The 71,563-nt window shown below is 41.5% G+C and overlaps 3 protein-coding genes across 5 annotated transcripts in view; 1 reads left to right on the forward strand and 2 right to left on the reverse strand.

The window, feature by feature from the left end:
- Positions 1-8,453: 8,453 nt before the first annotated feature.
- Positions 8,454-28,178, reverse strand: LOC127971660 (DNA replication licensing factor mcm7-B-like). The gene is made up of 15 exons (XM_052574838.1): positions 27,793-28,178; positions 26,750-26,829; positions 26,503-26,667; positions 26,087-26,211; positions 20,492-20,672; positions 20,259-20,396; positions 20,012-20,161; positions 11,865-11,979; positions 11,656-11,787; positions 11,050-11,133; positions 10,766-10,977; positions 10,423-10,688; positions 9,895-10,063; positions 9,290-9,399; positions 8,454-8,797 (listed from the first exon to the last, which is right to left on the reverse strand). Exons 1-15 carry the CDS (start codon positions 27,821-27,823, stop codon positions 8,590-8,592), a joined length of 2,166 nt encoding a protein of 721 aa, XP_052430798.1. The 5' UTR covers positions 27,824-28,178; the 3' UTR covers positions 8,454-8,589.
- A 3,378-nt stretch (positions 28,179-31,556) lies between these two features.
- Positions 31,557-42,367, reverse strand: LOC127971437 (COP9 signalosome complex subunit 6-like). Its single transcript, XM_052574447.1, has 10 exons — positions 42,204-42,367; positions 41,219-41,344; positions 41,025-41,156; positions 40,856-40,944; positions 40,720-40,782; positions 37,138-37,185; positions 33,442-33,556; positions 33,119-33,211; positions 31,916-32,016; positions 31,557-31,741 (listed from the first exon to the last, which is right to left on the reverse strand). The coding sequence occupies exons 1-10, from the start codon at positions 42,268-42,270 to the stop codon at positions 31,601-31,603; spliced, it is 975 nt and encodes a 324-aa protein (XP_052430407.1). The 5' UTR covers positions 42,271-42,367; the 3' UTR covers positions 31,557-31,600.
- A 9,157-nt stretch (positions 42,368-51,524) lies between these two features.
- The window catches only part of LOC127971429 (limbin), a 22,210-nt gene continuing 2,171 nt past the window's right edge, over positions 51,525-71,563 (forward strand). The window contains exons 1-21 of one of the 3 annotated variants that reach the window (XR_008156849.1): positions 51,525-52,193; positions 52,302-52,423; positions 52,517-52,567; positions 53,908-54,091; positions 54,566-54,681; positions 54,863-54,928; positions 55,035-55,151; positions 55,254-55,393; positions 56,326-56,650; positions 56,798-57,037; positions 57,351-57,520; positions 60,136-60,280; positions 61,551-61,712; positions 61,799-62,034; positions 62,328-62,511; positions 62,579-62,668; positions 62,766-62,975; positions 64,313-64,474; positions 69,817-69,895; positions 71,032-71,171; positions 71,341-71,430. Coding sequence is in view for 2 of the 3 variants with exons in the window: in XM_052574430.1 (XP_052430390.1) it covers positions 52,055-52,193; positions 52,302-52,423; positions 52,517-52,567; positions 53,908-54,091; positions 54,566-54,681; positions 54,863-54,928; positions 55,035-55,151; positions 55,254-55,393; positions 56,326-56,650; positions 56,798-57,037; positions 57,351-57,520; positions 60,136-60,280; positions 61,551-61,712; positions 61,799-62,034; positions 62,328-62,511; positions 62,579-62,668; positions 62,766-62,975; positions 64,313-64,485; positions 69,817-69,895; positions 71,032-71,171; positions 71,341-71,430 (3,179 nt within the window). In the remaining variant the exon portion in view is untranslated. Of the gene's footprint in view, positions 52,194-52,301; positions 52,424-52,516; positions 52,568-53,907; positions 54,092-54,565; positions 54,682-54,862; positions 54,929-55,034; positions 55,152-55,253; positions 55,394-56,325; positions 56,651-56,797; positions 57,038-57,350; positions 57,521-60,135; positions 60,281-61,550; positions 61,713-61,798; positions 62,035-62,327; positions 62,512-62,578; positions 62,669-62,765; positions 62,976-64,312; positions 64,486-64,901; positions 64,962-69,376; positions 69,454-69,816; positions 69,896-71,031; positions 71,172-71,340; positions 71,431-71,563 lie in introns of those variants that run through there. The other 2 variants (XM_052574430.1, XM_052574431.1) reach the window with 2 other exon arrangements.

Below are 71,563 nucleotides of genomic sequence, written 5' to 3' on the forward strand. Positions count from 1 at the left end.
CTCTGGTGTTTCGGTTCTTTAAACGCTAGACACCCTCCACCGGGGCGACCCGCCCAGGGTGATCAGACCTCGGCGTGTGTCTCATAGTCAATTGGCTAATGCGACCTTCACCGGATCCGCAATGCCACTGTTGGGATCCCGATAACTCTCGAACAACCACCCCCGGCTGCCTGAACCCACTTTACAAACCAAGGCAAGAAAATCCTGAACTGGACTCTTCCACTAGCCCTATCCCCCTCTACATCCTCCCTCCCCACACCTGGTGCAATCCGTGTACAGAGCAAAATGTATTCCTCCCCATAGAAGACTGGGCTCCAATTAAGGCCTGTTAGCCCCAGGCCACCTGCCCTGCGTGCTGTCCAAGTGGACCCAGGGAGGCTGGATACTCACCGTACAAGTGACCCTTCGTTAACACCGCAAGGTATCTGGGTCACCTGAAAAAAAGACTTGTCCAAAGCCAAATATCAAACTTAAAACCTCCTACTCATCTCTTTTGGGCCGAAAGCGTGAGACTGGCGGATGCACATTTCTGAACACCAAGCTTCTACCAGTCCATCTCTCTTCAAAGTTCATGCATTTTAAAACTGAACAGACATCATCCTTTCCGGGATAACCGTCAGATGTCACAAACCTTTGCCCAACAGTCCATTGTCTTTTTCATGCAGCCCATTCCTTGTCCTAGTCACCTCGTCTATGGTGACCACAGAAATAGCTTTATTAAACAATAGAAAACACAACCCTGCAATGATCAGGACATGAACCTGGGTCCCCTCGTCCTAAGTCCATCACTCTACCACTGATCCAACCAGCCACACACGAAATTCTCTCCTTAAGTAAGGGTTATTTCATGCCCTTCATCCTATGAGGGTTAGGATTAGAGTTTATAAAACAATAGACAACCTTACCCTGCAATGATTGGGAAACGAACCTGGACCCCCCCCCATCCAAAGCCCATCACTCTACCACTGAGCCAACTAGAAGTTATCCAAGAATATTTCCTCGACATCATTCAATGATGGTTAGGATAAAGGTATTGATTGGTGCTAGGTTAGGGTAAGGTTAGGTTAGGATGGGTAGGGGTAGGGGGTAGGGTTAGGGTTAGGGTTAGGGTTAGGGCAGGGTTAGGGGTAGGGGTAGGGGTAGGGGTAGGGGTAGGGGTAGGGGTTAGGGGTAGGGGTAGGTTTACCATATCGTCTTAAATGTTAATGTATTAAAGATATGTTGAGTAATATTAACATTAGTACACTAACATAAGCAAACCAGTATTACCAACAGAACACTTAGGCAACAGGGATCAGAAAAAAGGGTTTATACTATGGAAAATACTCTTAAATCCCCAGAAATGTCATTGGACCAGAAATTCGCATTTTGAATTAGCTGTGAATAAAGCTGACTTTAAATGTTAAATACAGTTGTTTATTTGTGAATAAAAATTGCACGGTTGCGCTCTGCGTTGAATTTAAATATTAATATGAGTTTTCAACTTGGTTGATTTGATTTTATTCACAGGAATTTACCTGCTTGTATCATCTGATCGTGGTTGTATCTCTCTATTAGTGCTATCGTATTGCTTGGTGGGAAAGTAACCTATCCTACAGAAAAGCATTAAAAACTGCTAGATCTGATTACATTTCTTCTCTTTTAGAAGCAAAAACAAACATAATCCTAGGTATTCATTAAATACAGTAGCTAAATTAACGAAAAATAAAGCCTCAACAAGAGTTGACATTTCCCAACACCACAGCAGAAATGACTTTATGAACTACTTTACTTCTAAAATCGATACTATTAGAGATAAAATTGCAACCATTCAGCCGTCAGCTACAGTATCACATCAGACAGTGCACTATAGACCCCCTGTGGAACAGTTCCACTCATTCTCTACTATAGGAGAAGAAGAATTGTATAAACTTGTTACAGTTTTTTTCAACTGCTTACACACAAAATTATTACTTGTCACACAATTTCTAAAACCTGACACTCAAACACCAGAACCACACATTAAATCTGCAAAACCATACACACATTTTTGACCTTTTACTCAAGTTTTCAATTTCGTTAAACACTTTTTGCAAAACACAACACACAATTTTCTATGCAACACACAAAAATCTGACAGGAAGTTTCTTGATTTCCTTTTATAAACAAAACCAATCAAAATGCCACACTAATTCATCAGTGCCTCACACCAACTCCTCACATGTGCAAACACTTGTTGCTTTACTTAACAACAACCAATCACTGAGAGTCCAGCCTAATTTGAGTAGATTATGAGTAGACACATAATGGCTTTTTTACCATAACAAACAATAGGCCTATACTATAATAAATGTATTTTACTGTAGTTCACTTGCATTCATTTACTACAGTGCAGTGCATTGGTCACAGTTTGGTAAGGTATCAAGAGAGAATATAGCATGTGATGTGGATGACGTACAGTATTGTTCAAAATAATAGCAGTACAATGTGACTAACCAGAATAATCAAGGTTTTTAGTATATTTTTTATTGCTACGTGGCAAACAAGTTACCAGTAGGTTCAGTAGATTGTCAGAAAACAAACAAGACCCAGCATTCATGATATGCACGCTCTTAAGGCTGTGCAATTGGGCAATTAGTTGAAAGGGGTGTGTTCAAAAAAATAGCAGTGTCTACCTTTGACTGTACAAACTCAAAACTATTTTGTACAAACATTTTTTTTTTTCTGGGATTAAGCAATCCTGTGAATCACTAAACTAATATTTAGTTGTATGACCACAGTTTTTTAAAACTGCTTGACATCTGTGTGGCATGGAGTCAACCAACTTGTGGCATCTCTCAGCTGTTATTCCACTCCATGCTTCTTTAACAACATTCCACAATTCATTCACATTTCTTGGTTTTGCTTCAGAAACAGCATTTTTGATATCACCCCACAAGTTCTCAATTGGATTAAGGTCTGGAGATTGGGCTGGCCACTCCATAACATTAATTTTGTTGGTTTGGAACCAAGACTTTGCCCGTTTACTAGTGTGTTTTGGGTCAATGTATTGTTGAAACAACCATTTCAAGGGCATGTCCTCTTCAGCATAGGGCAACATGACCTCTTCAAGTATTTTAACATATGCAAACTGATCCATGATCCCTGGTATGCGATAAATAGGCCCAACACCATAGTAGGAGAAACATGCCCATATCATGATGCTTGCACCTCCATGCTTCACTGTCTTCACTGTGTACTGTGGCTTGAATTCAGAGTTTGGGGGTCGTCTCACAAACTGCCTGTGGCCCTTGGACCCAAAAAGAACAATTTTACTCTCATCAGTCCACAAAATGTTCCTCCATTTCTCTTTAGGCCAGTTGATGTGTTCTTTGGCAAATTGTAACCTCTTCTGCACATGCCTTTTTTTTAACAGAGGGACTTTGCGGGGGATTCTTGAAAATAGATTAGCTTCACACAGACGTCTTCTAACTGTCACAGTACTTACAGGTAACTCCAGACTGTCTTTGATCATCCTGGAGGTGATCATTGGCTGAGCCTTTGCCATTCTGGTTATTCTTCTATCCATTTTGATGGTTGTCTTCCGTTTTCTTCCACGTCTCTCTGGTTTTGCTCTCCATTTTAAGGCATTGGAGATCATTTTAGCTGAACAGCCTATCATTTTTTGCACCTCTTTATAGGTTTTCCCCTCTCTAATCAACTTTTTAATCAAAGTACGCTGTTCTTCTGAACAATGTCTTGAACGACCCATTTTCCTCAGCTTTCAAATGCATGTTCAACAAGTGTTGGCTTCATCCTTAAATAGGGGCCACCTGATTCACACCTGTTTCTTCACAAAATTGATGACCTCAGTGACTGAATGCCACACTGCTATTTTTTTGAACACACCCCTTTCAACTAATTCAACTAATTGCCCAATTGCACAGCCTTAAGAGCGTGCATATCATGAATGCTGGGTCTCATTTGTTTTCTGAGAATCTACTGAACCTACTGGTAACTTGTTTGCCACGTAGCAATAAAAAAATATACGAAAAACCTTGATTATTCTGGTTAGTCACATTGTACTGCTATTATTTTAAACAATACTGTATGTTGGCCGGACCCAGCCCGGAGGAGAGATGGAGCCTAGATACACCCAACCATCTCCACATGCAAGCACACACATTATCTTTGGTTTTACACTACATGCTACAACACTACATATTTTTGATGTATTTTTTTTTTCTTTTCAAACTGTGTACACTAATACTACATTTACAACCACAAAGAGCTAAAAAAGAAAGTTTGGTTTCAATGTTACTTTTGTTTTTACTTTATATATTCAACAGCTCTCTCCCAATTACATTCAATCATGTACATGTGAGCTTTTAAAAGAAGAGCTTTAGGTTTTTAATAACAGTGTGTATATGACATAATCAAAAATATAACATTATGGTAAAGGTGTTTACAACGTAAGACAAATGTTTGCTTTTGAAATATGTTTGTGATATTTTGACTGTGGTGTTTCATTTTGAAAGAGATGTGAGGCATTTTGCATCGTGTGTGCAGTTCTTGAATTTGTGTGTTAAGTTTTGAAAAAAAGAGGAAAGCTTTGGAAAATGTGTGTAAGCAGTTGAAAAAAAACTGTAAATCATCTAAACCAACAACATGTATGTTGGACCCTATACCATCTAAGCTCCTAAAAGAGGTGCTTCCAGAAGTCATAGATCCTCTTCTGACTATTATTAATTCCTCATTGTCATTAGGATATGTCCCCAAAACCTTCAATCTGGCTGTTATTAAGCCTTTCATCAAAAAACCACAACTTGACCCCAAAGAACTAGTTAATTATAGACCAATCTCGAATCTCCTTTTTATGTCCAAGATACTAGAAAAGGTGGTATCCTCACAATTATATTCCTTCTTAGAGTAAAATATGTTTGTGTTCAATAATTCAATTAATTAAAAAAGTCATTTATATTTTAATATTATATTATTCATATTATTTTACAAACAAAACTTTTTTTTAATTTAGCAATTTTCTTCTAAAATTAGTTGGCAAGACTGGTTCTGGAGATGCTGTTCATGTATTTAAGCTTCTGGCTCATTCAATAAAAGTGTAAAGGCGGGCGTACACGGTGCGATTTTTGCTGTCGTACGAGTTCGCATGCGATTTTTTTAAATCGTGTGGAAATCGCGTATGCTCGTATGGTCGCGGCTCGTATCATTTGCGATGAATTACGAGCCGAGCAGAGTGGCTTACGAGCACTTCCCGACCTCCCGATCATTTTTAAACATGTCTAAAAAGTTCGTGAGCTATCGGTTTGAATTCGTGCCATTTGTGCGGTTGAACGAGCCGATTTGTTGATTTATCTGAAGTTGACCAATCACGAACTAGGAAAACCACAGAAGACGAAGACGGCAGCGCCACGGCGAATGTGGGAGGATAAACTCGGTGAAGTCTGACAGGAATAGTGTTCGCTGTATGTTTCTAGCAACGTATTCCAATGCCTTTTTAGTTATCTCTCGCTCTCTCTCACACACGCATATGTAGTTTACAGGGACTCTCCATAAATGTAACGGTATTCTATAATGTTTATCCCCATACACTACCTCTATCCATCACGGAAAATGCATGTTTAAATTTTAAAGCCATTTGGTTTACGAGGGCACAGGAATTGTCCTCACAAACCATGTTTACATTGTAACACACACACACAGGGTAAACAAACGTCCCAGTTTCCTATTGCTGAAAAATAACCTGTACGTGTAAGAAACAGTCACGGCTCGTATCAGTATTTTATATCCAGTTATGAGAGAGGGAGAGCAGTTATATTAGGCGCGTTCCACTTGAAGCAGCGCTTCACAGAATGATCACCTGTATGACATTAAAGTACCGCGAGAGCGATTCGAATGCATTGGATATGTGTGCTCTCTTATCGCTCTCGCGGTACTTTAATGTCATACAGTGATCCTTCTGTGCGTGCAGCGCTGCTTCAAGTCGAACGCGTCTATCGACTTCGTGCGATTGTTTCTGGAATTCGCAGGTTGTAAAATCGTGCCGTATATCATCTCGTCCAATACGATTTTCAGATAAACTCACTCGTGCCGTGTGCGTGGACATACGATCTTCCGACCATCCGAATTCGCACCGTGTACGCCCGCCTTAAGAGCCATTTATATATTCACCTTCTCTGGATCGGTTAATATTGCTATTATTATTCTAGCCACTGGGTGGGAGTGTTGCACTATATGTGACACGTCACTGGGAGCTAGATATATTTACAGGTGTTGCAATTAGTTAGGAAAGGGTGTGGATAGTGAGGAACACATGGTTCTTACCGTAGCCGTGAGCAGTCAGTTTACCAACAGCACGACAGCACTTTAATATTCAGCACTGGGTGAAATATCATTTTATGTAAATTATCCCTTTTTTACCTTCATAATAAACGGGAACACCACCCAAAGAGAGCTAATGTTCCTGATACGCGTTGACAACACCGTGCCATATATGCCGAGGCTTATAGAATAGCCTCAACAAACAGAGACACGCAGGATCCATATTTGAATAGACTTTTCCGGATTATTATTTACAGATACTACTCCATATCATGATTTGATTTAAGAGTCATGACCTACTTTAAATGAATTCATTCAAAATATGGACAATTCCATGACATTCCACGTTAAACTGTAAATTCTGTTTTTATGACTGGATTCCGTGGTCTCTACTTCACAGAAATCATAGGGTCGTACATAAGAGGCTTCTATAAAAACAAATAAACAATCTTATTACAAATTTCTAACCATAAGCATATATAATACAGGTCAGTATAAAGCTAGAATATTAGGTCATAATGTACCTGTAGGAGGTGAAGAGATGATCCATCAGTGGCTGGTCAAACATGAAGATGCTGCTTTGCTGCAGGTGTTCCCCACAGAGAGACGGGCAACCGTTTATAACAGGGTTCAGACTGGTCAAACATTCGAATATCATATTCTGGATCAGTAGGGCATGCTTCTAATAAAGCAGCAGTGGCAGGGACAGATTTTAAATATCTAAGTTCTGTAAAAGTTAGCAATGAGTTAACAATGACTTAGATTTTAGACATAATATTGCTTGTTTTTGCCAATGAAAATAGTTCCAAAGGAAGATCACAGCACTGTTTTGCATCTCTTAGCAATGGTGTTTACCTATTGAATGAATCAGCTTTTTAAACAAATTCTTTGAATGAATGATTCAGTGACTCACTTATTAAGACAGTGGCTTGCCGCCACTTTCGGGAAATTTGTTTAAGATTTAAGTGTTTCTTCACATTTCATATTTCTGTATTCCAAATTTTATAGTTAACATTAAACTCATTACATTATATATCAGTACAGTATAAATGCATGTACAAGTGCTTATTAAAGTGTATAAAGCCCTGTATGTTTAAAAATAAAAAATGAATTTATCTTTTAAAGATTATCCATAAAGGGTTGGTTCACCCAAAAACTAAAATTAGCCCATGATTTACTCACCCTGGAGCCATCAAAGCTGTGACTCTTACACCGAATCATCCGCTGAACGCCGCTCGCTCGTAATGCGCGTCTGACAGTTAGCAGAAGCTAGAGATTACGTTCATTAAGTTTTAGATATCGATTTTTTTTTTTTACTTGCACAAATAAATCTATTCACTTCACAAGGCCTTTATTAACCCTCGGAGCCATGTGGGCCACTCTTTTTTGATTTATGGATGTGCTATTTTGGGTTAAAACTATCCCTTTAAAGAGTATGCCAAGGATGTCTATAAAGTTCAGGCTTGGATATGTATTGCTCATTGATAAGGTCATTAACTGGACCTGATTGTAAAGTGTTACCAATGTGTCATTTCATTCTAATCCTGCATTCTATCCTGATTGTACATAAATCAAACAGCCGAGTCTTTACTCATTTTCAAAAAACATCTAAAGACTCATGTTTTTCACCAGAACTTACTCAACTTATTTATACTAGCATTTACTTTTTTGTTGTCTATCATATTCTTGAAAGAAAAAAAAAAAAAGTGGCTATGTGTTCTTTACTAGACTAAAGCCCCTTTCACACTGCACGTCGGACCCGGTATATTGCCGGAACATTGCCAGGTCGCCTTCTGTGTGAAAGCAACCACGTCCCGGGATTGATTCCAGCATTTAACCCGGGTCGGGGGCCTAGTAACATTGTGGGGTTCGACCCGGGACGAGCACTGTGTGAACGAAAGTCAGATCTAATGCCGTGTCGAAGTGATGATGCACGTTATCGCGCGACTCTTTTACCGGCTGTTTTGAAGGAAGATCAATGTTCGCAACGAAAACATATGTGCAAACTGTAATGAAGCAGAGATCAGTTAGTTCCTCACTTTCCGCGCTGACGCAGAGATCGTTTGCTTGCTTCAGTGAAAGTATAGTAGCGTTTTCGACTCGTACATTACACGTTAAAAGCATCAGCTAAATGATTAAAGGTAAATCAACACAAATTTGATCTATTTACAGCATTTATTTCAGGGATTTAACAGATTTAAAAGCAAAACAAAAAGGAAGCTTGCTCCCTCATCACAACACCATCAGCTGGAAAGGTTCAAACACATGGGATCACGTCCAGTCACTCGGTGTTCACACAAACGTGATGCGTGAACGCGCCTGGTTTATCTGCCACACGTTCAGCTCCTCGTACTCGTCCAGAGCGGCCTGGAACTGTGCAGGAGTGAATCCACGAGACACACAGCGCTGCTCGGCCTCGGCCACACGAACAGACCTCACGACTCCTTCACCGGCCAGCTCTCGCAGCAGAGAGAAGATCACGTCAGCGGGACGCTGTGCCCTGCACACACACACACACGAGAGAGAGCCACGGTCACGCTGCAGTCAGTGTGTGTGTGTGAGAGTGAGTGAGTGAGAGTGTGTGTGAGAGAGAGAGAGTGAGAGTGTGTGTGAGAGAGAGAGGGACAGTGTGTGTGTGTGAGAGAGAGAGCGAGAGAGAGAGAGAGTGTGTGTGTGTGTGTGTGTGTGTGTGTGTGTGTGTGCGCGAGAGAGAGAGAGAGAGAGTGTGTGTGTGTGTGTGTGTGTGTGAGAGTGAGAGAGAGTGTGTGTGTGTGTGTGTGTGTGAGTGAGAGAGAGGGAGAGTGTGAGAGAGAGAGAGAGAGAGAGAGAGAGACAGAGAGATAGTGTGTTTAGAGAGAGAGAGAGACTGTGTGAGTGAGTGTGTGTGTGAGTGAGAGAGAGAGTGTGTGTGTGTGAGTGTGTGTGTGCGCGAGAGAGAGAGAGAGAGTGTGAGAGTGTGTGTGTGTGTGTGTGTGTGTGTGTGAGTGTGTACCTGGTGTTGTTGGTCTTGTCGGCCTGCAGAGAGTCTTTGCTCATCTCCATCAGTCGCATGGCCTCATTAACGTCCTCCTTCTCCACAACATCCACCATCCGCAAACGAGCCTGAACACACACACACACACACACCTGAAGTCACATCATGTGTGTAAGTCACCACGTTCCGCAAATACAAAAGATTTTTCCAAAGTCAGGTGAGTTTCAGTCAAACAGATGATTTGTGCCGGCACTGTCAGACCGAGACAAGTGCAATGCCTTGTGGGAAAGCCAGCAACTGCCCAAGTCTCTGCCTCTCAACACCAGCTAGTCTCTGAGACGTGCGTCTGAGCGCTGCAGCGTCGTGTGCGGTCAGTTTTGCATGGGTTTGCACAGCGGCGTGACCCCAGGCTGAATGCCCACCCCGCAAAGCTGACCGTCACACGACAAACACGGATCTCTGCGTGTCACCGGACGACTGAACCTGCGCCAGCGTGTGTCGTGAAGTGCTGCTTCTACAGTAGAGATGAACACAGCTACCTGCACAAACAGCACTTTTAACACCCGACGGCCACATCAGACCAGCTCCAGAGATCCAGTCCTGCTGATGTGTGTGTGTCTCACCAGGGCAGTGGAGAGGCGCAGGATGGACAGCAGGGTTCGGGCCGAGATGAACGTCGTGTCTTTACTGACTCGTGCCTCTTTCCTCATCTCTACATACGCAGCGGTGATGTAATCCGACAGAGCCTCAGGAACCACCGGCTGCTTCTGCTTACACTTACTGATGTAACGCCTGACAGAGAGAAGAACGAACATCAGGTGATCCAATCAGCTTCAGACATCAGTCACACATCTGCATTTCTCTGATTTCTTTGTCAGCTGATGATTTCTTGTAATTACAGGTCAATTCAGGATTGGGACGATGACAGACATCACAATGTTGAATCAGCATCGAAACTTAATTATATTCAAAGCGGCTCAATTAATAACTTAAACAGTAAAGATCTTAAGTGTACATAAAAGAAACGCCAAAAAATTATTTGGCTAGATGTTTTACATGAGCTAATTAAGCATACAAAAACATTCAAAATGTGAAATTACAATAAAATAAAAGCGTGAGCGTGTCTGTCGCACAGAAGCGTCCTGGTTCACCTCATGAGCTTCATGTGGATGGGGCTGAAGTGTGTGGGCGGCTGCTTGCAGTGCTGGTGCACGTATGTGATGTGCTGCGCCAGACGCAGGTCGTTGTCTGTATCAGGTTTGTCCTGGATGAGCCACAGCAGGTCGAAGCGGGACAGCAGCGCCGCCGGCAGCTGGATGTTCTGCTCCAGGGTTTTGCGAGGGTTGTAGCGGCCGTACGCTGGGTTCGCCGCAGCCAGGATCGAGCAGCGTGCGTTCAGAGACGTCATGATGCCGGCCTGAGACAAACACCACACACACGTGATCACACTCATTCAGGAGTCAGAAAACACCCAGCTCCAGCGGAGAAGCTCACCTTAGCGATGGAGATGGTCTGCTGCTCCATGACCTCGTGGATGGCCGTGCGGTCGGCGTCAGCCATCTTATCAAACTCATCGATGCAGCACACGCCCAGATCGGCTAACACCAGAGCCCCACCCTCCAGGGTCATCTCACCGGTGACCGGGTCACGCATGACCGCCGCCGTCAGCCCCACGCCGGACGAGCCCCGGCCCGTCGTGTACTGACCTGAAACACAGCGCTGAGAGTTAGCGGCGGGACGCTAGCGGACGGAGGAGCGATGCTGCGGGTCACACTCACTGCGAGGAGCGAGACGGTCGATGTAGGACAGCAGCTGAGACTTGGCCACACCCGGATCTCCCATCAGACAGATGTTAATGTTCCCTACAGACACAGACGCAGTCAGTCACACAGCGCTTCATACACACACTGGGTCAGGAAACATCAGACGATCCTAACCTCGTAGTGCTTTAATACAGAGTAAGTTATGGACTGGGTGATATGATGATATATATATAGAGATCTTTCAGATTCAGATCTAACTCTATTGTATTTATGGTGTTTTCTGACACATTTATCAGTGTTACAGTGACTCAAACACACAACAGAGGGATGTAAATACTGCTCGGTTTTGTTCTAAGCGGTTGTTAGCTATTCTCAAACCGTCTGAATGAAAACAGTTCATGTTGTTGTTTTTGCAGAAGAAATCTGATGTTTGGTCTTAATGGCAAGATAATGCCCAGTTTAGCTCCCAGACAGAAACAACTCTCAAAAAGCATCAATGAATATAGACTCGATTATCTTCAGTGAATAACATTGTCTATCAAAGAGTCTGATGTGAGTTTAATAAAGTAGGCGTTTCACTGAAGGTGTAGAGTGATGGAGCATCAGACGGCCGTGTCTCACCCCGGATCTTCATCCCACGAGGAGCCTGCTCCACTCCTCCCACCAGCAGCAGCAGAAGAGCCTTCTTCACATCCTCATGACCGTAGATCTCTGGAGCGATCGATCCCGCCAGCTTCTCGTAGAAGTCCTCCTCTACACACACACACACACACGTGAGTCCAGACACTTCACAACCCTTATAGACCACACACAGACACGAAGCGTGTTACCTGTGATCTGCCGCAGCTCTTCATCACTCAGCTCTTCAGTTCCCAGCTCATCATCCTCAGTCTTATTCATCAGAGTGATGCAGTGACACTCCAGATACGTCTCTGACAGCAGACCCTGACACACACACACACACACACACACACCAGACATATGTGAATACCGTAAAGAGCTTGTTTAGATATGTTTAGATAGTCTTACGCTGCATCCCAATTCACTAACTCAAACTTCAGCCTTACAGGACGTACTCGTGTAGAAACCGTACACACTTCAGAGAAAGCAGTAGAAGAGTGGGCAACTTTTGGGATAAACCATCATATGACAATGGTGTCTCTAACAGACCCTCTGTCACATCCTGTCACTGTAAACTGGTCTGTTAATCATCTGGTCACAGTTAACGTCCATGCTTCATTTATTTTCTACAGGATCAGAGAGAGAAGTCCCGCACTGATCTTTCATGCGGAGAACTCGGCTCACATTGTTTGTATAACAATACATTTAAAAGTTCCCGGCCAAACTGATCTTTATAGAAGTTCACACTGTTGTTGTAGATGAAATAAAACTTTTTTTCACCATCTTAAAATGTTGATAATCACAATGGATTGTGGGTAATATTAGCCATTATGCTATGTTCACACCAGACACGACTTGCGCGGATAAATCGCACTATTCGAGCGTAGTTGGACGTTTGAACATTGAGTTCATACGCTTCATTCACGTGTGAAATTAACTTCACGGGGGGGCTTCTGCCAGCCAGCAGCATATAGAGCATCACAGTCCCACGCGCAAACTTATTCCTCCAGTTAATTTTATTTTATATAGTGAATGTAGTGAATTTACAATCATGTAAATAAATAGTGTTTTATATATGTATTGATTTTTATATTTATCATCGTGTATTTTATATTGTGTGCGTGTGAAAGTGGTTAACGATAACGTCAGCAATGGTGCAGTGCTTCGTACCTGACTGCAATCACCGCTCAGTCGTCAACACATGTCTTTGCCATTACACAAATGTTCAGTAAATGCACAAAAAGGTATGCCTAGGCTAAATATTGTTTTGACAGTGGCATTATAAAATGCTTGATATGACTCATGCCATATGAAGGCTACAGTAGTCTAGCTAAGCTACCAACCTCCCTGCAAAACTCTCATGGCAGCCAAGGAGATCATGACTGCACTGATAAATCTAACGTGCAAAAACGCAACGGGTTTTTATTTCATTTTATTTTTTTATTAATGATCTTCAGTCTTCACGGACCTTCGCGGGGTTTTAACCAGATGGTTACACGAGCTCCACCAATCAGATGCATCACTGTGGGATTGTGGGATTGTTCAGGATTGTGGGTAATGAAGTACTTAGCCAAAGCATCGCGAATAAAAGGCATTTATATCAAAACAAGGTTAGTGCCCCATGATCCTTTTGGTTTATATGAGCATATACTATCGCTTAGTACAGCCGTAGCTGGTTTTAAGTCTACCATGTATGGTTACGTTTTTATGGCTTATACCCCAAATGTCAGAAATTGCATTGAATTTTTACTTCCGGCACCAGCTGTGCGCGGGACTGTGATGCTCTATTCAACCACCTTTTTTATTCAGATAATTTTCTAAATATTACTGTTATGGTGTCATGAAATGTAGTTTTAAAAGTATTTAATGCAAGAATGTAGTTGTTTTAAACTCAAATATGCAATTTATTTATAAAGACAGCGTCTATTTAAACATGTGTTTTGCCAATTATCAGCGAGAGTTCACAGGGTTTTTCCTACATTGAAAAATTTTTGGCGGTGCCAAAACGATTTTTATGTCCCGCCAAAGCCGTTTTTGATCTGTAATTGGGTTTTATGAGTGAAGCAGGCTACTGACGGAGTGACGGAGAGAACGAGCACAGCGCCCCAACCCCGCACGCACTCTCCGTCTTCAGTTCGGTCTTTGCTCTCTCCTCGCATCAAAATCAGCTGATCCTATTGGTCGGAAGACGAATACATGTTTCACGTGGTGCATTCGGAGAATATATTTGCTGAATTACCGCTGGGTGTGAATTGCAGTCAAAACATTTGCCTTATCTTTTCTTACAACTTGTGACAAGCATTTCACACATGACATAACTTTAAATAAAATAAAAAATGATTTATATATATAAAGTAACTGTAATTGATTGATTATTGAAGTAATAGGGTGGAACGGTTTGCTGGAAAAAAAAAAAAAAAGTTGGGTTCAACCACACACGGTTCAGCACGCGCTTCAACTTAAATCTGACAAAGCATCTGTTAAATCATCTGTAATATGGCTTGCTATAAATGCCACGTAAAAAACAGGTTCAGGGTTCAGCTAATAAATGTTTCTGTTGATCCATGCGCATTCTGGCTTCCCAGACATTACAAAAACATGAGAGAAAGAAAAACCCCTGGACAAATCATTCACTGTATATGAGCAGTAATTTATTCCGTCATCTGGGTGCTGATATCTGTGTTTAAACTAAACTCATTTAAGCTTTGTCAGTTAAAACATTTAAGAGCCAGAGGACACGAGGACGCGCACAAATATAAGCTCTCTCTGAAGTATTGTGTTTAAATGGACAAATTCACACAAAAATCATGTCAAAATGCCTGTTTTAAGCATCCTATAGCAGACATAGCCAGCTGAATGCAGGCCACTGGATCTGTGCATTCTCTTAAAGTCAGTCTTTATATTAATCGAACAGCAACAACAAAGAAATCACTCACTGCTCCTAATTAAATAGCTAAGTTTAATAAAGAACAATCTTTAATTTACACAGTCAAATATGCAATGCTGTTTTACATTTTATTACATTATTCAATTTCTGTAGCTAAAAATGAATGTAGGTCTGTAATTTGTGTGAACATATTTTTGAAGAATTGAAGGATGACTGTTGTCATATTTTGTATGCTACACTGTAAACCCTGATAAGTTCACAGAGCTCAAAAAATATTTTGTAACAGATTACACAAAAACATTTAAGTGATGTTTTTAAATGTTTTAAGTTTACATAAACTTAACAAATTTAATTCCAGTTGCCTTAAAGGGGGGGGTGAAATGCTCGTTTTCACTCAATATCCTGTTAATCTTGAGTACCTATAGAGTAGTACTGCATCCTTCATAACTCCAAAAAGTCTTTATTTTTATTATATTCATAAGAGAAAGGTAGTCTGTACCGATTTTCCCCGGAAAAACACGAGCGCCTAGAGGCGTGACGTGTGGGCGGAGCTAAAGAATCACGAGCGCCAGTAGGCTTTTGAGTTGAGAGCGTCTGGAAGCTGTGACACAGATCTAGAGGCTGAAATTTAACAAGAGCAGCATCAGCAAAGGTGCTATGCTATGTGGTATGTACTGAAACTGTATATATTTGCTTAGCGGTTTTTGAAAATGACTAAGTTCCACTTTATGTCGTCTTTTTTTTTTTTAAGCTGTACATGTGGAAAGTGCAGTTTGATGACAACATCGAATGCTGTTTACTTGATGTGCTTATGCGCTGATAGCTAAGTTAACAACACAGAGATATTTGAAGCAGTTTTACTCACCGCCTGCGGTTCCAACACACGATCGTGACCCTTTTCCGTTGGGACTGCATTATCCTTAAGAAATAAACGATGTGCAATCCGAAATGCAGGGAACAAACACAAACACTTGCACAACTCCGTTGATGCTCTGTAAAAATAAACTCCATCCACTGGTCCCTTAATGCTGTTTCTCTTTTGGTAATCTGTGCAGGGTTGTCTTGCCCTGGCAACCAAAAACACACCTTTTGTGACATTTGGCGACGCTCTGGCTCTGATCAGTGAAGTCTGTTGTGCTCTCAGTGCTCTGCTATACGGGAGCGCGCTCTTCCGGCAGAAGTGCCTCAGGACACATATAAGGAAATTCCGCTCTATCTAACGTCACACAGAGCCATACTCGAAAAAAACTTTCCGAAACTTGTGACAAACCGGAAGAAGTTTTTTTGGAACAGAAATACTCCTTCAAACGTACAACTTAATTTTTGAAACTTTGTCCATGTTTAGCATGGGAATCCAACTCTTTAACAGTGTAAAAAACTCAGTATGCATGAAATAGCATTTCACCCCCCCTTTAAATTATCTCAGAGTTATCTTAAATAATTATATTTCCGAACTTATAATTAGGGAGTAATTCACTCATAATTTTATCTATTTTTCAACTCCTATAATGTGGGAAATAAACTCAAAATTGGCTTTTGCTGTCCATCCTCAGTCTAACCACAGGCTCTACTATTCACCACAACGGTAACACTACAAATCCAACATAACATAAACCTTTGTACAGAACTTATTTAAATTAAGTCCAATGAACTTTCGTTATTATTTGAGTGCAATTAACTAATTTCATTTGATTAATTTCACTGTTCGGTTTTACAGTGTAGTTACAATAACCTGAGTATTTCCATTTTGAAGTGTTTGAAATATGTTTTAACCTCTTAAGCACAAATGCTATTTTGGGGATTTCCGTTTTTCATTTTCCTTCCTAATTTTGAATGCTTCCCTATTCACATTCAAAAGTGTGAGATGACAAAGTTTGGTATCATTTTAAAGGAAACCCTTTGAAATTACATAAAACACTGTTGAAATTGATAAAAATGACAATATATGCTGTCTGTGTTATAAAAAAAAGGGAAAAAAACAAGGCGCTTTTTTATTTTATTTGTGTAAACTGAAGTTTGAAATAGTATAGCTCAGGCAATGAAGGGCCTAGTAACTTTAGACCAATTTCATGTTTTTCTAGCACATGTCAGCTAATAGAGGAAAAAAGAAATTTCTTTCTATCTTAATCTATGCAAAAGTTATTCTATTCCAACTGAAGGAAGGAATAATACCATTTTTGTACAAAATTTTAGTCTAAATAAGTATGAAGTCATCTTTTGCACACTTGCAGTATGGAATAATGTGATATCTGTATATTATTTGACAGAAAACACTCAGAAGTTACATAAAAAGCTGCTGTTTGTGACAAATAGTATTATTTATGTTGTTTCACATATGATGAACCATCTCAATACAATGTGCTTTTTTGTGTGTATGTTTTCTGAAATCATATTAGGCAATAGCGACATGCATAGAATTATTAAAATATCTGGTCTGTCACAGTCTTAAATAGAATCCACAATTTCCAGCTTAATATCATTTCATTTATGTCTATTCTGCATCATGTAAAGATTGAGAGACTTTGCCTGTCTCAAGCATGTATGATATTTCATATTTATAGCGTGTCTGTTTGTTATTATTCAAAACCAGCGATAAATCCGCGTCCCCGAAGCTTCAACGCGAACTTCGGAGCGTCAACAAACTAATTTATGTTCATCCACCCAGTATACTGTACTGTTTACTGTATATTCACTGAAATGCGGTCAAATATGAAAATTATGAAAATAAACAGATAAGCTTATGGCTAGCGGAGCTTCGAGGCTTCAAAATAAAGAATGAAATGTATAAAAGCAAGTATCACGCGTATACGCTTACCAGATGCGCGTCCTGACCTCTCCACGGCGACGGTGGTCCTCCATAACTTGTATTATGAATATTATTCATTGTTAATCCGGAGATTCTTCCGCGTGTAGTTTCCCCCTCGCGTGGTCTTTGTTTAGAAGCAGCCAAACACTCAATCTCCCATCGGTCAGCGGTTCTGTGACGTCACCGGACGGAAACAGGACGGGGCAGTAAGTGACCCCCCTGTTGCGGCTATTCGCACCTCTGACTGGTTCAGACGGCTTTTGAGTGACAGCTATTTGGACTAATAGCGCTTCACAAAGAGATCAGATCTGTATAGCAGGAAAAAGGCTTTAGTGCGCATCATATGAGTTAGAGGTCTGGTCAGCGCTCACAGGGCTTTGGACCTCTATTGCGCACTTGTACAGAACGCTTTATATCTCAGCAATGGAAGCACGCAGAAACGTAAAAATGGTCTTGTTGGAAAGAAGAGATTCTAATCTAAAAGATTATATCGAGTATATAGGTATGCGTGGCTGTTTGCGGCTGACTGAAGCGGTGCAAAATGTATAAATAATAAGGTGAGAAATTTTACATCGCGATTCTGTTGAAGATCATTCGATCTGTGATTGTCACACAATAAAATGATCTACATCATCAGATTCCTGAGAATGAGAGCTTTCTTGTGATATATGACTTGACTGTTTTGTGAAAAATATTTTAAATACACATTCTTACGAAAACGTATTCGCAATCGTTAGATGGAAATTTATGGGGGGGGGAAATATATTTCTTAGCTTAATTTGACTACTTTATGTATCATAAAACCCCAATTAATGGTATTCTTTGTAAAGAAAACACTCTAAGCTTTCAAATGAACCCATTTTTGGGCAAATGCCATATAAGGAAGGATATGCAAATGAGACACAAACATGTGACATGCTATTTTCGGACCCGGTACCGGGTCTGCAGAGTTTAAGAGGTTTTAAAAGGGAAAGTGAAACAGTACATTATTAGCTTAGGCCTGTAACTGACTGATTATTGTGTTTATATACGAGTAATAAGCCTGTGTGAAATACTTAACGTTATATATTACTGTTGAAAATGTTGAATTATAGTTGGCAGTTTGTATAGTTATATACTATTTGTATAGTTAAATAATTTGCTAGTGACTAACAGGCAACAAGAATGTCAAAGTAGAACTTTGCAGCCATATTACCCTGGAGCCCAAGACTGTTTGACCACTGAAGCTAAGCAGGGCTGATCTGGTCAGTACCTGGATGTGAGACCTCTGAGAAAACGAGGTTGCTGCTGGAAGAGGTGCTAGTGAGGCCAGCAGGGGGCGCTCACCCTGTGGTCTGTGTGGGTCCTAGCGCCCCAGTGTAGTGATGGGGACACTATACTGTCAACAAGCACCGTCCTTCGGATGAGACGTTAAACGGAGGTCCTGACTCTCTGTGGTCATTAAAAATCCCAGGATGTCTTTCGCAAAGAGTAAAGGTGTGACCTCGGCATCCTGGCTAAATTCACCCATTGGCCTCGGACCATCAATGTCTCTTAACAATCCCCATATCTGCTGATCGGCTTCATCACTCTGTCTCCTCTGTGTGTGTGTGTGTGTGTGTGTGTGTGTGTGTGTGGGGTGGGCGTTCTGGCGCACTATGGCTGCCGTCGCATCATCAGGTGGATGCTGCACACTGGTGGTGGATGAGGAGATACCCCCTAACTATGTAGAGCACTTTGAGTGTCTAGAAAAGTGCTATATAAATTTAAGGAATTATTATTATTATTATTATTATAGAACTTACATTTTGGCCTTTTTTTTTTAAATATTTTTTTGTGGTAGATCTTACTTTACATTTGGACTTTGGATGTGATCTTGGGCTCGAAAAGGTTGGTGACCACGGAGTTACAGCGACTGGTCTGCCCGTCAGTGTCTGAATCAGTGTATAACAAATCATTACTTCTTAGATGTCGGTCATCCACCACCGAAGACCAATTCTGACCCAGGAAAAACCCTGGCTCAGTGATCATGTCTCTCACCTCGGCTAGTCCTTCTGATGCGTGACGCTGTCTCTGATGTCTCTTTAGTGGTTCAAGATAAAATATAACTCGTTTGGGGTGAATCTAATCTTTGGTCTTTATTCAATTCATCTATTAATATCTTATATACACACACACACACAATCAAGATCCTTTTTATTCCGGTTTCTTGTAAAAGTATGAAGAATCATACAGCGATGATAAGTTTGTCCTCCATAGTTTCTTTCCAATTTTCCCTCCGCTCGCTACGCCGTAATCAAGTCACTACTAGAGCAAGCTACTGATTGGTGAACGCAGCGCGAAATTTCACCAAAGTTCAGATTTTACAATTCGCGCGTTTCACTCGAAACGCTCAATTCGCACGCCTCGCTTGCAAGAAACGCCGCAGGTTGTCTATTCCGTCTTGGCATTGACTTAACATTGAAATCACTCGTGACAGACGCTCTATTCCCGTCTGGTGTGAACACCGAGTGTATTGGTGTTCTCTTTTGAACACACTATGCTTTGGGACGCACTTATTCTAATCTCACACACCATTTAGGACGGATAGTATGAACACTGGGACGCAGCGATACAAATGTAGAGAGACCCACTGTTTGCTGACAGGACGTTGAGATGTGTGTAGCGTGTGTGAAGTGTGTCACCTGTATAGCCTGTCTGAATCCAGAGCGCAGCAGAGGAAGGAATATTCCAGAAATAGCCACGTGATCTCCAGGCTGTGCCACACGCGTGTTCTCTCCGCGGGCGTAAATGGTCATACTGCGAGGAATGTTTCCCACCGGCACCTGATCGCTCTGAGTGTTTAACACACACACACACACACACACAACACTCAGCATGATTTACACTCAGCCAGACAAACGTGACACTCACACACACACACACACTCACATGCTCCTGAATGCGCAGCTCCTGGAACTTGACGAACTTTGACCCGCGTGTCTGCAGATACAGCCGTCCTCCAGACTTGTTGGTGACGCACTCCTGACTGGGACACATGATGAGCGGCGTGAAGCTGGGAGAGGCGATCTGACCAACGGCAGGGACAGGACTCGTGTTAACACACACACACACACACACACACACGAGAGTTTAAGGACAGCATGCACTAGTGAGATACGCACCGGCTGATAGGTCTCGGCTCCGCACTGATCGCAGGTGTAGGTGGCCACAGCCATCATGGGTTTGACCTCCGTGGCTCTGGTGACGATTCCCCTGACGGTCACCAGCTGACCGATGCTGTCGGCCTTCACATCACGCACCACCTTGGGCTTCAGTGTGGACGGAGGACGGAAATAAACCTCGCTGAGAAATACACAAGCCGTGCAATTATAAACGAGTGAGTACAGCATGACCGAAACAGGACGACTCATCACACACTGAACTCTCCTGGACATGAGTGTGTGTGTGTTATAACTAGGGATGGGCATTTTGGGAAATGTCTCATTTCGACAGGTTTCAAAGACGATTAATCGGGGGTGGGGCTTGCTAATTTTCTGATAATCCTGAATTTGGGATTTTCCTTAGTTATAATCATCAAAATTAAATGAAATAAACATTTGAAATATATAATTCTGTGTGTAATGAATGAATATAATGTTGTATAATTATATAATGAATATAATGTAGGTTTAAAAGTCACTTGTATAATACAAGTTTCACTTTTTGAATGGAATTAGTGAAATAAAATCAACTTCTTGATGATATTTGAATTATATGACCAGCACCTGTATATCATCTGTTCGATGTCTTGATCTGTAGTACAAGCAGAATAATTGACTCCAGGGCGTTACCTTGCTTTATTTTTCAAATTATTCAACGTCCTGACATCAATTATTCCTCAATTAAACAATGCATTAGTGTAATGTCTTGCCCTGTCAGGCACTTTGACAGAGGTGGGTGTCTCCTCAGCACAAAAACATTGTTTACAGTTAGTGATCGATCAATACTGATGGGTTTTTATAACCGATACGATAGCAGTTATTAGCATGTTTGTGTTCCCGATAACCAGCATGCAGAAAAAAAAAAAAAAAAAAAAGTGAAGTGACATTCAGCCAAGTATGGTGACCCATACTCAGAATTTGTGCTCTGCATTTAACCCATCCGAAATGCACACACACAGAGCAGTGAACACACACACACACACTGTGAGCACACACCCGGAGCAGTGGGCAGCCATTTATGCTGCGGCGCCCGGGGAGCAGTTGGGGGTTCGATGCCTTGCTCAAGGGCACCTAAGTCGTGGTATTGAAGGTGGAGAGAGAACTGTACATGCACTCCCCCCACCCACAATTCCGTCCAGCCCGAGACTAGAACCCACAACCCTTCGATTGGGAGTCCAACCCTCTAACCATTAGGCCACGACTTCCCCTTATCCACCGTTATTTATTAACTGTTATAAAGTAAATAAATGTCTTACTGAAGAAAGAACACACTTCACGTTGGTTTTTCCTCTTTTCAGTCATTTCACATAAAATTTCATCTTTATATTACAATAAAAAAAAAAAATAAAAAAAAATATTGTAAAAAGAATCAACAGCAACACCAATATTAACAATACGCCAAATAAATGTAGAATGTCTAATGTTTTCAAATGGAGAAAATAAAGAACGAGTCATAACTTCATTTTAAACTACTGTTTTAGGTTTATATTTATGTTTAATAGCTAGAGTCAAGAATGATTCACTGGATAATGTTAATTCACTGAATAATATTCTCTGGAAGATAAACAAAACGCTGTATTTTAATGCATTTCTCAACTGGAATGTTATATCAAAATGATTAATAATGTTTTGTTGTACTAGATTATGAAAAGCCTGCTGACAGCATTTTAGTCACTTCCTTATTGGCTTCACGAGAGAGAGCGCGAGGTTGCCGCTCGACTGTGACCCGGGGCTGCGTTGCGTTCTCAATTACTGGTTCCGCCACTCTTTATTTATACTACTTCATTTAATCAAAATAATCGTGGTTGACAAATGAAACTTTTGAGGAAAATTACAATACATAGAAGTTACATACAGCACAATTTTTAAGACCCAGACATCAAAATTCAAGACTTTTTAAAGTCTTTTTAAGGTATTATTTCCAAATTAATAAATTCAATGCTTTTAAGGCTTTTTAAGACCCCGCGGGAACCCTGTAGATTATGAAAAGCCTGCTGACAGCGTGGTTTATCTGTGCAGTTACACAGAACTACACTCAAACTGTGATCGCTCACGGCGATAATACATAATTTACATTGAGTTGTATTTATCTAGATGTTTATTAGTAAAATAATGGTTATATTAGTAAATCTTAATACAATTTAGGGTGTTTTAAACAAGTGATCCTTGTTCAAAGTTACATGCGGTGCTGCAGTATTTCCCGAGCATCAACCCGAGAGACTAATGATGAGCAAATGTACAACAGAGAAATAATTATATTCAGCGCTTTTATTTCCAACATCCGCTCCTTCAGGCAGAGTTAAGTCTTTATAGACCCCTTAAATCGCCTACATCACCGCTCTATGGAGGCAAAACATAAGCCAGAACTCATAGAAGGTGCGCTAAAAGTTTGAGGTTTTGACTTTAAAATGTCTTCTTGTTGGGTTTTTGGCTGCCAGAATAGAAGGAACATCACTTTTGTTTCAAAACTAAAGTTTTACCGGATCCTGGCAGACATTCCTTCACAGAAATCAAGAAGACAATTGTGGTTGAATGCAATACGGCGTACAGACTGGACGGAGATGATCATAAATAATGCTTGTGTTTGCAGTGCACACATCATATCTGGGGCCTGTACCATGATGGTAGCTCAACAAATTCAGACTTACAGGATTATTTTTGAGTTGTCAAAACCAAACCTCTCCAATCCGGCTTTGTTGGTACCATGATGCTGTTCATCAACTTTCTTTGTCAATTCAGGCTTTGATCCTGAGTTTGTGGAGCGCGTGCACATGAATGTGTGACATCACTGGCGAACAGCCAATCACGAGCCTTGCAATACAAAGCAAGTTTGATTTACTTCTCGTGAGAGAGACCCAGCGAGATTCAAAACTAAAGGTTAAAGGTTTTGCTAAAGGTTAAGAAATTGCAGAATATGACACATTTAAAATGTCATATGAAAAATGAAGGAGGACTAATAAAATAAATGATCTTGCTCCATCAGTGTAGTCACAAGTGGAACTTGTTAACTTAGTTTATACATTTGGAAATATATAGCGATAGAGACTTGAACATTTAAGTTCAGATTTGTAATTTTTAAAATAGTTCTAGCTGTAATCTTTTGATACTACAGCTTATTTATATTACATGATCTGTATACATTAATATTTATTTAAAATAATTTATAATAACTGTTAAAATAAAATAAGATAAATAATAATATGAATCACAATAATTATATAAATCATAAAATGACTCCGTTATTATCATTAAAGCCAGAATTCTATTTTTTTTTTTTTTAGCATAAGTGACCTTTAAATTGGAGCAAGATAAACTGGAGTGACTGTGTCAGACATGTGTCACTTCTCTCACATCTGATTGGTTCACCTTCAGTCTGAGATCTCTAACCCAGAACATAACCTTCCCCGGAGCAGGTTAGCCGTGCAGCGTAAGATACCATGGCAACGAACACCGATTAAAGCTGAGCTACTTTCATAGTACCCAAAACCCAGGGTTGGCGGAAACTAAGCTGAAACATAGCTGGCTAGCCACCTAATCCAGCTTCATGGTACAGGCCCCAGGTAAAATAGTCTATGCATATGAACTGGTGTGTTGGTTTTATCAGCAAGTTTTTTTGTTTTATAGGTGAAAAGTTGCCAACCTTCAGCACACTAGCTAGTTTAAATGTTAAACAAACATACAGCGATAGATGTGTGTGCCATCCTTTGAATGATCTCTTAAAATAATACACAATGCTAATCATAGCTAGCCCAGCGATAGGTTACATTAGAAAATAAGCCTTTGGCAAAATTCCCCAAACCACCCAAAAGTAATTCATATGGCCGTATGGCATCCGCAAGAGTTAATTTACAAAAATAGCTGTCACGGTCCCGCAGAGTCAGGGACTGTACATATTCAGACAGTCCCTAAACTTCTTCTGCATCCATGTTTAATAAATCCCTCCTATAACGTGCTAGCTCACGCTTGTCAACACCGCGTCAGCGCCTCTTTATGCCTCCAGCTAAGCCCCGCCCACCCAGAGACATTGCAATGTTTACAAACTTTTAAGGAGTCTACTGGGACAGAACTTAATGGATTATTTAACATGACTCCATGAGTTACTCTATTTCTCAGAGACAAGCTGCTTAAATTATAAACCAGGCATTAATGTAATGCATCAAATTTGTTCATAACTAGCGGTTATGTTAAATAAAGGTCACGAATTCCAGCAAATCAAGTACCTGCACACCGTTGTCTCGTCTCACCTCACCTCAGACGCGCTGCAATTACGATCCTGTGCACAGTTTTGAAAACACCCACAAGATGACGGCGTTTATCGGTGAATGCGATATTACAAAACCGATATCAGATTATGATAAAATGCTTAAATATTGGTAAATCGATATATTGGTCCATCTCGGTTTATGGTCATATCCTTATCTGTAAACGTCACAATTTGACAAGCATTTCTATACAGGCCCGTCCTGACAGTGTGCGTTAAGTTTAAATCTTTACTGAATGAGCTGCGGTGCATGCACACGGACAGAGGGAGACAATTAATACTCTGCACAAACACATTCACTGTGCTGAAAAACCTGTTGAACATTAAATTTAGGTTTAAAAGTCAACATTTAGTGCACGCATTTAATGAGTAGGAATTGATAACAGCATGTATTTGTCTGAATATAAATATCAGACGTCTTTTACTGGATAAAGAAATGACAGTAAGATGTGCCTTTATCGTTATTTTAAATGTAAAGATTTAAGATATATACACTATTTTGTACGTAACTAACTTATGAAAACAAATGTATGCAAGGTTTGTGGCACAGCTGCTCTAAAATAACAGTTCTGGTGATTACCAAGTATTGCAATACTTTCTGTATTGGTTAGTCCTCCAAAAGGCATAAGCTCTTTAGTAACAGTAGTAATCCATTTCTAACGCGAAAATACAATCATTGCACTTGTATATCAAAGAAAGGCAGATAGTCAAGCACTTTAGTGTTTTCTTCTTTCTGCCCAGATTTTCGATTACAGTCAGAAAGTACCTAAACAATGCCAGCAAGGATGCAAGCTTAAGGCATATGGCCACATTTGTTGTGAATAAATACTATTTATTTATTTCAGTTTGTTATTTGCCAAAATACGTGACAATAACATTTTTAGGTTTACATTTTTTTGACAGACTCCTAAAATATTTGTGTTTTCTCTATTAGACAGGTTGTCTAATACATTGTTAAGCACTGTATGATTTCATAGCATTAATTTAGCACGTTTGTTTGAAGGACATTGGGCAGATTGTGGAATAGTGTTTTTTTGGCAAGTAAAGAAATTTGGATTTTATCCAATTAATAAAAATAAAAAAAATAATCAGCCATCTAATCGATTTCAAAATAATCGTTAGCTACAGCCCTATTGTAATATATTTTGTATTAATATGCAGTGTATGGTTTACTGCACTCAAATTTTTTTTTTTTGTACTTTTTATTAGGTGAAAAACTCACCTAATATATATATATATACAAATGAATGAAAATGAAAACCAAAATCACACCAGCCCCAGTGTGTGTCACTCACAATCTACGCATGAGTTCAGCCGGATACTGGTTCCGGGGGTCACGCGTGTCTGCGGGGTCATGACCTCTGGTCTCCATCATCAGCCGGTGCTCGATATAAACGTCCAAGGCATCCTTCGCCACAACCTACAAAACAAACACACAAACATATATCGATTAGTGGGCATTATTACTGATACACAGCTGTGTGAGCGTTTATATCCTGCATGTATGCAAATTATATTGGTCAATCTTAAATCCACTTAAATATCCAGCTATACATGAAGATCTGTGTGATAATGGTTTACATTTTTCAACAATAACAAAAGGTGTGATTTGTTATGTAGCATATATCATTCTTTGAGCGAACGTGGAAAAAGCTGGATGTTATTTTCATTTTTTTCTGACAGCGGTACAGATCTATAATGTGAGATGAACCTCTCTCTCTCTGTATTCAGGCAGCAGCTCGTGAACCGCATCTGCAAACAGTCCGGTGTAACGCTTTGTGTTCTCACACACACTCTCCACCAGCTCAGGGTCTTCCTCCGCCACATCATCCAGATCCAGCACCAGAGCCACCTGCTCTCTGTGCGCCAGAGACACCTGAAACACACACACACACACACACACGGGTGAGCGGTAGTCCAGCAGAAGCTGCAGGAACGGAGCAGGCTGCAGATCTCACCAGCTGAGCGCCGTATTTGAACACCTTCTTCCCGGAGTCATCCTCGCTGTAGAACTCCTGCAGGAAGCGCTTGCACTTCTCTGGAACACAGCCACAGCAGAAGAGCCGCGATCACACACAGATCTTAAGTCAGCACGGCTGTGTAAATGCAGTAAAAGTTTCGCTCCAAATGAGCGCGCGGTCACGCAGCGGGAAAAACAGCAGTCACGTGAGCGCGCGAGGACGAAGCGTAAACAAACGCGCCAAGGAACACAGAAACAACAAAAAGCTCAAAACGTTCGCCGCAGGTCACGATTAATAGCTCATGCGACACTCTGCGTCCAGTGTCACGTGGTCACTAGCAACTGTTAAGCAGAGAATAAACTAAAGAAGATAAAACACAGTTTAACTACATGATCAACGCGTTAAACAGCCTCGTATCGAATCAGTTCGCGTAAACTAACATGAACACGCGTCATCTCGCTGAACGTTTCGCGTTATAATTGACGCTCGTGTAACGCCACTTGATGGCGCCTGGCTGTTTTTGTAAACAAAGAAGCACATGGCTGTGGAGCCGCGCTGCTTCCGCGATCCCTCCGCGCTTCATCAACTAGTCCCCTCTGGACCGGGTACGCGCCGTGGACTGACCACGCGCAGACCAAACTCTCACACTGCGCGGTAATGCGACGCCTGACAACCGCTGCGGAACCGAGTGATCGGAGTAAACAGAAACGCGTGATTTTTTTTGTTGTTGAAGATCGGTCTTAAAACAAGCACGTGCTCTCCGTGCGCAGCCGCTCTTTGTTCCGAAACTCCATCCGGGCACTACAGCGCAGTTTTCGCGAGCAATAAAACTAATTTTAGAAACTAAAAAGTTACATGCATAACGGAACAAACAGCTCATAGACTATGTCACACCGACTCCGAGTTCAGATACCAAATATAATGATTCATTTGTTTTGATCTAAGTTTCATCTAATAGACATCGCCTCAGAAAAACAGCAGAGAGAGTTCTTAACAGAACTTAAGTTCAGTGTGCGCTAGAAATTTATTTCCCAACTCACCCTTCTCCGCCATGTAATCCTTTGGTGCCATTTTTGTTGCGGAAGTGTGGAATAGTCACGTTTCTAAGGTAAATCTGTGACTATTTAACCTAGAAAACGTTTCCTTGACTGAAGATGCAGCGCGGTCTGAAGAGCAGCTGCAAAAACTGGCGCGAATCTGCTACCGCTTTCCACCAATCAGAGTGAGTCTTCCAGTGCGCGAGGGCGGGGCTCTGACTATGGCGCGAGAATCTTCCAAACGTAACACGTCACGTGGACAGATCGACCAATTACATCTGCGCTTTGAAACGGCGGCAAAACAATACGGTTTATGACGTCTTGACAAAAGCGGCGACGAGCTCATTGTCATAATATCCGCACGAGCCGCTGAGAGGAGCACCGAGAGAAGAGTGAGGCGACAGAACTAATAAACCTAATAAACCAGTCCCGTCGCAGGGGCTGTTCCAAGTGGCCTGCATTTTATGTCGTTAATGTCTCATTTGCATTACTGTTTTTCCACCCATGTTGTCCTTTAAAAGACTCAAATAGTCATATAATACAAGACTGTATAAGAATCACAAAAGACGACAAAAAGTTGTACAATTTAAACTTTTAGGCTGGTCTATAAACGTGACTTTTTTACGCCCCTCGTGCCGGGCTTCGGGCTCATTTTAGGCTTCTCCTTATTTTTATATTTTAGACATCTGTCGATTAGTTATGAAATAAATTGCGGCGCTGATGGAAACGACACGAGACTGTCGAGAGCAGCTCGATGGTGATTAGTGTCCCGCAGATGGGCTGCGTTTCCAAAAAGCTTTCTAAGCCTAAGAAGTTCGTAATCGATCTGATTCCCAAAAGCATCATAACTTAAGTAGCACTTGAAATCATCGTAGATCTATAGCCCCTTTCACACTGCACGTCGGACCCGCAATATTCCCGTAACATTGCCTGGTCGCCTTCTGTGTGAAAGCAACCACGTCCCGGAATTGATTACCGAATCGAACCCGGGTCGGGGACATGAGCCCCTTTCACACTGCACGTCGGACCCGCAATATTCCCGTAACATTGCCTGGTCGCCTTCTGTGTGAAAGCAACCACGTCCCGGAATTGATTACCGAATCGAACCCGGGTCGGGGACATAGTAACATTGCGGTAATCGATCCGGAACGAGCGCTGTGTGAACAAAAGCCAGATCTAATTCGGTATCGAAGTGGCGCGACTTTTTTACCGGCTGTTTTGAAGGAAGATCAACATTCGTGACGAAAACATATGTGCAAACTGTAATGAAGCAGAGATCAGTTAGTTCCTCACTTTCCGCGCTGACACAGAGACCGTTTGCTTGCTTCAGTTAAAGTATATCATGCCTAGCGTTGTCGACTCGTACATTACACGTCACGCGCTGATGTCACGTGTCGTTACGGGATCTTCAAGGGTTGTGTGTGAAAGCACGCACATATACCGGGTCATCACTGGCAGTGTGGAAGTGCCAAATCTAGCGACCAGGGAACAATTATTACAGGAACACTTTACCCCTGTATTTGCCGGAATGGCAGTGTGAAAGGGGCTTATGAGTGCTCTGAAGAAATCGTAAAGCCGTAAGTGCATCATAAGAAGATTCATGCGCCACCTGCAGGACAATCAGCAGATTACACCTTTAACTGGATTCAAATGCAATGTGATTACAATATAAGGATTTGACTGTGCATTATTGTACGCTTTATAACTCGTATATATATATATATATATATATATATATATATATATATATGAATGAAATAATTAAAAAAGGCAGAAAAAAAGAAATACAGATCTAAATTAAATGACTGAACAAAAAACAGTAATAGTAGTGTAGAAAATATGATTCAAAGACTGGGAAATAATTCTTCATGATGTTGTGTGAGTGTATTACAATTTAAAGTAGGCCATAATATCATGCACTATACCATAATATAATATCCGTGTTGTCTGGAACACAGCATTAGATTAACATTTCAATAAACGAGCGTGTACTAATTACGAGCAATTCTATTAGGTAACATTTCAGCACTTGACAAGTGGATAGCGCCTCCTAAAGTAGCACTTAAAGCACAGTTATGTGCGGTTACTTTAAGTGCATTTTTGGGAAACATGTGAGACAATAAAGAAAGATAAAATGGCTCGTAGAAAAGGCTCTTAAGCGCTAAGATCAATCGTTATCTGGAAACCTGGCTCTGAACAGTTCTGCGTTCAAATACACGCAATAGGCTTAAGCTTGCTGCAAAGCACCAGAAATCTAACTACCATTAATGTGACAGGGGGAAATAAGGAGATATTTGTATTATTTACTAATAAACTGAGTCTGTGTCAAAAGGATAAAGTTGATCCTGACTTGCCATCTCCTCATTAGATGTGTCTTTAGAGAGAAGTGGATTTTAACTGATTATGATTATAATTATTCATTATTCAAAATTATGACTATGATTATTATGCCATGTGGCATGTTTTCACCGAGTTTCGGTTCATTTTTGAGAAGCGCTCCTGTTCAAGACGAGACGGCAGAAAGCACATCATGTTTGTTTTCTTTATTTTATACATTTTGTTGCTTTTGTGAGTGCACACAAATAAAACTAGACCCTTTACAGTTATGAATGATGCATGTAACTCGGACACTTTTCTAACCGGCATTCACCGGTAGCAATCAAGCCTCGATGTACTCATAGACAGTAAAAGAAATGGACACAGCGACCCCATTGGAACTCTTCTCACACAATGTTTGATAGGGAGCCAGTGCAGTGTGGACAGGACCGGGCTAATATGGTCATACTTCCTGGTTCTAGTAAGAACTCTTGCTGCTGCATTTTGGACTAGCTGTAGTTTGTTTACCAAGCGTGCAGAACAACCACCCAATAAAGCATTACAATAGTCTAACCTTGAGGTCATTAATGCATGGATTAACATTTCTGCATTTGACATTGAGAGCATAGGTCGTAATTTAGATGTATTTTTGAGATGGAAAAATGCAGTTTTACAAATGCTAGAAACGTGGCTTTCTAAGGAAAGATTGCGATCAAATAGCACACCTAGGTTCCTAACCGATGACGGAGAATTGACAGAGCAACCATCAAGTCTTAGACAGTGTTCTAGGTTATTACAAGCAGAGTTTTAACACCTCTGTTTTTTCTGAATTTAGCAGTAAGGAATTACTCGTCATCCAGTTTTTTATATTGACTATGCATTCCATTAGTTTTTCAAATTGGTGTGTTTCACCGGGCCGTGAAGAAATATAGAGCTGAGTATCATCAGCATAACAGTGAAAGCTAACACCATGTTTCCTGATGATATCTCCCAAGGGTAACATATAAAGCATGAAGAGTAGCGGCCCTAGTACTGAGCCTTGAGGTACTCCATACTGCACTTGTGATCGATATGATACATCTTCATTCACTGCTACGAACTGATGGCGGTCATATAAGTACGATTTAAACCATGCTAATGCACTTCCACTGATGCCAACAAAGTGTTCAAGTCTATGCAAAAGAATGTTGTGGTCAATTGTGTCAAACGCAGCACTAAGATCCAATAAAACTAATAGAGAGATACACCCACGATCAGATGATAAGAGCAGATCATTTGTAACTCTAAGGAGAGCAGTCTCAGTACTATGATACGCTCTAAATCCTGACTGGAAATCCTCACATATACCATTATTCTCTAAGAAGGAACATAATTGTGAGGATACCACCTTTTCTAGTATCTTGGACAGAAAAGGGAGATTCGAGATTGGATTGACAGTACAGACACAAGGATTGAACACAGAGACATCAGGTTTATTAAATGAACAGCAGGAGCTTCAGAAGAACAGGCCCCTCATGCGCCGGCCGATGCCCTGCCTGTCGTACAGAACGTTGAACTTGTTGATGAACTGGTTCATGCTGTTGCAGGTTTTGGTGATGGATCCCAGATACGCCATCAGACCCACGTCATTACATTGCTGCAGGACGAGAGAACTCGTGTGAAACGGTTCACATCAGCACAAACACTTCAGTCACTGTGTGAAGGTGCTTCATCAGATCAAGAGTCAGTAATCTAACCCTTATTCAGAACTGAAACATTGTTCTGGCTCCTAAACACTGACAGAAGAGCAGCACAGAGCAGAAACACTCACGTCATAGAAGTCTGTCTTGAACTTGAGCGTGTTGAGAACCGGCAGACGGTGACAGAGAGCGTTCGCCTCCCGCAGGATCTCATGATTGAACGGGACCTCACCTAACACACACACACACACATACACACACACACACACACACACACACACACCAGAGAGAGTTGGGCAGCTGTGCTCCAGTGTCAGCTCTCAGATAAATCAGATGGGCTTCCAGACAGGAGTCATGAACTGATCTTTAATTTAAATCAGTGGACATTCTATAGCCCTATTCGGACGGGACTAGTTTTACAGGGGGTCGTTAGAGAAATCTGCGTTTCACAGACATACTTGGTGATTTTAATCCCGTCCGAATCTGCCACGTCTGTGTTTTTCTCACACAACCTCTGTGATAATTCCGGAGCAAATTACCTACCGTTTTTCAGCAAACTCAGTGATCCTCTGAGAAAACTAATCCCGTCCGAATGCGAATGTCTGTGATTGCCGGTGATATTTTATTTCACAACGCGTTTCCTTGTGTGTTTTGGCCAACGTGAATTACCGTAGATGCTCTTACCGCGCGGATGTTTGATATATTTGCTTAGCGGCAAATAAATAATAATAAAAAAATAATACAAATAATAAAATTAAGAGCAAGATCGCGTAAACTGTTAATACCGGCTATTGTAATATCTTGCATCAGGTAAGATTACTCACGTTCATTTATGTACTCAGTTACATAATGTTTTAAATACATTTAATAAAAAAAAAAAGGAAAACAAGTTAAACTAAAGGAACCACACATTAACATGGTTTTGCTATACTAGCCATTTAGTATGTATTGTGTAATAATACTAAGGCAATCATTCTGAATGAATTAAATGCACGCATACAGAGCGCGTGATCTCTGTGACGCCCAGATGCACAATCAGACCCTCCCACCTCTGTAATAAACACGGAGATGTTAGTCCCGTCCGAATTGGTACATGAAAATCACAGACGTCAGGTGGTAAGAATCGAAACTCAAACGTAGTTTAGAAAACTAGTCCCGTCCGAATAGTGCTTATGAAAAAATATCTAGCATTTTCAAAGACAATATTAAAAGTTAAAATTAATCTCAAAAAAATAATCATATAATACATAAACATAAAATCTATAATTTTCTTACATTTTTAAAAACCTTATGAATGCTGTCTGCCTGTGTGTGTGTGTGTGTGAGAAACTCACCTGCCTGCACTGCTTTAACGTACTCCAGAATGACCTTCACACGGCTGTGCAGCATCTTTATAGCACTGTGCTGAGCGATCAGATGCTCCGCCACTGTCAAAAAAACACACACAAACACAGGTCAGTCACACACACACACACACTCCCGTGTCTGTGTGTGTGTGTGTGTCTGTCAGCGTGTCAGCATATCTGTGTGTGTCTGTCAGCGTGTCTGTGTGTGTGTGTGTGTGTGTGTGTGTGTCTGTCAGCGTGTCAGCATATATGTGTATGTCTGTCAGCGTGTCTGTGTGTGTGTGTGTGTGTGCGTGTGTGTGTGTGTGTACCAGTGGAGTTCTCTCCCGTCCCGATGGCTGTCATCCGTGCGACGTGATCGACTCCGATGCGCTCTGCTTCTTCTGTCGCTAGTGTATACGGCAGCTCAGCAAACAGCATAGTCGCCTAGAAAAGACGTAGACATGCGGGGCGTATTTAAACAAGAGCTTAACTTTTATAAAGGATATATCTTTGAATTTGAGACTTTAGTCTTCGCAACTTTACAGATCTTCTTTATGCTCCAAGAGCTTGTAACACTCCAAAGAGAAAGGAAAACTTGAAATTACATCATATGACCCCTTTAAAAATGCAAAAAAGTAACCAACTAGGCACTTGAGATTGTTCTATCATCTGTATATCAAGTGTCCTGTCCTGCTGAACAAATATTATAATAATAATTAGTGGTGGGCATAGATTAAATTTTTTAATCTAGATTAATCTCACTGTGATCTTGAAATTAATCTAGATTAATGTAGATTAAAATGGCTCATTCGAAGTCTGCCGAAGGCATTCAGAATATGTGTGTAACAGTAACAGTAACAGTAAGTCTTTGAGAAGGGGTTTATCAAGCTAGGTGGTGCATTAGAAAAGGGGCTCATCTCCTGTTTCCAAAATGCATCACAAAGTGCTTGAAAAAGATGTAAACTAATTCCACATTGCACAAGGTGCAAACAACCTTACGCCTGTCTTCAATGTAAAAATGAAATATACAATCAAACCTAAATTTATTCAGACACCTTCAACATTTCTCACATTATTACAGTTTTGTTGTATCAAAAATTATATCTGGTGTCTGAATAATCTTTGGTTGGACTGTTAAAACTACAAAGTAATTCCATCAAGAGCAGCAGAGATGTATAGTAACGGAGTAGAACTACTTCACTACTGTACTTAAGTACTAAAAGGCGGTATCTGTACTTTACTAGAGTATTATTTTTTTCTCCTACTTCTACTTTTACTTCAGTATATATTTTCGCTGAGTTTAATACTTTTACTCCGATATTTTTTTATGAGCTTCATCGTTACTCGTTACAATTATAAAAATGTCACGAATCATTCCATTACAAATCCACATTACCACTGCCAGAACTGTAGATGGCAGGTTAGATGAGTCAAGAACCGGTTGCATCAGTTCTAGGGATCACCAGTAGTTCTTTCTGACAGTTCGATTCAATAAACCAGTTGAAGAAAACAGTTCACCGATTCTTTTGCGCTCGACGTAATGGCGTCATTGGCATTGACTGCAAGCCTCCAAGCCTTCGGTTTACCTGGGCTCATAACATTAGCACAGAATTCGGTTCACGAATCGGACGCGTCTGACAGAAACGGTTCTTGACTCGTGAACGAGTCGTTATCTGGCTCGGCTCGGTGTTCATCTTCAGTTCTCTCTTCACATCAGTTCAGTCAGTGTACTGTGTGAGTAAATTAATTACTCCGGGATATTGGTTTATTTTAACTCAGAGGGAGTGTCAGCCACATTAAAAAAGTTAACAGCTTAAGTCATTTGTGGATTAATGCGTATTGGAGACGCGAACCGTTTAAAACGATTCAGTTCGATTTGGTGAACTGGTTAAAAAAGATCCGGTAACATCGAGTGATTCGTTCGCGAACCGGATATCACAAACTGCTTTGTTTTAAACTCTCTCACAACAGACACGGAAGAGAAGACAATGCTGAATAAAGTCGTAGTTTTTGTTATTTTTGGACCAAAATGTATTTTCGATGCTTCAAAATATTCTAACTGCCCCTCTGATGTCACATGGACTACTTTGATGATGTTTTTCTTACCTTTCTGGACATGGACAGTAGACCGTACACACAGCTTCAATGGAGGGACTGAGAGCTCTCGGACTAAATCTAAAATATCTTAAACTGTGTTCAGAAGATAAACGGAGGTCTCACGGGTTTGGAACAACATGTGAGTAAGTTATTAATGAAATAATTTAGCAAATTGGGCGAACTAACCCTGTAACCGTTTTTTGTTTACAAGAAGTTACAGTCAAATGAATTGTGATTGTCCTTTAGGTTAATCATTTGAAATAGTAAAAACAATATGTTCAAACTTTTGACTACTTTATTTAATAACTACATAACACAATACTTGTACTTTTACTTTCAGTACTTGAGTAGTAAATTTTTAAATAGACTACTTGCAATACTTAAGTACAAAACATTTTGAATACTTTAGTACTTCTACTTAAGTGTGGTCCTTAAAGAGCACTTCAACTTCTACTCAAGCCACTTTTTTGATAGAGCACTTGTACTTTTACTCAAGTATGGGTCTCTAGTACTTTATACATCTCTGAAGAGCAGTGAGTGATTTTCTTTCTTTCATTTTCTTGGATTAACATTACAGTAGCCAGTAGCTAAATTAGGCGCGGTCACTTTAAGAGACGATGAACTCATCCAATATAATACACATCCCATTTTTTTCCCTCAACGGTTTACTTTCACTTAAGAAATAACTGAAAGTTTTTTCGAGCATAATTTCCAAGGTGGATATTTTGACACATTATGTATGTATTTGTTGGCACAAGAGCAAAAATAAGCAAATTCGATGTTCAAGTGTTTTGAGACGCCTTTCTCTGCGCGAGCCCTGAACACCAGAACACCTTGGTGTTGAATTGGGCTCTTTCACATCTTTTTGTTTGTTCAAACTGCGATGTGTATTTGTTAATTCAGGTGCAGGAGGGACTTCGAGGAGAACTTCGCAGAAGAGAGCTCGGTTCAGTGTTGCTATCCGTGATACTACTCTCTTCAGCTTTTCTGCGTCTTGTGTTTGGATGCTTTAATGTTTAAATCGACAAGTGGTAAGGCGTAAAAACACGTGAAAAAGATTAACTTTAGTGACGATGCGCAGCAGTGGCCCGTCAACTGTCCTGAGCATCTTTTTAGGCTGGCCTCACTCAGTCGGTTATATAAACAGGCAATTTATGCGGCAAAAGAGCCGCGTATTTGAAAAAATGTGACCCCGTATATGTGGCCTTTGGCTGATTATGCATTAAATCAGGTGATCGCATAATCGCGTTTTTCTGGAGGGACTGATCATTCGCCATTCTCATCCCTCTCTCAAAATAATTTGCCCCCACTGTCATGTAACACACCGGGTAACTGCTTCGCGAGGTCTTTTGCGCTTATTTTGGTTGGCAGATGAGAAAGATTTGCGTGTTTCTATCTTAGCAGAAAGATATATCACATATATATATCTTTCTGCTAAGATATATATGTGACTTTTTTGCAACGAAAATTATTATTATTATGAAATCATGCTACCTCCGCATATTTTGCTTCCTCAAATCGGCAATTTATGCGGCGAAAGTGCGGCGTATTTGAAAAAATGCGACCCCCAGATAAATATGGCTGATTATGCATTAAATCACGCGATCGCATAATCGCGTTTTTATGGAGGGACTGTATAAAATATCAAGGTGAAAGTCATCATAGCTTGCTTAGTTTAAACCCAGTTCCCAACCCAACTTTGAGAATAGATTAACGGTGATATTTTTTTTAATCGCCTGATAAGAGTCTTGCATTACCGCAGCATGTTAACGCCGATAACGGCCCACCACTAATAAAAATAATAATAATTATTATTATTATTATTATATAATCATTCAAAGTCATGCAGCAATACTGAGATATTGAGATGTGAACCTGAGACTCTCTCTCACACACACACACACACACACACACACACACACACTCACCTCTCCGCTGATGATGTCAATCACAGATTCATACACGCTGACTGGCAGCTGCACACACAAAGGTTCAAAGGTCATGATTCACAAACACATTCTGTGTTTAATCTGTGTGTGTGCATTTGTGTTTGTGTGTGTGTGTGTGGGGGGGGGGTGTCTGTGTAAAAGTGAGTGTGAGTGTGAGTGAGAGGGAGTGAGTGTGTGTGTGTGAGTGAGTGTGTATGAGGGAGTGTGAGCGATAGTGTGTGAGTGAGAGGGAGTGAGTGTGTATGAGGGAGTGTGAGCGATAGTGAGGGAGTGAGTGTGTATGAGGGAGTGTGAGCGATAGTGTGTGAGTGAGAGGGAGGGTGTGTGTGTGTGTGTGTGTGAGTGAGTGTGTGTGTGAGTGAGTATGTGTGTGTGTGTGAGTGAGTGTATATGAGGGAGTGAGAGTGTGTGAGTGAGAGGGAGTGAGTGTGTGTGAGTGAGTGAGTGAGTGTGTGAGTTAGAGGGAGGGAGAGAGTGTGTGTGTGAGTGAGTGTGTATGAGGGAGTGTGAGTGAGAGTGTGTGAATTAGAGGGAGGGAGAGAGAGTGTGTGTGAGTGAGTGTGTATGAGGGAGTGTGAGTGAGAGTGTGTGAATTAGAGGGAGGGAGAGAGAGTGTGTGTGTGTGAGTGAGTGTGTATGAGGGAGTGAGAGTGAGTGAGAGTGTGTGACTGAGTGAGTGTGAGTGAGAGGGAGAGAGTGTGAGTGTGTGTGTGTGAGTGAGTGAGTGAGTGAGTGAGTGAGAGAGAGGGAGTGAGAATGTGAGTAATGGAGTATGAGTGAGTGAGTGTGTGTGAGAGAGTGTACGAGAGGGAGTGTGTGTGTGTGTGTGTGTGTGTGTATGAGAGGGTGTGTGTGTGTGAGAGTGTGTGTGTGTGTGTGTGTGTGTGTGAGAGTGTGAGTGAGTGAGTGTGTGTGTGTGTGTGTGTGTGTGTGTGTGTGTGAGTGAGAGGGAGTGAGTGAGTGTGTATGAGGGAGTTTGAGTGAGAGTGTGACAGAGGGAGTGAGTGTGTGTGAGTGAGTATGTATGAGGCAGTGTGAGTGAGAGTGTGCGAGTTAGAGGGAGGGAGAGAGTGTGTGTGTGAGTGAGTGTGAGTGAGTGTGTGTGAGAGAGTGTACGAGAGGGAGTGTGTGTGTGTGTGTGTGTATGAGAGGGTGTGTGTGTGTGAGAGTGTGTGTGTGTGTGTGTGTGTGAGAGTGTGAGTGAGTGAGTGTGTGTGTGTGTGTGTGTGTGTGTGTGAGTGAGAGGGAGTGAGTGAGTGTGTATGAGGGAGTTTGAGTGAGAGTGTGACTGAGAGGGAGTGAGTGTGTGTGAGTGAGTATGTATGAGGCAGTGTGAGTGAGAGTGTGCGAGTTAGAGGGAGGGAGAGAGTGTGTGTGTGTGTGTGTGAGTGAGTGTGAGGGAGTGTGAGTGAGAGAGAGTGTATGAGAGGGAGGGTGTGTCTGTGTGTGTGTGAGTGAGAGGGAGTGAGAGTGTGTGTGTGTGTGTGTGTGTGAGTGAGTGAGAGGGAGTGAGTGTGTGTGTGAGTGAGTGTATGAGGGAGTGTGAGTGAGAGAGAGTGTATGAGAGGGAGGGTGTGTCTGTGTGTGTGTGAGAGGGAGTGAGAGTGTGTGTGTGTGTGTGAGTGAGAGGGAGTGAGTGTGTGTGTGAGTGAGTGTGTATGAGGGAGTGTGAGTGAGAGTGTGTAAGTTAGAGGGAGTGAGTGAGTGAGTGAGTGTGAGTGAGAGGGAGGGTGTGTGTGTGTGTGAGAGGGAGTGAGTGTGTGTGTGTGTGTGTGAGTGTGAGTGAGAGGGAGTGAGTGTGTGAGTGAGAGGGAGTGAGTGTGTGTGTATGAGGGAGTTTGAGTGAGAGTGTGTAAGTGAGAGGGAGTGAGTGTGAGTGAGAGGGAGGGTGTGTGTGTGTGTGTGTGAGTGAGTGTGTATGAGGGAGTGTGAGTGAGAGTGTGTAAGTGAGAGGGAGTGAGTGTGAGTGAGAGGGAGGGTGTGTGTGTGTGTGTGTGAGTGAGTGTGTATGAGGGAGTGTGAGTGAGAGTGTAAGTGAGAGGGAGTGAGTGTGTATGAGGGAGTGTGAGCGATAGTGTGTGAGTGAGAGGGAGGGAGTGTATATGAGGGAGTGAGTGGGAGTGAGTGTGTGTGTGTGTGTGTGTGTGTTTGAGTGAGAGGGAGTGAGTGTGTGTGTGTGAGTGAGAGGGAGTGAGTGTGTGTGTATGAGGGAGTTTGAGTGAGAGTGTATGAGTGTGTGTGAGTGAGTGTGTATGAGGCAGTGTGAGTGAGAGTGTGTGAGTTAGAGGGAGGGAGAAAGTGTGTGTGTGAGTGAGTGTGTATGAGGGAGTGTGAGTGAGAGTGTGTGAATTAGAGGGAGGGAGTGAGAGTGAGTGAGTGTGAGTGTGTGTGTGTGTGTGAGTGAGTGAGTGAGAGGGAGTGAGAATGTGAGTGATGGAGTATGAGTGAGTGAGTGTGTGTGAGAGAGTGTACGAGAGGGAGTGTGTGTGTGTGTGTGTGTGTGTGTGAGAGTGTGAGTGTGTGTGGGTGAGAGTGAGTGAGTGTGTGTGTGAGTGAGTGAGTGTGTATGAGGGAGTGTGAGTGTGTGTGTGTGTGAGTGAGAGGGAGTGAGTGTGTGTGTGAGTGAGTGAGTGTGTATGAGGGAGTTTGAGTGAGAGTGTGTGAGTGAGAGGGAGTGAGTGTGTGAGTGAGTGTGTATGAGGCAGTGTGAGTGAGAGTGTGTGAGTTAGAGGGAGGGAGAGAGTGTGTGTGTGAGTGAGTGTGTATGAGGGAGTTTGAGTGAGAGTGTGTGAGTGGGAGGGAGTGAGTGTGTGTGAGTGAGTGTTTATGAGGCAGTGTGAGTGAGAGTGCGTGAGTTAGAAGGAGGGAGAGAGTGTGTGTGTGAGTGAGTGTATGAGGGAGTGTGAGTGAGAGAGAGTGTATGAGAGGGAGGGTGTGTCTGTGTGTGTGTGAGTGAGAGTGTGTGTGTGTGTGAGTGAGTGAAGGTGTGTGAGTGAGTGTGTATGAGGGAGTGTGTAAGTGAGAGGGAGTGAGTGTGTATGAGGGAGTGTGAGCGATAGTGTGTGATTGAGAGGGAGGGTGTGTGTGTGTGTGTGTGTGTGTGAGTGAGTGTGTGTGTGTATGAGGGAGTGTGAGTGTGTGTGTGTGTGAGTGAGAGGGAGTGAGTGTGTGTGTGTGTGTGTGTGAGTGAGTGAGTGTATATGAGGGATTTTGAGTGAGAGTGTGTGAGTGAGAGGGAGTGAGTGTGTGTGAGTGAGTGTGTATGAGGCAGTGTGAGTGAGAGTGTGTGAGTTAGAAGGAGTGAGTGTGTGTGAGTGAGTGTGAGTGAGTGTGTGAGTGTGTGTGAATGAGTGAGTGTGAGTGAGAGGGAGAGAGTGTGAGTGTGTGTGAGAGTGATTGAGAGAGAAGGAGTGAGAGTGTGAGTGAAAGTGTGTGTGTGCGTGTGTGTGTGAGAGAGAGAGAGAGAGAGTGTGTGTGTGTGTGTGTGAGTGAGAGTGGTTGAGAGTGTTATTGTGAGAGAGAGTGAATGTGTGAGTGTGAGTGTGTGTGTGTATTACTCACATCGGTGTGTTTGGTCATGGGGTTAAGCTTCAGGAACAGTGGACTCTCGATGATCTCACACACCTACAACACACAAACACAGCTTCAGTACCACACAACACACTGATGGGAGGAGTTTATCCTCAGCTCCACCCACCTGCTTATGAATGTGGATATCTGATTGGTCCGGAGCGCCACCAGTCGTGTACCAGCCCAGAAACTCCATATCCTTAAAAACCTGCTTGACTGATGGAGGAAAACCAGCGTCACAAAACACACACATGTTAGGAATCACTACAGACAGTGTGTGTGTGTGTGATACTCACACTGCTCTTCTTTAATGTAGTAATACTCTTTATCGATGTGAATCTGATCCTCTACGGTGTGAAACAGCAGCTCAAACGAGTTCATCACCTCGATGTTCCTGCCCTCCTGTTTACCAATTAGAGCGCCGACGACTGCAAACACACGCATGATTACTGCATGACTACATGCTGCACACACACACACACACACATACCCTGCATGGCTCGTCCCTCCTGCGAGCGGATCCGGATCCAGTGATCGGAGATATTCAGGATCACGAGCGGATGCAGAGCTACAGACACACTCCCCGTGACTCCAGACGCCATCACACTGGGGCTCGCTGCACACACACACACACACACACACACACACACACACAGAGAGAGAGAGACGCACACACACACACACAGAGAGAGAGAGAGAGAGAGAGAGAGAGAGAGAGTGAGTGTGTATGAACAAACATTCTTCTAGTTACAGTAACAGAACTGTTGCTCAAAGTTATCTTGTCTTTAATAATAAAATAATTATAAAATACAAATTTTAAAATAAATAATGTTTTAATAATAATGAGAACGTTAGCTAAGCATTGTCAGAAGATACGTTTAGGAGGAGTGTCTGATGGTTAAAAACAAACCGAAAGCACCTTCAGTCACACACACACTGATCCTTACTGATCACACACACACACACACACACACACACAAACACACACACACACACACACACACAGTGTGTCCTGACAGATCACACACACAGAGAGAGAGAGAGAGAGAGCCCAAGTCCTTCCGATCCTTTCATCTGGACACATCTTAACGACGCTAATAAAGTACCATTACATTTCATCTTCAGATAATACACTCATGTTACCCGATTAACACCCTGAAAACATCGACTTGAGCAAGCAAGTGTTCCAATGTGGAACAAAAACAATACACAAGACAGAAACACAAACAGCAGCAGAGCTGAGCCGCAGACGCAGCCAATCACAGAAGAGAGTCGGTCGAGAAGGCGGGACTTATAAGGTTTCCTGACCAATCAAAATCAAGCCCGAGGCAGTGTCTGTCTGTCAGTCAGTCAGTCAGTCAGTCAGTCAATAACAGTTCGAGATGATCTGTGATTTCAGCCCCAGCATCGTGTGTCGTTTTTGAGCTTAGTCATAATAAAGAGCGTTGGATGTTGCGAACGTATGATTTTCTCACCTGCAGCGTCCACCTCCATTCCTCCGCCGTTACTCGCCGCCATCTTGGCTGTCTGACCTCCGCGCATGCGCAGCAGGATCGCCTCTTCTTCTTCTTCGTGCTTATTGGCGGTTCGGATTCTTTTTCAGAGCATTACCGCCATCTACTGTAGGCAATGGATCAGAGCCTTTAGTTGGGAGTCGTACCCTATGGGATTAGAATCTATTGCAGTCACAGATCGAAAAATAGTAAGCATAAATAAAATATTTAAAAACGCGTGTAAAATAATAACGCACAAAACCGAAAAGCAAATGCATTTTTTAAAATAACAAACAGCGCAGTTATGGATCGAAAAATAATGAGCGTGAATCAAAAATGTAAACACATTTAAAATTATATTGCCCAAAACTGAAACATGAATTCAAAATTTACCAACTCGCAAACAAAATCAGGTTTCCTGCTCATATGTTATTTTTTTGTGTGCTTGTGGTCTTTTCCCCTTTGCTTTTGTTTCCACGTTCTGCGCTTGGATTTCTAAAAGTTGCAGTTAGAGTTTCATGTAAATCAGGAGTGGAGTAAATCGTGTCACCGTCATCCTCTACTTCACACACTTGCCACAGCATTTGGAGTGACGTCAACTCCCCCTTGGTGTGATTGGATAGGGAGCAGCTGTCAATCCAGAACTTGTGGGCCAATGGTGACGCTGAAGCCTGCCCTGATTTACATGAAAACTCAAACTGCAACTTTTAGAAACTGCCACACATACGTTTAGGATGTTTTCCTACTAAATGCAGGGTTGCCAACTGGCATCTGGCATGACACTCACGCTTGCACTTTAGCGTGAGATTGATGCTGAAAGCGTGAGTGTCATGCCAGATGAGAGTTGGTAACCCTGTAAATGCATTGTTGAGTTAAGACCTGTATGCCCTAATCTCAGTCTTGATATAATACAATACTCTTTCCTTCCCCTTCCTACCAATGGTTGAACTGAATGAAGCAGTCTTTCTTTACTTTCATTCTCCCAAAACATTGCGCACCGTTTTGAACTTGAACATGCCCCATCTGAAGAGTGCTCCAGCTGTTCCCGCCCGTTTCTGACTCCGCCCCCTCGTCCACAGACACGCCCCTCATCCGCAGCTCCTCCTCCTGCAGGACTTCAACCACACCTTCAGTAAAGCAGGGGCATGTTCAAGTTCAAAATGGTGCGCAATGTTTTGCTACGGTTTCCGGGTTGAACGTCTTGTTTCCTGGAAACGGCGTGCACCGGTGTGCAACGGGGTTTGAGATGTGTTTTCTCTTGTTTGGTGGGTGTGTCAGAACTGCAGTCCAATCAGCAGCAACATGTATATAAAACATGCGGTATTAAAGTGAACTCGCACAATGGCTTCAAGGAAAATGATGTACAAATGTGTTCGTTGCAGCTCGGTATACGCAACAACTGAGGATATTAGAAAACATGTTTTTCGTAAGTTTTATAGGAAAAATATAGGATATCAACATAATGATGTAGTTGTTTATATTTTTAGCTTCATTGCAAGTGTATGACATTTGGTATAGAAATAAACAATGGTAATTAAGTGCTTTTCCTAAAAATGTGAAAGAAAATACATGGTATTAAAATCGTATGAACTACAAATAAAGTCAGTATGTGAGGCTAAATAGATGGCTCCGAAAATTCTTCACAAAGAACACAAAGAAAGGCCTTCTCAGCTGCCATAATTGCAACTCTTGCGTCATCAGAAGTGTGTTCAACGCATCACCGTTTCTGTTTAAAAAACGTTGTGCAACGTCTTGTCGGGGCTGAATGCAGCACAGGATTTAAAAGTCTTTTTTATGACCTCACTGCCTCCGATACTCAAAAAATGTTTGTGTTTTGATAAGAAAAGATGGTGAATATAAAAAAACGGAAAAACGCATGAGAAAATTTCGGACCCGGTGTGCAGAGATCTAAGCCTGATTAGCGGTGTGTTTTCACTGGCATGTAGCGAGCGAGCGCAGCTGAGCAAGCATTTTCAATTAATTCCTATGACGCACCGTTATACTCGATGCATGTCCAAATATACACAGTCACAGTTTTAAAGTAATACAATATAATAATATAGGCTAATTTTTATTAGAGCATATATGAACTTACTGGTAATAATTAATACAACACGCATCAAAGAGAAAAATAAATCACTATACATGTAGACCTAATTTCTGAAAACTAGATAATTGTATGATCAGCAGACGAGTTTTGTTTTTTTTATTCCATAAAGCTGCTTATTACAAGAGAAGTTTATTGTAAGCTACTCTACATGTTTAAATTAATATCTTAAATATCTATAAATAATTAATAAATGTTTATGCATAGACCTATTTGAAAATGATTTGAAACTGGTATACCCAGACACATTGTCATTTTCAAATGTTATGTTGATTAAATCAGGCTGTAGCTCATATAGTAGCCTATTGTTCATGTATTGATATCTAGTGAAGCCTAATGATTACAGTCAAGGGAGAGGGTGGAATAGTGAGTCAGACGGACAACTACTGAAGTATGATGCTGTAGTATAATAAGTGATAACACACTTGTTCTTTGCTTTGCTTTATTTTATATAAGAATGTGTAACACAAAAAAAAACATTAAAGTGCACATGAACACACAAATCTCAAGCATATAAGGAGGGAGGGATTCTAGCAAACCAATCACAGCGCTTGCTGTCCACACAGAATAGATTTTTTGGGAGGTGCACATCACTGTCACTGTATTTAAATGGGGAGTCATCTCATTTATCACCAGTAAAATATGGAGTGCCACAAGGATCCGTCCTAGGTCCCCTTCTATTTTCAATATACATGTTGCCCCATGGTAATATTATTAGAAAATATGAGATTAGTTTCCACTGTTATTCAATTCAATTCAATTCAAGTTTATTTGTATAACGCTTTTTACAATACAAATCGTTACAAAGCAACTTCACAGAAAATTATGTTTCTACAATATTTAGTAGTAGCTTATAAGTGGTGACTGTCAGTTTGTGCACGTATGACAAGATTTTTCAGAAATATTAATACAAGACGTAGTCAGCCAGACGATGAACATTATTAACAGCAATTATTATATGATGCAGTCACACTTGTAGCAATATTTGATAGTTATGGGTTAGGGTTATGCTGATGATACCCAGAGGAAACTTCTAAATGATCTAAGCTAACAGAGTGTGTTAAAAATGTAAAAGATTGGCTGACCAATAATACTTTTCTCCTATTAAATTCAGATAAGACAGAGATATTATGTATATGTATAATCTATATAATCTAAGGCAGCCTTTCTCAAAGTGGGTACCGCGGCACACGCGACACAGTCAGGGGTGCCGCCAAAAAATTACGTAGGCTAAAAAATAAAAAATATCTGACATTTCATATATAAAATATGTTTGAATTTACATAAATACATTCTTGTTCTTTTTAACCTTTTCGCACGTACGATCACACATTCACACATGTGATTAGAACGGTCAGTGCATCACGTGATCAACTGCTAAATTCAAATGTGCTTTCGCGTTGGCTGGCACTGAGCCAGAGACAGGCGCCCAGAGCTGTCATATATCACAACTTTTCAGTGTTTTCAGCCACATGTTTATTTTATGTTTCAGACATATAAGTACTAAAAAAACAATACATTTAGAGTTTGTAAAATACACACTGATGTCAAAGGAAGAGGCAATAATAATCCTTTCCATTATAATTAGTTTTATTCATATCAGATACACATTGTGTAAGTAACTTTAAAGTTTACTCTATTCTTCTCCCAGTTCACCTGCCACTTACTTTTATGTATTTTGGGAGAAGTGGATGAATTCACGTCTTGTAAATCCAACAGATCCGATTCTCTGAACTGCGTCTGCGGCACAAACTAATGCCGTCGCTTATGTTGTTGGGTTCTTGTATTAGGCAGTCCACCTCTTACGGTTTTATGGCATTTGTGTATCTGATTAATTATTTTGTGTATTACTTTGCAAACATGTGTTTTTAAAGGTGCTTTAAAGTTGCTATAAAGTTGTTATTATTATTGTTATCTACAGTTCGTATTATGCTCTGTTCATTACTGTCCTGCCTAATAAACAGGACATTAGTATTTACATTTGGGTTATGCAGTGTTTTTAAATTATATACACTGGGGTGCCTTGAGATTTTATGCACTTTTGAAAGGTGCCCTGACTGAAAAAAGTTTGAGAAAGACTGATCTAAGGGTATATATAAATGGTTTAGCTCCTCCTAGCCTTCTTCCACGCTAAGAAATTAGAGAGAGTTCTGTATCAGAATCAGTTTGTTTTCCCCCAAAAAGGGGTGTTAACCTTCGATGACGCAAAAGTAGCGTTGGTCTATATCCATCACGCTCCCTAAGCTCACAAAACGCTGGACTTATATACAAATACATCCCTTTAGGAAAAATCAAATTCATTACTATATGCATGAAAGTATACTAAAGATATTACTTATTTTAACTTATAATACAGGATAGCGAAGTCCACTAAAGGAGGTAGAGCTTTTTCACAATTGGCTCCCAAACTCTGGAATAGCCTTCCTGATAATGTTCGGGGTTCAGACACACTCTCTCTGTTTAAATCTAGATTAAAAACGCATCTCTTTCACCAAGCATTTGAATAATGTATCTCTTAAATTGTGAGTGTAGTTGCATCTGATCAAATGTGCATTTTTATTCATTAGCTTGGGTTAAACGAATTAATTTTACTCTGTTGGATCAGCAGCTATGCTAATGATGTCTCTATGTGTTTCTCTGTTTCTGCTGGATCTTCATCCCGTGGTAACTAGGATTTACACAAGCTCCAGTCTGGATCCAGAACACCTGAGAAGAGATGATGCTGACCCTCAGAGGACCCCAGATGATGCTAACCCTGAATCAACAACAGAACTAACAAATATTGCTACAAGTGTGACTGCATCATATAATAACTGCTGTTAATAATGTTCATCGTCTGTACAGAAACACTAAGTGGACATGCATGATTTCAGCATTCTTGTTTCCTTGTGATCTCGACAAAAAAGAGTGGCATTTTAACAGAAATAAAGTTGTATTTATAATAGATATTCATTAGACATTCGTTAACATTAAATGGCTTCGAGAACAAAGTCGTCCTAAGTAAACATGTTTAGGTTTATTAACTTATAATATTTGGGACGCTAAGGCTGTGATATTAATGTTGTCCACTAGATGGCGTCATGGGATTGATTTTAACCCTAATATTTTTAAAGAATTTTTTTATCCTAATGAACTGAAACAAACGCGATGATCTACTTCAGATTTTATAATTATGGTCCGCTGACAGTATAGTTTTATATAATTACAGTACATAGAAATCTTTGAAATGTATATTTATCACTACATTTTTTACTTTTATAGACCTCTATAAGACATAAAACATCTAAATAGGATTAAATATAACCCCAAATCAGAAAAACTTTTTTTCTAAAATGCAATAAAATCAAGATCTTATAATAAAATCGTAATTCTATTTAATGTTTAGTTTGATTGACAAAAGTGCAAAGAAAAGATTTTCAGTGTTTTCACTGACCAAATAAATGGCAATCTGTAAATATAAGATAAATGGGACAGAGACACGTTTAACACTGTGTCACAGCAACTCTATTTTTAATTACAATGTTTAATTGTTTGTAAATCTAGGATACTAATAGTTTTTTACAAGACTTCAGCTGCTCATCAGTCTGTGGTCATCATTGCCTGTGTAATACTCCAGTAAAGGATGATATTACAGTATTTCACAACTGCTAAAACACTAAACCCCATTCTCTGAAGCCAATGCTCAGTGGCCTGAACCCATTTGTCGAATCAGTCACTTTGTAGGCAAAACCTTAAACTAGTTCAGGTAGTTAAGACACTGTTTGCAAATCTCATCCACTCTTTTTGCAAAACTCCAAACACATTCTTACTCACTAAAACACATTTTGCACTGTGTTGCAAAATGGTAAATACATGTGGCAAAAGTTAAACACAACTACAACACAGTTGTCATAATTTACACACAACAACTCAAAATTGTTCACACTTGTTTCTAATGATGAGATCAAATCAGTTGTCTAGAATATAAGCCAGTACAGGTGACCCAGGTACGGTGAGTGTTGATACCACGATGGATGGAAACAATGTGAGAGGAAGAGGAGGAAGAGTTTGTGTAAGAGCTGGTGGACGAGGAGGAAGAGTACACGGACAACTGTGGCCACCAGAATCAGGACATTCAGAGAAGAGAACAGATAAATTTATTGTTTTTCTAATTTGACATTTGATATAGTACATCAGTTTGTTAATAGAAAGGGGAGTGGGAAAAATAAAAATAAAAGATTTAGAATACAATTTACATATGAATGTGATGTCCATTACTATTGTTTCTGTATGTACACATCTGTAAGAGCATTTTCCCTTTTGTAGAATAGCAAGACTACCAAATGAGGGTGGAAGGACTCCTTCATTCTCCCAACAGCAAGAGGCTCTCATTGTTCATACGGTCCATCAAAACAATGTCATCCGACTGCGTGAAATACAGCAAAGACTTGTAGAAGACAATGTAAACTTTGAAGCTATCAACAGTGTCAGCCGTTTCCCTTGGCTCTCCACCATCGGGATGCTGAGGCAGAATGAGTTTCTCATTGACTTTGATTTTGCAGTTGCACAACGTTTTGTGTAATACACTTTGCATTTAGAGTTGTCTTTGAGCTTACTTTATTTTTATGCTGAAAATACAGTATAGAATTTCTCTATTACTTGCAGTACTTACAGTATGCAATATATTTGCTGTACTGAGTTGTGAATTATTTACGTTGATTTATGGCAAAATTATTTTCAATATGCAATAAAAAAATATATATATATATCTGTAACTACGTGCCCTGGACGCTGTGTTGTCAGTTTTTTGATGTAGTGTCTAATGAATGCTGATGAGCGTTTATATATTGACTGTGTTTATGTTTTGAAAGCATTGTTTGATTTTGAGCACAGATCAAATGGTTTTGAGGCAAGTATTTGATTGTGCCAGAAGAGTCAGGGGTTTTGTGTATGTAGTTTAAAGACTGGGTTTTGTGTTTAAAGTTTTGAGAATATGGGTAAAGGTTTCAAGAAATGTGTTTTAGCAATTGTGAAATACTGTAAATGAATGAGCGTTCAAGCGATGTTTCTTCACTGATGCTTTATCATGAATGAATACAAATGATGTGAATTGCACACGTGCATAGTCTCACACTTTTCAACATTACAATCACAAATACATAGACTCAACACAGTATTGACTCAGATGCTGTTACTGTAACCACAAATCACTAGTTATGACACAAGGCCGGTGCAGTGGTGGGGCATTCGAGGGCCGTGCCCCCCCTAGCGGTCATTGATGCCCCTCCTACAGGCCATGACGTAACCCCCCCCCCCCCCCAAAATCTATCCTCTTTAGTTATTATTTTAATCAGGGCTCTGAACTGGTTCAAGGAACGAAAACCGGAAACGAACGATATTTTTACAGGAACAGAACCAGAAACAGAAACGAAATGATTTTTTTTAGTTCCGAACATAATCGAAAATTTGAAATGGCCATTATTTTATCGTTCGGTTTAATATTTGAAATTTGCTGTCAACCAATCACGAATTCCAGCAGTACAGCATTCGCAAATGTGACGCTGAAGCCAGTGAGTGAAATTTCCGCTCAGCTGTGAACTCAGTCAAGTCTCAATGTTAATACACCTCCTTCAGGACCGGATTAAGACCAAATTGGGCCTGATGACGCAGCGCAAAAAGGGCCTATTTTTTTAGGCGTTGGTGCATGTGCATTCGACACTCAAGTAGAGACCTGGGAGTACCGCGGGACCCAGCGCAACCGAGTGCGTCGCGGGACAATATTTGATTGGTGAATGATATTATTGTGTGCGGGTGGCGGGAAAATAAAGTTATTTGCGGGACTCCGGCAAAGTGGAAATATCTAGCAAAATAAAATTACTAAAAACAGATAAACCTTTATTTATAATAGACTAAAATAAAATAAAATAGACTTTGCGGAATGGGAGGATGCTGATGAAACCATGGACAGCGACGTGTAATTCCATTCCGAAATAGCGAGAGATCCAGTGGTGGAAAAGGCGATATCAAGAGTTTCCGAGATTAAGCAAAGTAACACACCATGTAGGCTACTCTCCATTCAGCTCCCAGCGCACCATTGGAGAGGGCTTTCAGTAATTGCGGTCGCATAAATGCGAAGAGACGGATTAATCTGAAGCCCTCATCAATGAAGAACATGCTATTCCTGCACGGACTACATTAGTACTATTAGTCTACAATATTTTTTTTTATTCCGTTTATTTTTAATTATTTATTTATTTTGTTAAATATTTAAAATTGGTCTATTTTGTTATTGAGGAAAAAAATTTTTTGAAAAAATGTTTGAAGAAAAGAAGGCATTTTTAAGCAGTAGGCTATAGGCTAATTTTCCTTTGAACATGAAATAAACTCTATTCTTACTTTTTTACTGTATTACTGTATTTCTATGTTCTATGTTCTAAGTTCCTTGTTCGTTCCTTTCATCCATTTAATTAAATGCAAATAAAACGAAACATTTGTTTCTTTTTTAAATTTATATTCAACAGGGGAGCAATTGAAAAAAATAACAGAGTAGCAGGCAGAATATGCAATGGATTAAAAAAAACGTATACTTTACTGCAGGATTTTGCAGGTGGTAGCAGGACGAAACTTGATCGTTTGCGCGGGGAGCGGGAGAAAATAACATATATTTTTGCGGGAGCGGGACAGAAAAATCCATCCCACGCGGTCTCTACACTCAAGCGCATGCTTAACCTTTTCCTGCCCAACCGAGGACCGCAGCTCTCCTTTGATTATTCCTAACTTTGAGAAGCTCCGCTCGCCAGAGTCACTGGACACCATCATGCACAGATAGATGCGCTAACCAATTTCGACATTTGGAAACGTCTGAGAAAGATTTAACGATGACAAGAGCTCGTACAAGCTCTGCTGAGTCACCGGTTTCTGAGTGCAGCAAACACAGATCAGCTGATTTTGACCGATTAATAATCAGTTAAACGGTTTAAAAAGTCTATATTGCTATAGCTTCTTATATTTGTAATTCTTGTTCTTTTATAAATAGGGTTAATTGAATTGTTTTTGTTGTGGAGTGAGGGGAACTAAAATAGATGTTTTTAAACATTTTAGACTACAGGCATTTTAGCCTTCATTATTTCAGAAAGTAATTGATGATGTATTATTTAGCAACTTACTTCTCACACGTCAAAGTTCACTTCGGCAGGTAATCCTGTCACATTCCACTCGCCATACACGGCACGATCAGCGCGAGACTTGCACCGGACCCCGCGTCTCTGACGCCTCAATTTCCGAGCACGAGTCCCTCGAGGCTTAAAAAGGCATTTCAAACGCACGGTTAACGCGCGTAAAGCCTGCTTTCTTCCTCTTCTTCTGATGTTTTATGGCGGTTGGCGCGATACAAAATAACGACATTCGTTCTCTTACTGTCTTCTGTACTGTTACTTTTGATTGGCAGAGTTTGCAGCCAATCGAAGCGCGGCATCGCCTGAAGAATGTTGCTCATTGAGCCAATTGAATGCGCGTGAGGGCGGGGCTTCCCGCAGTTTCCAATCTTTGGAAAAGTTGTGGAAAACGGAAATGGAAAAACATACGGCGAAAAGCTCGTTTCTTCTTCCCGGTCACTCATGAGATGTTTACTTACACTTTGCAGCGTTGAAGAACAAAGAGCTGCTGGTGACATAAAAAACAGAGAACAACATGAATTTAATGAGTTGTTCCTTTATTAATCGTCGCGGTGGGAACGTTTGATCTGCTCATGTTAAATGCGTCGGCTTGTGAACACGTTCTGCGTATGGAGATGTTTGTATGGAGCGCGTTGTTGCTTATCGCTCGAGCTCTTGTAATCAATGCAGCATTATCTAATGATCATCAGGAGGAATCACAGCGCAGAAAAGGTTTCTAATTTCATGTTCTTTTTAAATCTAAAAGTAAATATCTGTTAGTTGTTTTTTTGGGGGAAATAAAGAACAGACAGTAGTTTCTATTGTTTTTTTCTCTCTCAGTAATCAGGCGAAGAATCAGTTCTTTACAGCAGTACCCAGAGGACGCCATCTCAGGCCACGCCCCCTACACCTTATTTGGTCAGTGGGCGGGGAAGAGAAGCACCAGACACGCTTCACAGCGGGTAAGATTTGCACTGATATCTGTCAATCACCCATCTTTCAGATTTCTGTTGTTTTTGCTGATCTCAGTCTGATCTGATGTGTGTTTCATTTAGAGCGAGACAAAGCCTTCAGCGTTTGGAGTCTCCTTCCATAAGTGTGCTCAGGTGTGATTGACTCCATGATCATAGACTGCTGTGTGTGTGTTTGTGTATAAATGAGTGTTTATTTATTTATAAATCACAACCAAAACAAAAATTTGCTGTACAATCTCTACATCAAAAAATACACAGTATTTACTTTCAGACAAGCAATGGTCAACAACATGTTATCAAAATCCTTAGTGTGCAGAACTGTAAACTTTCTTAGATTCTAGATTCATTGCACACAAACTGATATATTTTAAGAGTTTTTGTTTTAATTCTGATTGTTATGACTTACAGCTTAGAAAAATAAAGAATTCAGTATCTCAAAAAATGTGAATATTTTCTCAAAGGTCAATCAAAAAAAGATTTACAAAACAGAAATATCCAAGCTCTCCAAAGCAAGTTTAAATTATGCAATCAGTACTGGGTTTGGGCTCCTGTATGAATTACTGCTTCAGTGCGGCGAGGCATGGAGACGATCTGTGGCACTGCTGAGGAGTTATTGAAGCACAGTCAGTTACTTCTCTTCCTCTTCACAATACTCCATAGATTCTCTGTGAGGTTCAGGTCAGGTGACCTGGCCAATCAAGCACAGTAATATCATGGTCAGCAAACCACTTGGAATTTTATTTTTGGAATTAGAATTTAAGAATTTTTGAGATACTGAATTTTAAACTTTCCTAAGCTGTAAGACGTAACCATCAGAAGTAAAACACAAAAACTAGTGAAATATATCAGTACTTGTGTGCAGTGAATCTAGATTATAGTATATTTTTTAAATTAAATTACAAAAATAACTTTTTTCCATTATATTCTAATATTTTGAGATGCACCTGTAAATGCACTTTAATTTAAAATGGCCTAATGACAGAGCCAGTCTGAGATGTAGAGGTAGTTTATTCCAGTGAATGCTTATGAAAATCTAAGGGTAACACATATAATGAAAACAAGACTGGGCTGAGAACGGATCCTTGTGGAACTCCACTAGACAAAGGCTCCGTTTAAGAGTAATGTTGTGTGTGTGTTGGTGTATGTATATGAGTGTGTGTGTTTTTGCACTGTGTGCTGGTGTATATATTTGTGTGTATGTGTGTGTGTATTTTTATATACAGTGCTGTGAAAAGGTTTTCTGCCTTTCACAGCATATTGCATCATACTTGAAAGATTCAGATCATCAAACAAATTGTAATATTATACTCTGTTTAATATTACAATTTGTTTGATGATCTGAATCATTCAAGTCTGAAAAATATGCAAAAAAAGAAAAACACAGGACGGGGGCAAAATCTTTTTCACAGCATTGTATATGAGTGTGTGTGTGCTGGTGTATGTATATGAGTGTGTAAGTGTGTGTGCTGCAGGTGGACTCGGGGGGCAGTGTGTCTGCGCAGGTGCAGGTGCGTCTGGAGGTCAGTAATCCACAGGAGGGTCGTGACCTTTCGCAGCTCTGCATCCGTGACTCTGTGTCTGGGGTCACTCTGCTGCAGACCAATGGCAGCGTCCAGGAGAGAGGCTTCCAGACCTTCAGCACAGACTCACTGCGTGGTACAAACATCACTCTGAAAAAATACAGTAGAATGTGTTTACATACTTTCAGATCAATCTGTAAATTTACTCTTTAAAATAGTAATTTACAAAAAAAATAATAATGTTAAACCCGTAAATTCAGTAGTCTTTTTTTGTGTCAAACACCATAATGATAACACAAACACAATAGTAAAATAACATGATAAACATTCATTTAACAACATGCATTGTAACATAAAACCACTATTGTTAAATCCAACAGTATTTTAATGAAACATCTTTAGTAGTATAGAGTTCAATTTCAATCGTACATATTTTTTATAGTGCATTATTTATCTTACTATGTACATGAGCACATCATAGACTTAAATATAGACAAAGATATGTCATAGACCAAATCATATTTTAGAAAAAAACAGACAAACACACAATGTAGAACACAAACATATTCTCACTGTGTGTGTGTGTGTGTGTGTGTGTGTGTGTGTGTAGCTGGCTCTCAGTATGTGGTTTTGTACAGGATGAGTGCGAAAGGAAACGGAGACTCTCAACTCTCAACAGAGATTCTCAGTCTCCCTGCGTTTCTGACCTTCTCCAACGCCACTCAGGTATCCACATCCACTCCTGTGTGTATCCGTCTGTCTGTTACTCACTGTGCATGCTGGGGTGTGTGTGTGTGTGTGTGTGTGTGTGTGTGTGTGTGTGTGGATGTGATGACTTGGACCTTGATGTTCCTATCATTGTTGTTTTGTGTATGGAATTTGATAAATCTGATCAATTGTATTTTAGAATGACATTCATCTGTTTGGTCCAGTCATCGCCAATTTCACTGTGAGGGTAAACCCAACTGAACAGGTACACAAACACTCTCTCTCTCTCACACACACACACACACTCCCATGTAACCAGCTGCTGTTGCTGGTGTGTGTTTGTGATCTGTGTGTGTGTGTGTGTGTGGCAGGCTGGTGCGGATCGCTCTCTTCTCCTCGTGGGGTTCACCATCTCGTTCCTCCTGACTCTTCTGTTGCTGTGTCTGGCTGTGGTCAGTGTGAAGTACCTGCAGCGCAGCACACACACGGTCAGTTCAGTCCAGTCTCAGCGCTGAGTGTGTGTGTGGCCCGTCAGTGCATGCGTGGATGCAGTGCCCCTGGGAATGACTCTGCTGTTCCTTCATTTCTAGAGACACACCATCAATGAAGAGGCGGGGCCATGCGAGTGTGACATCACTGCTGCAGCCAATGAGGAGGCAGCGTTTGAAGATAAGTTTGTGGATATTGTGATGTTGGAAGATCCACAAAACATGATTCCAGTGCTTGACAGGTGAGTGTGTGTGTGTGTATAGGATTATATATCCTGGTGGAAAACTAAACCTGAATACACACAGACTCATGAGGATTAAAATGAGGTCACCATGGATACCAAAGCTTGTAAATCATACAGAATGAGTTTTTTTTGAGAAAGTAAAAATGCAGAAAGTGCATGTGTGAGTGTGTGTGTGCGTGAGCGTGCATGCGAGTGTGTGTGTGTGCATGCGAGTGTGTGTGTGTGTGCATGCGAGTGTGTGTGTTTCAGAGTGTGTGTGTGTGCGTGAGCGTGCATGCGAGTGTGTGTGTGTGTGTGTGAAAGTGCATGCGAGTGTGTGTTTCAGAGTGTGTGTGTGTGCGTGAGTGCATGCGAGTGTGTGTGTTTCAGTGTGTGTGTGTGTGTGCGCGTGAGAGTGCATGCGAGTGTGTGTGTTTCAGAGTGTGTGTGTGTGTGCGCGTGAGAGTGCATGCGAGTGTGTGTCTTTCAGAGTGTGTGTGTGTGTGTTAGAGAGAGAGAGTATAAAGGTGTCTCTCTGTCAGTCTGCAGATGTCGAGTGTGTTGCGTGCGGCGGTGTGTGTGTGAGTGAGTGAGTGTGTGTGTGTGTGTGTATGTGTGAGAGAGAGTATAAAGGTGTCTCTCTGTCAGTCTGCAGATGTCGAGTGTGTTGCGTGCGGCGGTGTGTGTGTGAGTGAGTGAGTGTGTGTGTGTGTGTGTGTGTGTGAGAGAGAGTATAAAGGTGTCTCTCTGTCAGTCTGCAGATGTCGAGTGTGTTGCGTGCGGCGGTGTGTGTGTGTGTGAGTGAGTGTGTGTGTGTGTGTGAGAGAGTATAAAGGTGTCTCTGTCAGTCTGCAGATGTCGAGTGTGTTGCGTGCGGCGGTGTGTGTGTGAGTGAGTGAGTGAGTGTGTATGTGTGTGTGTGTGTGTGAGTATAAAGGTGTCTCTGTCAGTCTGCAGATGTCGAGTGTGTTGCGTGCGGCGGTGTGGGTGGAGCGAGTGCGAGTGCAGATGTTTAAGGGGCTGCTGTCTGTGCTGCTGGCGGGTGTTCGGGCGGCGGGGCGTCTGAGTGACCCGGGCGAGAGGCGTGTTCTGGGGGTCATTAATGGGCAGATCGTGGGGATGGAAGGGAAGGTCCAGGAGGAGCATGTGGCGCGGATGGCTGCGCTCGCTGCTCAGTGTAACCTGGAGACGCAGGAGGAGATGGAAACACAGCAGCGCAAACACATGAGTGAAACAGCACACGCAGAACAACTGTTCCAGCACGCACCGCTGCAGGTCAACAATCATCTCTTCCCACAAATGGATCTGAATTGACTTTATGGTTAAAACAAGAACATATATGTTTCCTATTGAATCAAGTTACTTTTTTGGTGAAACTGGCAAATGTTCAGTAAGATCATGATGTGTGTGGGATGTTAACAGGACGTGCTGGAGGTTCGTTCTCTACTGGAGAAGCTGCATAAGGAAGAGCTGAAGCGCCTGCAGAAGCGGCTCCTGGTCCGGCATGAACACGCGTCTGCACAGGCTCACAGACAGCAGGCGCTGCGCCGGCGCTTTGAGCTGCACAAGATCTTCGGTGAGGAGCTGGAGGAGGCGGCTCGGACCGGAGAGCTGGAGAAAAGCACTGCAGACCAACTCCTGATGCAGTACTACAGCCGTCAGGTGTGATGTCTGATCCCACTGCTCTGGGGTTTCTAAGTTAAAGCTTGTTCGCTGTATGCGTGGCGTGAGCTCATAGCTGCTGCAGTGGTTTCGAAGCACCTGCACCGTGAAGAACACTAAATCATCTTCTGTTTGCACTCTTTTTAGTTTAGTTGAACAAGAGACCTGACTTTGATTTCCATGCATCTGGTTTTATGAGAATATGCATTTAATAAATACAAATAACAGTTCAACAATGTCTAAGTCAAGTCAGAAACCATTTCATTTCTAACATTCTGGGAATGTTATAAATGTGTGCTGTGGCTCCACCCAGGATGCTCTGGAGGAGGTGCTTGATGTCCTTCTGGCCAATCAGAGAGCGCTGCTGGCTGAACGACACGTGCAGCGCCGCTTCCTGCTGCAGAGTTTCCAGAGTCTTCAGGCCGTGACGAGTGAGGCGTTCAGCAGCAGCGTGCAACGCATCAGAGATGCACAAACACACGGGTACATCTGACACGCTACAACCTCACCATCACACATTACATACAACACCATGTCTTTCTAAATGTCTACACTTCGTCTGTTAAAATGAGAGGATTTGTGAGCATGCAAATTTCAGCACTGCTGTAATTGGATTCTAACTTAATCTCCTCTGATTGGACACTGCTTACCAGAAATCACTAGCTATGCGTGTGATTGGTTACATTTGCGCAATGCTTTAAATGTGTTGTGAATAGAATCTGCCTATGCTTGCATATGTACATCTTTTTAAAGGGGTTATATAATGTGATTTCAAGTTTTTCTTTCTCTTTGGAGTGTTACAAGCTCTTGGTGCATAAAGAAGATCTGTAACGTTGCGAAGACTAAAGTCTCAAATCCAAAGAAATATTCCTTATAAAAGTTAAGTCAACCATGTTCTCCTAAAACACCTTGTTCTAACACGGCCCACATCTCTACGTTACTGAGTGGGAAGATCTGCAAAGCACCGCCCAAATGTTCACGCAAAGAAAGAAGTCGTAAGTTATTCTCTGTGTTGCCTCCGTCGTGTCCTGGAGACGATGGGTGTTTCACTCGGAAAGTGAAGCTACTTGTTTGGTCTTCCAAAAGAGCACACGACTAGAAATCAGTGGTTAATTCACAACAGCTGTATCCAGAACAGTTCAACCCAAATATTCAGCGCATTTTACGAAGATAAGTGTTTCCTGCGAGAGTAGAGTACAATGCTGGTGTCTGTTTCTACAAAGTGGGGCATTTCCGACTTTGCAAGTTGTGTTGGATAAGTGTCTGCTAAATAGCCGTGTTTCCACTGTCGAGCGTAAACCGGGCGTGCTAGTGTGCGCCAGGACCAGTCGTGTTTCCACTGTCACTTCCGGGGCTTCCTCGGGGCCAACGGCCAGGGTTTTCTGGCCCGACGAAAACCTTGGGCCAAAGCGGGCCAGCTGGGGCTAGAGGAGGAGTTATGAACAAAGAGGAGTTTCTCAGTGTCTGGAGAGCGTCAGCGCAGATCATTTCAGAAAGATAACCGCTTTAACACCAGCATTAAAGACGTTTTAAAATAAGTTAAGCTCAAAACTCACTCTTAGTTAGCAGCAAGTGTTTGAAATAACTTGATCCGATGTGGATCATAATCACTAAACAAGGCAGAAACATTTATAAACGATGCAAAAGATCAACAATTACATTACCATAGTAAACATGGTAAATCAGACATCAGCTTCTTATTCTCTATCACAATCGTGTATTTATTTAGTAACTTATATTATCTCACACAAGCCTCATCTCGAGAGTTTAGCTCCTCAGTATCATAAAAATATAATAATGTTTTTTTGTTCGGGAGCTTTTATAAAAACAGAGATATTATCATTCATTCTAAATGTGACGGCTACTGTGGCTAATAAACAGAAACACACTCGACTGAATAAGCAGACTATTTTCATGAGCGTTAAAAATAAATAAATAAAAATAGTGTATTTATGTGTGATTAATTTTGAGTCCTGATAAATTAAATCATTATGATCAATGTATCACTTATTCTACATCGATGCTTTTGAATATGAATATTTAACAAAGCATGTGTGATCGCACACTGTGACTTATTTCTTAGTTTTCTGATAACTTCTCTTTGTTGGTGAAATGCTGGGGTTGCGTGACGTTGTTCTGAGAGGCGTGTAAAGAGCGTGTTTTAGTGACGCGCAGCGGAGCTTCAGGCCCTGACTGTGGAAACACAGCACTATTCTGCCCTCGGTGCTACTGACCCGAGACTATGAGCCCCGCCGGCCGCTTTAATCCCTGACTCACACTGACCCCACACTGGAGACGCGGCTGATGATCACGTGTAAGAGTAATGTGAGGACAGTCTGGTGCTTCTGACTCAGTCTGTTAGTACTTTTTCAAGAATTAGCCACTGATGATTGAAACATGAGTTTTGAGCAGTGTAGAGTAGTGCTTGTAGTTTGTTGTTCCTCCGATTACAAATACAGACATGGTTTTATGTTTATGCAGTGTGATACACAATGTGTAAATCATAATAATCATCATTATGTCCCCACTGGAAGCAGTAAACGCTCGTGTGTACTGGGTTGTACTGGTTTTGTCTCGTCGCGCCGGGACACACATCACAGTATTAGTGAGGAGCGTAACAATTCTATCACACATTCGGCCAATCACAACACACTGGATATCTGGCCAATCAGAGCACACCTCGCTTTTCAGACCGATGAGCTTTGTCAAAATCTATGCATTTCAGAAGAGGAGAAACCATAATGTACAGTTTGTGGAAAATAATGGGTTTTTTAAACTTAAACTGCATAAACACATTTCATTACACCAAACACAAAATAATGTTCTTTTTAGCAATGTCTGAAAACATTAAAATTAGTTGTGCTTGCTGCTTTTGTGCCACATATAAGTAACAATTTATATGTTTAGACATTTTATGGTTAAGATATTTATATTGTGCGGGAGTCCCGAAAATCATTTTATTCTCCCTCACACACACACACACACACACACACACACATGATCTACAATATTACTGTACTCTTATCACTTGTGTCTCACTATACACTTTTTCTTTCCTTTAGAACAGATATTTATTGTGTGTGTGTGTGTGTGTTTAGGGAGTGTGGTTTCTCCCAACAGTGTTTGGATGTTCATCTGGAGATTCTGCGGGTCAAACAGAATTTAGAAGAAAGCGTGAGTCGTGAGCGCAGCGCCATCCGCTGTGACATCATCAAGAATAGACGACAGCTGCTGTCTGAGAAGGTGTGTGTGTGTGTGTGTGTGTTTGAGCTGTGTTAAGGTATAAACCTGTTAAGTCTGACATTAAATAAGACACTTGTTGGGAACTCAGAAACGAAGACCAGGAGACTCTTGGGTAATCTTCAGCAGGATTCTTTTATTAAGAACGCTCTGCGTGGCGCTGCAGTCATCAACAGTCTAATTTGTCCTTAAGACATTGTAGTTTTTATACATTCAAGTGGGAGGGATCCATACAGTAGAGGTGGAGACCATTTAAACAAAGCATGCAAATGCAATCAGGAAGATTCCAGACACTGGCAACTTCCCAGCCTTGATCTTATCAGCGTAACAGTGTCATTTAAATACAGAGGTGCCTGACAGTATCAGAGACAAAAGGCACAGCTGTGTCTTGAGCTTAAAAAAACCAAATGGCAAGGAAGAGCACAAAGACAAAAGGACATTATCTCAGACACCTGATTTTCCTGATTTACCTCAAAATGTATATCCAAACGTTTTCAGTTCATATGCTATTACATTGGAACCTAGTTTTAACATTTTATACATTTTTAATCCCACACACTCATAAAGTATGATATAGTGAAAATGATGAAAAGCACCTCCAATTGAGCAAGAATATGCAATTTGATGCAGTGAATTCTGCTGCTTGTGATGTAAACCACTGAGATGATTCTAACAGTAGAGCAGATACTGATATAAACTGATCTGAATATGAGTCTGTGCTCTATATCTCCAGTAATGTGTAAATGATCCGCACATATAACACAGTGATTGAGAGCTGGAGAAATCAAGGCTCCTCAGAAGATGTGAGATGTTCTGGAGGCTTGTGAAGATCATTCCTCCGCTGAGGAACAGTGAAAGTAAAGCTCCTCAAAAGATCCTGAGGATCAGATTTGAGACTCTAAAACATGATTGATGGAGAATCCAGTAAAGCTGAGCTGCTTCAGTCCAGGAAGAGTTCATCTGGAGATATTACTGACCGTATTCTGACCTTTACTTCATCACAATCAGGAGAGATTAGAGCTGATCCACCATCTGATCTGGATACAGACTGGATCTGGTGGCTACGGTGACCTCGGAATGAGAGAAACAGACTAATATTAGCGTAGATGCCATTCTTCTAATGATGTAGCAAGTGTGGGAAGTGTAAAACACTCTGAACTCTCAGTCAGAGACAGAAGACATGAGAGACTGAGTGTGACAGCAGAGGTTGATCGTGTTGATCGTTCGGAGGTCTGTGGTTGTGATCGTGTCTCTGTATTTGTCGCTGGAGCAGGTGTGTGAACACTGGCATCAGCTGCAGGCGGTGAGTGCTTCCTCTGATGTCACGGTGGAGCAGTACCTGCAGAAATGGACCGAAATCCTGATGTACCAGAGCAATGAACTCTCAGAACTCATCAATCACCTGGATGAAGAGACGGCAGGCAGGACACGCAAGGTACTGTGGGATATGAGCGTGCTGCAGGAGTGAGGTGTGTGTCTGTGGTGTGACTCCTGTGTGTGTGTGTGTGTGTGTGTGTGCAGATGAGTCTGTGTGTGCTGCAGGCGTCACTGGCGGAGCTGAAGGTGCATGTGTCTGCGTGGTGTCCAGGAGCTGCGCAGCTGCTGCCGCAGACGGAGCAGATTCAGGAGCGTCTGCAGTGTTTGGGGAAGGCAGCGTCCCACGAGCTGCGATCCGCTCAGAGCTGCATCCGACAGCATCAGCAGCAGGAGCTTGATCAGCAGCGCAGCATCAGAGACGCCTTCTCACAATACTGCAGGTCTGCTTCACACATCAGTACTGTTTTTATTAGGAATTAGACATTTCTGTACTTTTGCATTTTTATTTCAGTTTTATTTTATTAGATAGACTTAATAAAATTTGGTAACATAAGGGTTTAAGTTGAAAGTAGGTAAATAACTGTATTTAAGTAACTGTATTTTGAGACAGTAAATGTTTATAACAAACAGTGGTTTGTGGCTTTAGTTTACTACAGTAACCCTGGACTGATGCAGTTTAGTTCATCTGAGTGGTAACACACGAGACGTGTGTGTGTGTGTGTGTGTGTGTCAGCTGCGTGTGTGCGTGTGTGCGCTCTCTCTCGTGTGAGCAGAGTGTGCGTCTGCAGCTGGAGTGTGTGAAGGCTGCGTGTCGTCTGGATCGCTGTCTCGCTCTTCCACACGCTGTCTGTGAGCTCAAACAGCACGACACTGACCCCAGTGACCCCACCGTGACCCCTACAGAGGAGGAGACGGAGGTGAGCGCTGTGTAGAGCAGTGTGTGTGTGTGTGAGTGTGTGTCTGATGCCTGATCTGCACCTGCAGAGGTCAGAGGTCACAGAGCTGCAGTGTTTCCAGAGGCGTCTGCAGGAGCGGCTGCAGCAGAGCGACACACGGAGCGACACGCCGCAGCGGGTGAGAGACATCACACAGATCACATGAGCAGCACACACTCGGAGCGAGAGTGAAACACCTGTGTGTGTGTGTGTGTGTGTGTGTGTGTGTGTGTGAGGCGTGGCACGAGGCGAGTGTGTTTCAGGAGCAGCAGCTGCGTGTGTGTCAGGAGTGTGTGGCCGTGTTTGTGGCGTCGCTGCAGTGGGAACATGCAGAGAAGAAAACTAAAGTGACGGAGACTCACACAGCCCTACTGCATCTACAAACACTCCTGAGACCAGAGATACTTCACACTGACATCACACACACCATCAACACACACCGGCTGGTGAGCGCACACACACACACACACACACACACACTCTGACCTTTCCTGCACGTCAGTGTTTGTGCAGTTTTATCTTCTGTGTGTTGTTCAGTTGTGCTTTAGTAGTTTTTAAAGTGCTATAAATCAGCAGAACAGATGTTAATATTCTACTAGAATGCTGGATCTCATCCAGATTGATGCGATCAGTTCTTCAAAGAGGTTTGTTCACACAGAAATTATAGTTCTGTTATCATTCATTCACCCTCATGTCGTTCCAATCCCATAAGACTTGAGTTCATGTGTGATCTAGAAAACATGGTGAAATTCTACCTTTTTAGTTTAGATACCATATGAAAGCTGAGTTCAAACCCTTTGAAAGCTTGAACATAACAAAAGTTATGGCTGTCTGAAGTTGGCTCATAGTTATGATTTTCCGGAATGTAATTTTGAGAAAAGCTTCTTCTAGTGAACGATCTCTGTCTGTCAGAAGCACTATACTCCATCATTACACAAACAGACTGACATTACCCAGAAGAGGACCGTTCTCTGTCTGTCATGATGCGCACAGTCTCTGAACGTCTGATCACTCCTGTGTTTGGACGGCACTAATAGTGTAGCTTGTAGAAAACATGTGCATATTACAGACTGTCATCACACTCCTCTTTTCTCTCTCTGAATGTTAATGGCTCCGCCATATCATGATATTAAAATTAATTCATTAAATAAAACTTTGCGTGCAGGACTGGCGGGTTGATACACCTCTATTATACATGTTGCTTGATTTATTTTGATAGGTTAGCTGTTTTTGAGTTGTTAAGAGAAAGCAGCGTGTTCTTAACATGAGAGAAACAGTCTTTTCTGCTCGCTGCAATAAATCCCTGTTTTTCTGCAATAAGTGAATTTCGCCAAGATATTTTTAGAGATGATAGACAAGATCTTGTAGAATTATAATTGATTGAAACCCTAATTTTGACAAGAGTTACAATCTACTTTTCAAATTTCCTGAGAACTTCCCAGCATGCATCATGTATGTAAACTCAACTGAAGATATTTAATGAAAGCTGCGCAGATTCTGTCCTTCCTCGAGCCCAAGTAACCAAAAATATTCACTAACCCTAAGATCATAAAAGCACTGTAAAATTAATCCTCATGAATCAAGCTCTTTAACTCAAATTTTAGAAGATTGCTTTACATGATGAACCGATTTAATTTAGGTTTTTATTCACATAAAATCACCTGTTTAGCCTTTATAGTCTTTTAGGATCTCTCTTTTGCTTGCCTGGACTTTCATTATTCTCGTTTTGATTCTGATGTTCCTGTCGAGTGTCACGAGTGAAACCATCTCTGTCTCTGTCGAGGCTCTTGAGGAGGCGGAGCTCCGGCTTCAGTGGGAGGAGTCAGTGGATGGGCGGGGCTGTGTGAGCTCAGATGATAAGGATGATGATGAAGAGGAGGATGTGTTCATGGTGGACGGTGGAGTCGCGGCTGTCCTGCAGGAGGCGCTCTTCAGGAGGCAGCGGGTGATTGACAGGTGCAGCTCACCATTATACTGATTATTTGTGTGTTGCCCGGTTCACTCCTGCTGTTAACATCCGTCTCAGCTGACTCTGTTACATCAGATTAATTCATCTGTTGTAAAATTCATCATTATTCTTGTTAAGCAGGTTGTGTAGAGTCAGAATCAGATTCTACATACAGATGAATGACAGACAGACAGAGACTCACGTCGCTCAGGGCAAACACACAGTAAGAATCTCTGTCTGTGAGAAGGATTGATGGACCAATCATCAATAACTCTATCAATGTCATGCTCCCTGACAGCGGATGATTGACAGCTGAGTGGGCGGAGTCACTGCTGATCATCAGTGTAACATGACAGGAGTCACTGCATAAACTACTGAGACTAGCATTATAAGCTGCTTTTTTGTTTGTTTGTTTTCTTTAAAGGTTAGGTTCAGCCAAAAATTGTAATTCATCCATCTTCTACTCCCCATCGAAGCATCCAAGGTGTGTGTGACTTTCCTCTTTCAGAATAATCCATTCAGAGTTATATGAAATATTGTCCTCTCTCTTCCCAGTCTTTTATGGGGGTGAGCGGGTGTTTGTTGTCAACAGTTGAGAAGACGTGAAATAAAGTGCACAGATCTGTAATACAACGTCCCTCACACGACTCCTGGGGGTGAATAAAGGCACCCTGTAAGATTCAAGATTTTTATTCGTCAAATATTTATATATACAATATTTATAAATAATTATATATAGCATATATAACCAGCAGTGAAATGTGAGTCCGGTCCGCTCCATGGACAGTGCAATTATTAAAGAAAACAACACAGATGAAAATATACATAAATATAGCTATGTAAGAATGAAATAAAAGTAAACAATAAAAATATAAGAATAAAATATAAAAAGATTGTAGAATTAAATATAGAACATAAAATAATGTGCATGAAAGTAAACTGTAGTCTTAAATATTAAGATACACAGGGATGTACAAGTGGCAAATGTGCAAACAGGGTGACACTGTCAGTGTGTCTATGTGAGGCAGTGAATGATGAAGATCTTACTGATAAAGTGAACATTAAGTGGAGGCATGAGGATGTTAAGAGGCTGGTTTAGAGTTTAGGAGTAAGTGTTTACCAGATGGCAGCAAAGTGAAAATATGATTACTGGGGTGGATGGAGTCCTTGATGATTTTAACAGCTCTACTTCTGCAGTGTTTGAGGTAGATGTCCTGCAGAGAGGGGAGAGCAGACCCTGATAAGCGCACAACTCTCTGCAGGGCTTTGCAGTCTTGACTGGAGCTGTTCCCATACCACACTGAGATACACTGAGTCAATACACTTTCTATGGCCCCAGAATAGAAAGTTTTCAGGATTGCTGGTGAGACCCTGAATTTCCTCAGCTGTCGCAGATGGTACAGTCTTTGCCTGGCTTTATTAACCTGTGTTTGAATGTGAGTAGTCCAAGTCAGGTCCTCCGAGATGTTTACACCAAGGTACTTGAAGCTGCTCACCCTCTCCACAGGTGTCCCGCTGATCATGAGAGGAGTATAGGGCTGCTGCTGTCTCTTCCTGAAGTCCACAATCAGCTCTTTAGTTTTGCTCACATTCAGAGAGAGACAGTTGTCCTGGCACCATGATGTTAATTTCTCTACCTCATCCAAGTATGCGGTCTCATTATTGTTGTGAATGAGGCCCAGAACCACAGTATCATCAGCAAATTTGATAATGGATGTGGAGCTGTGCGAAGACACGCAGTCATGTGTGTAGAGAGAGTAGAGCAGGGGACTCAGGACACAGCCCTGTGGGACTCCTACGTTCAGGGTGATGGAGCTGGAGGTGTACTGGCCTAGTTTCACCACTTGAGGTCTGCCGGTGAGGAAATCAAGGATCCAGACGTAGAGTGAAGAATTCAGTCCGAGGTCTATGAATTTAGAAGCTAGCTTTATGGGTACTATAGTATTAAAAGCTGAGCTATAGTCAATAAATAGCAGCCTTACATAGTTCCTGTTATTGCTGTCGATGTGTGTGAGAGAAGAGTGCAGGATGTGAGAGATGGCATCATCAGTGGATCTGTTTGGGCAAACTGAAGAGGGTCCAAAGTATACGGTATGGAGGAGCAGATGACGTTTTTAACCAGTCCCTCAAAGACCTTCATGACTATTGATGTGAAGGCAACTGGACGATAGTCATTCAGACAAGAGGGTTTATTGTTCTTAGGCACAGGGATGATGACCGATTTTTTGAATGAGGTGGGAACCACCGATGTAGCAAGAGACTCATTAAAAATGGATGTAAACAAACCAGCGAGCTGATCAGCTCAGGACCGCAGAACACGGCCAGAAATCCCATCAGGTCCAGCAGCTTTCCTTACATGACTGCTGCTTCCTGACGCGCTGATCGGCAGACTCACTCTGCTTAGATTGCTTTCAAAGTGGCCATAGAAAGTGTTTAGCTCGTCAGCCAGCGACAGATCTGCTCTCACCTCTGCAGAGGATTTATTTCCAAAGTCACAGTTGGTCCTCAGTCCTTGCCACATGCGTTTGGAGTCATTTAGCTGGAAATGTGACTCTCCTGTATCTGTGTTTGGTGGCATTTACTGCGTATCGGAGAGCATAGCACGATGCTTTGTACTCGCTCATGTTTCCTGACAGAAGACCGGTGTTGTAAGCAGCAGTGCGTTTGTTTACTGCTGCACGGATTGATCTGTCCACCCACGGTTTCTGATTTGAGAAGGTCCTCATAGTTATTGTATCCATAGCTTGTTAGGCTAGCATGCTTACAAAGCTTAATGCTACATCCGTGAACTCGCTGACATCAGATGAACTTTTCACCACCCTCTGCACCGGGGGATCCTGAACGAGCCTATGTTTATATTCCGGTGTCAGGTCAAGTCACCTTTATTTATATAGTGCTTTAAACAAAATACATTGCGTCAAAGCAACTGAACAACATTCATTTGGAAAACAGTGTGTCAATAATGCAGAATGATAAAGGCAGTTCATCATTGAATTCAGTGATGTCATCTCTGTTCAGTTAAATAGTGTCTGTGCATTTATTTGCAATCAAGTCAATGATATCGCTGTAGATGAAGTGACCCCAACTAAGCAAGCCAGAGGCGACAGCGGCAAGGAACCGAAACTCCATCGGTGACAGAATGGAGAAAAAAACCTTGGGAGAAACCAGGCTCAGTTGGGGTCAGTTCTCCTCTGACCAGACGAAACCAGTAGTTCAATTCCAGGCTGCAGCAAAGTCAGATTGTGCAGAAGAATCATCTGTTTCCTGTGGTCTTGTCCTGGTGGTCCTCTGAGACAAGGTCTTTACAGGGGATCTGTATCTGGGCTCTAGTTGTCCTGGTCTCCGCTGTCTTTCAGGGATGTAGAGGTCCTTTCTAGGTGATGATCCACCATCTGGTCTGGATACGTACTGGATCCGGGTGACTGCAGTGACCCTCTGATCTGGACACAGACTGGATCTGGTGGCTCAGTGACCTCGGAATAAGAGAGAAACAGACAAATATTAGCGTAGATGCCATTCTTCTAATGATGTAGAAAGTACATTGGGTGTTATGGGAAGTGTTCATGGTTCCGGTTTACCTAATTAATGCAGCCTAAAAATCCTTTAACGGATTTGGATATTAAAAGCATATTAGTATGTTATGTGTATGCCAGGTTAAAGAGATGGGTCTTTAATCTAGATTTAAACTGCAAGAGTGTGTCTGCCTCCCGAACAATGTTAGGTAGGTTATTCCAGAGTTTAGGTGCCAAATAGGAAAAGGATCTGCCGCCCGCAGTTGATTTTGATATTCTAGGTATTATCAAATTGCCTGAGTTTTGAGAACGTAGCGGACGTAGAGGAGTATAATGTAAAAGGAGCTCATTCCAATACTGAGGTGCTAAACCATTCAGGGCTTTATAAGTAATAAGCAATATTTTAAAATCTATACGATGTTTTTGTTGGTGTTGCCGCTGAGCGGCAGATAGAATGGGCTGCGAATAATAGATAAATGTTCCTGATGAGGCGAGAAGGAGCGCGACAGAGTGGAGATATTCCTGGGGTCACACCATTTCTTGTTAATCATGAAACAAACTCCTCCGCCTTTGGATTTGCCGGCCTCGGCTGTCCTGTCCATCTGTAAAACAGAAAAGTTTTCAGACGGCGTTACAGCAGTGTCCGGAACAGAGGGCGTGAGCCATGTTTCAGACAAACAAAGGATGTTACAGTCCCTAATGTCCCATTGGAAACTTATCCTGGCTCTAAGATCGTCCATCTTATCCTCCAGAGACTGGACATTGGCCAGCAGAATGCTCGGTAAAGGAGGGCTGTGTGCTCTTTTCCTCAGTGAAAGTGACTGAAAGTGACCCATACTCAGAATTTGTGCTCTGCATTTAACCCATCCGAAATGCACACACACAGAGCAGTGAACACACACACACACACTGTGAACACACACCCGGAGCAGTGTTCATCATTTATGCTGTGGTGCCCGGGGAGCAGTTGGGGGTTCGATGCCTTGCTCAAGGGCACCTAAGTCACTACCCCCACCTACAATTCCGTCCGGCCCGAGACTAGAACTCACAACCCTTTGATTGGGAGTTCAACCCTCTAACCATTAGGCCACGACTTCCCCCTGTCTGACTTCCCTAAAGTGTCCTGAAACAGGTCAGTGAAGCGGTGTCCAATGTCCAAAAGTGTTTCTTTGTCGTAAATGATCAGTGCAGAGGTAATGTGTGTAAAAAGAGAAAGCAAAAGTTGGTAAAAAAAAAAAAAAGTAAATAAAAACATATTCTAAGCGGAGCGAGTCAGCAGAGGTGAGGAAAACAGTGTTTATTACATTTGATATCTGGATTAATATCTTACAAAAACATGGATTCTCTACAGGGGGCCTTTATTCACCCCCCAGATGTTTTATTACAGATCCTCGCACTTTATTTCACGTCTTCTGAACTGATGACCATGAACACCTGCTCACCCCCCATTGAAAGACTTTGAAGAGCAAGGACAATATTATAATATTTAATATAACTCTGATTGGATTATCCTGAAAGTCACACACACCTCGGATGCTTCGAGGGTGAGTAGAAGATGGATGAATTTCATTCTTGGGTGAACCAACCCTTAAAGACTGTTCATGTCCTCATAAAGTCAGTTTTATGAATGTGTAGACTGGTCAAATTTGAGTTTGAAAAGTAATATTAACATCTAGACTGAGATCCCATTTACACTGAGACAGATCTTAATATCAGCTGTAAACAAACCATGAGGTGCAGACACACTCTTCATCATCATCATCATGTGTAGATTCATGTGGAGATACTGACCGTGTGTGTGTGTGTGTGTGTGTGCGTGTGTCTCAGAGTGCTGCGGAGGAATCAGACACTCGAGCATCAACAAGATCAGCTTCAGCTGAAGAGACTGCAGACGTACTGCGAGCAGGTCAGCCGTCCGTCCGTCTGTTCTGTTCTCAGCTCGTCATCACACATTCTCACGGACTTGAATAATTATTTAGGATAATTGTGAGTCTCCTCATCATGGATGTCAATCTATACGATGTTTGATAGGGAGGCAGTGCAGTGTGGACAGGACCGGGCTAATATGGTCATACTTCCTGGTTCTAGTAAGAACTCTTGCTGCTGCATTTTGGACTAGCTGTAGTTTGTTTACTAAGCGTGCAGAACAACCACCCAATAAAGCATTACAATAATCTAACCTTGAGGTCATAAATGCATGGATTAACATTTCTGCATTTGACATTGAGAGCGTAGGTCAATCTCATTTCAGTGAAGTTACTGTTAAATTGTAAAGTAAAAAAAATAAATTAATTATTTTACACTTCACAAGTACTATCAATCAACTTAATTACGGTTAATTTTCTTAAATAAGACATCCTTGATGACGTACACAGCCTACAAATGTGACCTCTGGAGGAAAATTAAACGTATCAATTATCTGAATAATTAAAATGGTCAGTAATTAAATCATTTCATAAGTTGAATGAATCCACTTATTTCACAGCAATTTCAAATTAGGGATGCTGTATTTAATATGGAACACAGTTTTGACATGGCAGATTTGTGAAATTTAATGTTATGAACAATTTTGATATTTTAGAATTTGACATTCTGTTTTCATGGTATATAATTAATTATTCATTTAATTATATACTTTTATGTAACCATTTCATTAAGTGCTTTGTCATTTATTATAGATTTCATCTGTGGATTTCATACAAGCAAACATGTTACGTGTGTGTGTGTGTGTGTGTGTGTGTGTATCATATCAGGACACAACTCTGTATAATGACATGGGTATGACACAGGTATTACAAGGAGAGGGTTCTTATGAGGACATAACCCATGTCCCCATTTTTCAAAACACTTATAAATCATACAGAATGAGTTTTTTTGAGGAAGTAAAAATGCACAAAGTTTCCTGTGAGGGTTAGGGTTAGGTGTAGGGTTGGTGAAGGGACATAGAATATACAGTTTCTACAGAATAAAAACCATTACACCTATGGGATGAACACACTTTTCAATAAAACAAATGTGTGTGTGTGTGTGTGTGTGTTTCAGGATCTGGAGTTTACAGCAGCGTTGGTCAAACAGTCTCTGATGTCTGTTCCTGATCTCCACAAAGTCCTGCGGCTCCTGCTTCCTACAGTACCTGAAGGAGAACTGCTGTCACTCGTAGATGCACTAGGACCCAGAGCAGGGTAACACACACACACACACATGCAGCACACACAGGTGTGTGTCTGAAATGAATCTGTCTGATCTGAATCATGACTGTGTTGTCTTCTGTAGAGCTGCTTACAGCTGAAGCTGAGTGTGTCTCATATCTGATGACTTATGATCATGATTACTGTTGATTTTGACCCGAAGGGAATCAGGAAGCTGCTCATCTCTGGCAGACAGACTGAGACATGACGTGCTGAGCAGAAATCTGTCTGACACTCCTCGAGACAGAGACAGGTCAGTCTCATCATCATTAGAAACACAAACCAGTGTTTGAGGCATTAACATAGACACTGACTACAAGAAGAAGAAACACTGAGAACATTCCCTGCGAACTCAGATTGTCACACACCCGCTTCATCCAGCTGTC

This window comes from Carassius gibelio, chromosome B14 (assembly GCF_023724105.1).
Source record: "Carassius gibelio isolate Cgi1373 ecotype wild population from Czech Republic chromosome B14, carGib1.2-hapl.c, whole genome shotgun sequence".
NCBI classification, from domain to species: Eukaryota; Metazoa; Chordata; class Actinopteri; order Cypriniformes; family Cyprinidae; genus Carassius; species Carassius gibelio.

What these genes read in the sequence shown, in the direction of transcription:
- LOC127971660 (XM_052574838.1), bottom strand. Translation starts at nt 27,823, where the DNA reads ATGGCACCAAAGGATTACATGGCGGAGAAGG. An exon ending in AGACCATCTCCATCGCTAAG is followed by an intron (nt 10,689 to 10,765) that starts GTGAGCTTCTCC and finishes TGTTTGTCTCAG; the next exon opens with GCCGGCATCATGACGTCTCT. An exon ending in GACAAGACCAACAACACCAG is followed by an intron (nt 8,798 to 9,289) that starts GTACACACTCAC and finishes GTGTGTGTGCAG; the next exon opens with GGCACAGCGTCCCGCTGACG.
- LOC127971437 (XM_052574447.1), bottom strand. Translation starts at nt 42,270, where the DNA reads ATGCGCGGAGGTCAGACAGCCAAGATGGCGGCGAGTAACGGCGGAGGA. An exon ending in CTACATTAAAGAAGAGCAGT is followed by an intron (nt 40,945 to 41,024) that starts GTGAGTATCACA and finishes TTCCTCCATCAG; the next exon opens with TCAAGCAGGTTTTTAAGGAT. An exon ending in CGTTAAAGCAGTGCAGGCAG is followed by an intron (nt 32,017 to 33,118) that starts GTGAGTTTCTCA and finishes TGTGTGTGTTAG; the next exon opens with GTGAGGTCCCGTTCAATCAT.